We start from the raw sequence: 60,948 nt of genomic DNA, 5'->3' as shown, positions 1-60,948 counted from the left end.
CAATTAAAATGCATTAAATTTTTTTTCCGTTATTTTCCCCAACATTAATTAATCGAAATTAACGCGTTAAAGTCCCACCCCTAATATATATATATATATATACATATATATATATATATATATAGTCCTGCCTTGCGCCCAGTGATTCCGGGTAGGCTCCGGACCCACCATGACCCTGAACTGCATAAGCGGGTACAGACAATGAATATATATATATATTAACTATAAGAGTTGGAAGATACAATTGTTAAGAGGTAAATAAAATACTTGAGTGTTTTTAATGTTAAATTGTTCATTGTTGTAGAGAAACTGATTTCTTTAAAGTAATGCTGACAGAAACCAGGGGCTGTGATGTAAATGTTGTGTTCATAAAAGCTCAGTTTGACAAATGAAGTTATGTTTAGGGTTTATTTTGCCTTACAGTGTCCCGAATGTATTCTGGCTCTTTGTGGTTCTCTAAACCTGAAGCTCTAGTAATAAGGATATTATTGTAGCCTTGGGACTTAAAGGTGTAGTTCACAATTGCAATCAAAAACACAAGTTGTTTCCCCATCATTCGCTAGCCCTCTAGTCTGTTTTCATGCTCAAAACCAGTCTAATATGTTTAAGAAGTCCCGGTGTCTGTAAATGAGTGAACGAACTGTCTCGGTCTGGTATGCTAATCTCTCTCTGACGCTCTCATCATGGCAGAGGCATCTGGAGTATTGTTAGACAATGAGGAGAAATCCAAACGTTGAAAAGTACGAACTGAAATGAGGATATTGCTATATTCCTGTCCAATAGGTGGGTAATATTGACGTATTTTTGCTGTTAAGGTGGAAATGACTCCAAATTCAGGAGACGGCTAACTGCATTATTGAAAGTGCTACAAACAACTCGAGTAATAAATGCATTTCTGTGGTAATGGAGTTTAAAATTGCGTTTCCTCACAATCGTAGATGTTCCCTTTAAGAGGTTAATTTGACTCTTGTCCTGTCTGACGGTGGATTTAAGACCACTTGATGAATTAGAAGATAAATTGTTATTACCAAAGAACATCATATCATTAACCCTTATGATAATGAAGTGCATAAATCTAGTTGTTTGTAAGCAATGATTTAAAATGCCTAGACAAGCTGAGGTGTTGTAGGATATGGCTCTGGGCTAAATACTGTCACTGAAAAAGAGACCCATCATTGAGATTGAGAATTAACAAAGTGGTTAATCTCACACTGGCTGCTCTCTCCTCCTTCCCTGAATTCACCCGTCTACATTCATGGCCCCCCGAGCCTCCTGCATGACGGCCACGATGACAATGATCATTGTGTCAGCCGGAGACTTTCAGCGGTGGTGCTATTGTGAGATGTGCTTTCACTCCAAGGTCATTTACACTTTCATTGGCAGCTATTTAGTCGTCATAAAAAGCCCAAGGCCGCAATTTGTGAATCCTGCTCAGCCAAGTAGAAGTGTGGTGCAGGAAGAAAAGAAGTTGTTTTAAAAGTCAATTAACTGTCATTCTTTAAGGAGGGGCCCACTGACAGGGTCTTTAGTCTTCCACCCAGAGTCGCTCACATCTGTTTAGTTAGCTTCCCAACACCATGACTTCAGTCCCCAAAGCTCAGAAGAATGGATCGATTCAGCTGTTCTAAGCTTTCTCCATCTTAGACACATATGTATATCATTTTCTGCTGGGCCTTGTCCATTCAACAAAAGGATTCTGCTTCTAAAGGCATATAGACCACAGCAGAAAAAGAACCGAGTTTAGCATTGAGGGCAGAAATGTCTGATTAAGTCTCTTGTCAAAGTATGTGTATTTATGCAAATGAGTAATTTCAGAACATATATTACTGGGACAAAACACACTCACTGCAGTAAAGTGTTTCTAAGTGAAAATGTCCTTTAACACCAAGTAGTTAACATAGTCATCACTGTCCAATAAAAAAGTATGAATCCCCCAAAATAATAACTTTACAGGTGAAAGTCAGCTTCAAAATATTTGATTTTGTTTTATTTTATGTTGGTTCATTCATCATGACATTTTCACAGTGTGATAAATAACCACTGGGTTCAAATGATGAATCAAACTTAAAATCCACAGAAATGGAGATACAGGAGGTCCTCGGGTTACGATGTTTCGTCGTTACGACACATCTGCCATTTACTGTATAAAGCCTTGTTTCGACTTACGTGGTTTTGCGTCATAAACGTCTTAACGTGAACTTCGTGTTTGGTGTGCACGGCGCGGCGGAAGAATACACGGTTACGCGGCTCGGGACCGAGGAGGATAGGTGTTAAGATCGGATAAGTGCTTACAGTATGTTATTTACGTGTGTACGTATGTTCCAACTTACACCAAAAATCGGATCAACGGATCAACGTCGTAAGTCGAGGACCCCCTGTACATGTTTTTAATCGGACAGCGATGAAATGTCCATGGAGATAGACGTATTCCACCTGTTTTTCACAGAAATGTTTCACGTTTTCCCAAATGTTAGAATTGTAATAAAACAGTGTTTTATTAACTACGTAAAACCACCTGCAAATGTCTCCTAAGTTGGTGCTATTAAGGGTAAAATAGTGCTGCATTATTCTCTCCACCGTGAATATATTTAGAATTTTAGGTCAATCATCGTTACCAGAAAGATGTGAAAATATGCCTCTGGCATCAGGCAGTATATTTATAAACAATTCATGTAATAACATTCAGGAAACAAGCTTTTAAAGGCACGTCTGGCTCCTGCAAATCCCACCGAGAACAATTTTGGATCCGTGTTATTCACTGAAAAATTATAAAATGGGGACTGATATTCTGAGGAATGCAATTAAATAACAGGGAAAAGACACTCCTATGATGTTAGGATTCTAACTTAATGCAATTACAAATTAGTTCATCCTTGATATTTTTATTTAGAAACGAGTGACTTTCCATTTATGAAAAATGAATCATAATTAACTTGCTAAACTTCTAATGGCGTCACATGTAAAGAGTAGAACAAAGAGAAACACTGCTTTATTAAAATGGTAAAATCATGTGGGGCACCTTTCTGCTTTAATAAATAAATAAATGTTGAACAGTAACTTCATTTAAAACATTTATATCATTTCATACCCTGTATATAACCATTATAGATGCAGCCTAATTGGGTTTACTTAGACCATACATTTTTGGAGAACTACAAATCTGGTTAAAATCTAGTATATCAACAAGGAGCACAATAGTGTGTATATAAATACAGGGTGGGTCATTTATGTGGATACACCTTAATAAAATGGGAAAGGTTGGTGATATTAACTTCCTGTTTGTGGCACATTAGTATATGGGAGGGGGGGAAACGTTTCAAGATGGGTGGTGACCATGGCGGCCATTTTGGATACAACTTTGTGTTTTTTTCAAGGTCTCCCGATCTGACCTCCTTAGACTTTTATCTTTGGGGTCATCTGTAGGCAATTGTCTATGCTGTCAGCGTGTGAAGAGTGGGAGAAGAGGGTTGCATTGACAATCCAACACAATGGACAGCACTTTGAACACATTTTATAAGTGGTCAGAAACTTGTAAATAACTCATGAAAGAATAAAGTTACGTTAAAACCAAGCACACCATTGTTTTTCTTGTGAAATTCCCAATAAGTTTGACGTGTCACATGACCCTCTTCCTATTGAAAAAACAAAAGTTGGATCCAAAATGTCTGACTTCAAAATGGCCGCCATGGTCACCACACATCTTGAAATGTTTCCCCCCTCCCATATACTAATGTGCCACAAACAGGAAGTTAATATCACCAACCATTCCCATATTATTAAGGTGTATCCATATAAATGGCCTTCCCTATATATATATATATATATATATATATATATATATATATATATATATATATATATATATATATATATATATATATATATATATGCGCTGACCCTTTAAAAGGCAGTTACTAACAGAAACATGACACATTAATGAAAAGAACGTATACATGTTTTTTTTTTTCTATGGGTAAACAGTCCTTTCCTGTGGCAGAAAACCCGGTCAATGCTTCTATATATGACCATCTACAGCGTAATAACCAATTAGCAGCTACTGTTTAAACAAGTCCAGGTGTTAATTCAAACCTTTACTCTGCCTTTAAAAAGAGCAGCAGGTGGTGGCACAGAACAAAAGGTGAAGTTGTAATCTTCTGAGTGAGTAAAAGTAGAGAGAGAACACAAATGCAAATTGCTACCATCAAAAGCCTCTCCCCAAAACGACCCGAATCCTTAGAACTGTTAGAACAGAGATAAACAAATTTCTCTGAAATAAAGAATCTGACATCGTATCGAAAACATTATTTTCAGAACAGGATCCATTTAAATGTGATTTAAAAGCAAACGTACTACAAATTCTAAGGTTTAAGATGAGCTTGTCAAATCTAATATGATATTTATGGTACATAAAACCACACAAGTGATGTAAATGAACCTCAAAGGGACAAAACAAAAGACTGTAGCATAGGGGCCCCGTAATGTTAGCATCTCACAGATATGAAGTTAAGAGTTGATGGGAAATTCACAGGGGATGTTCTGTGCTGCTCTCGCTGAATGATACAGCTCTTCGAAGTTTTTGAATCTGGGTGCACAGCTGAGCCAAGCCTCACTGAAGTGTTCTGTTCCTGTGAATAGGAACTGACCAGCTCCTGCTTTAACATGACACTGCAGGGGGGTGTGGATGAGGCCGTGCCAGCGACCAGAAAAGACAGGCTCTCTCTCGAACACACCGATACGCTGCCTGTACACCCATGCCTCTTCCACCTCTATCACAGACCTTTGCCGCTCAGGATCATGGGATACATTCCGTATGGAGCCACGAACCACTGGAGAAACAGAAGTGTCAGAAATGTTTTTTATTAGTGTATGTGTGTGTATATATGAAGGTCTGTACCTGATTTTGGCTGGTCCCCAATACTCTCTACATAGTGTACTTCAAAGATTATAAAACTAATGCTACCACACTCAGACAATGCATTTAGACAGTTAGACAGAGTGATTTGAAGCTATTTTATGACCTACACTATGCACTACACAGTGTGGAGGGAGATATTTGAGATGCAGCCATTGGAAAAACAAAATGGCAGTCAGAATTGCAGCTGCAGCTTGGTATGACCTGCGTTGTCATAGCAACTTTGATAACTTTACAATTATATTTACAATTTAAATGTTGATAAACTTTCATCCCTGTGCTCCGGTTTCCTCCTACGCTCCAAAAACACACGTTGGTAGGTGGATTGATGACTCAAAAGTGATCGTAGGTGTGAGTGTGTGTCGTCCTGTGAAGGACTGGCGCCCCCTCCAGGGTGTGTCCTCGCCTTGCGCCCAGTGATTCTGGGTAGGGTCAGGACCCACCGTGACCCTGAATTGGATAAGGGTTACAGATCATGAATGAATGAATGAAGATTCTAAAATGAGGTATATATGAGTTAGGTACCGATACAAAACATAAACAAAAAAACAAATAAATAAAAGTAGCTAACCGGGACACCATTGGTAAAAAAAAAAAAAAAGAGTAACGCTTTTAAAATGTCCAGTCTGTGCTGCAGTAACTCAGCCCTCCGTTTTGTAGTGTTTTACTTGACATATATTAATTTTGCCTTGAAAATGATCTAAAGCTAACATTAGCTAATAATGGCATAACACATTTAATTTATAAATTAACTTCACTTTTGTCCTCTTGTTGAGGATAAGGGTATTTTACTATTCTCCCTCAAAAAATCCCCCCCACACACACACAATATGTCACAATAAGGCAAGCAAGAGCCCAATTATTCATCAGCAGCGTTTACACTTTCATTAGCCAGTTATTTTCCCTCATCAAAAAGTGTCTGATGGCAATTTGTGAGATTAGGGTACGAAGGTCAGCCCATAAACGGAGTGAGTTCAAAGGAGCTGCTGCTTCTGCACTGTTGCTGGTCTTAACACCATGTGCCTCCCATTGTGTGCACCAGAGCCCCCACATCTGCCAGACCCCTGAGCAGAGGCAGAGCAGCAGCTTGCTGGGAGCAGAACAGACCCTCACCCCTCACATAGCTATTCAGGGAATAAATTAACTTAGGCGCCCAGGAGAGAGAGACTGACTCTGATAAATAGGGCTGATTCAGAACACCCAGGAATGGCCACTTTCTATATTATTATTGGTATTATTTGACATGATTTATGAACCATCAATGATGAGTTTGCATAATGCATTCTTTTGTAACGCACAGATGCCTCAGAGTGATCTATACTGATTGAGTATGGGTCATCTTTGACATTCCCTCATATATCACAAGGTCACCCCAGACTGTTGTTTCCATGAGATTACACAGTTTCATATCAGAAAGAAGGGTGATGATTGTATAATGGTGCCTGATAATAGGAAAATATAACATCACAAATATTTTTCACAGTAACTTATTTATCATATAAGTTATAGGCCATTTTTTAAAAAGTACAGTATTTATTTTAAAGAGTGGCACAGTGGTGCAGCAGGTAGTGTCGCAGTCACACAGCTCCAGGGACCTGAAGGTTGTGGGTTCGATTCCCGCTCCGGGTGACTGTCTGTGAGGAGTGTGGTGTGTTCTCCCTGTGTCTGTGTGGGTTTCCTCCGGGTGACTGTCTGTGAGGAGTGTGGTGTGTTCTCCCTGTGTCTGCGTGGGTTTCCTCCGGGTGACTGTCTGTGAGGAGTGTGGTGTGTTCTCTCTGTGTCTGCGTGGGTTTCCTCCGGGTGACTGTCTGTGAGGAGTGTGGTGTGTTCTCCCTGTGTCTGCGTGGGTTTCCTCCGGGTGACTGTCTGTGAGGAGTGTGGTGTGTTCTCCCTGTGTCTGCGTGGGTTTCCTCCGGGTGACTGTCTGTGAGGAGTGTGGTGTGTTCTCCCTGTGTCTGTGTGGGTTTCCTCCGGGTGACTGTCTGTGAGGAGTGTGGTGTGTTCTCCCTGTGTCTGCGTGGGTTTCCTCCGGGTGACTGTCTGTGAGGAGTGTGGTGTGTTCTCCCTGTGTCTGCGTGGGTTTCCTCTGGGTGACTGTCTGTGAGGAGTGTGGTGTGTTCTCCCTGTGTCTGCGTGGGTTTCCTCCGGGTGACTGTCTGTGAGGAGTGTGGTGTGTTCTCCCTGTGTCTGCGTGGGTTTCCTCCGGGTGACTGTCTGTGAGGAGTGTGGTGTGTTCTCTCTGTGTCTGCATGGGTTTCCTCCGGGTGACTGTCTGTGAGGAGTGTGGTGTGTTTTCTCTGTGTCTGCGTGGGTTTCCTCCGGGTGACTGTCTGTGAGGAGTGTGGTGTGTTCTCCCTGTGTCTGCGTGGGTTTCCTCCGGGTGACTGTCTGTGAGGAGTGTGGTGTGTTCTCCCTGTGTCTGCGTGGGTTTCCTCCGGGTGACTGTCTGTGAGGAGTGTGGTGTGTTCTCTCTGTGTCTGCGTGGGTTTCCTCCGGGTGACTGTCTGTGAGGAGTGTGGTGTGTTCTCTCTGTGTCTGCGTGGGTTTCCTCCGGGTGACTGTCTGTGAGGAGTGTGGTGTGTTCTCCCTGTGTCTGCGTGGGTTTCCTCCGGGTGACTGTCTGTGAGGAGTGTGGTGTGTTCTCTCTGTGTCTGCGTGGGTTTCCTCCGGGTGACTGTCTGTGAGGCGTGTGGTGTGTTCTCCCTGTGTCTGCGTGGGTTTCCTCCGGGTGCTCCGGTTTCCACTCACACACCAAAAACACGTCGGTAGGTGGATTGGTGACTCAAAAGTGTCCATAGTTGTGTGTGAGTGAATGTGTATTGCGCTGTGAAGGACTGGCGCCCCCTCCAGGGTGTATTCCCTTGCACCCAAAGATTCCAGGTAGGCTCCGGACTCTTTATTCATAGAATTTTTCTTTCTTTTTCTTTTTTTGTAATTTGACATTCACAGTATCCATTTTAAAAAAAGAATACATTTAAACTATTTGAAACTGTAACACAACCTAATGACAACAGGCTGCATCCAAATCGGTCGATAGAAGTTGTTAATCATTTTACAAATTGTACACTTTTGTTCATCAAACACTATTAACAAAATACACACATGGTAGACTTTTTGTGAGGCTAAACCCTGGAGAAGGAAATTAAGTAAATGATCTGAAACTCTTTCAATGGCCTATTGAAAGAATACTTTAAGAACATTACATTCTTCTCCCAGATGTTGTGTGTAAAATAAATGCCATTTACTTTGACGATTTTGTTTCTGAACACAAAGAACTTTTCCATTACATACAGTTTTTAATTGCGGTACAAATATCCAGAGCCATTTTGAGGCCACTGAACAATAACTGCTCAGTGTGAGTCAATTAAAATGTCCAGCATTGTCAGTGCCACTTACCAAAGTCACTGGTGCAGATGGCTTGGAGCATCTCAGAGTCATCGCATGGTCGGCAGGCAGCTGTGAGAGGAAACAGAGAGACAAAGTGAAGAAGACAGCAGAGAACAGCATGGTGTAGTTACACAAAACACACTTTGTTAGCAGCTGCGTTTTCTGCTGAGAGAATTGAATAATTAACTTTTAACAGTATTTTAACTGAAAGAGTGGTCAGCATACGCAACAGTGGGATTCAAGGAGCCTTGAGGGGAATGTGAGGCATGAAGCGTATAATCTCAAATATCAACCTCTGTCCATTGGCAAAGAAAAATAGGCCGTTCTTGACTTTTGTCTGATCCTCTTATTGTATAGACCTAATTGAATGGTCTCTGAGCCAGCAGGCATGTGAGTGAAATTCTAATTCTTCTTGATCAGCACCAGGAAAGCAAGGTCAGGCAAACGTGGCCTTCTACCTCAGCTTTTGTCTTGAAAACATAGCCCCATATACACACACAATGACTTGGAATTCTTGGAATTTAAAGAGCATTTGACGTCTTTATTCAGTTGTTAGAGTACTGACCTAATTCTTTGACAGGGCAAATGGTATTTTGAAGCAGTGCTATGGTAAAACTACTTAAACAACGTGATCTTTTGCAAGACGCTATATTTCAGAGATAAGACAGATTGGCAGTTTTTTAAATGGTGAAACGATTCTTCGGATGGAGTGCGTTTTATAAACATTTGTGCTTGTCACTGTAACTGTACACAAATAGAAGTATATTCATCACTGTCCATTGAAAAACATGCATCTCTTTCATGATGAATGGACCAATAGAAATGCTCTAAAATAGCTTGCGATATAATATTTTAACATCGACTTCTGATGAAAGTTTTTTCCTGTAATGTTGCTATTTTGGAGAGACATGTTTTTTTTTCTTGGACACTGATGATGAAACACACGCTCCTACACAGCTACTTTTTGATTTCCCGCCAAGGCAGCAGCTGAACACGTTTGGAGGGGAACAATAGCCGTTCACATCTGTTACGCTTACGGAAGCCCATAATGCATAGCATCATACTGGGCTAAAGAAAATATGAAAATAATTTAAACACTAGAGAACACTGAGATTTAATACACACTCACTATTTACTATTTATAAATGCGGCCTGTGAAATACGGAATATTCCATGTTTTGTTAAATCTGTAGGTACGTTGAATGTCTACATTTTTTTTTGTTTTGTTTGTTTTCATACATCTAAGATGTGTGTGTGTTCGTTACCTTTGCTGGGGCTGGTCTTTCCCTGCAGCAGTTCGTACCGGAGGCCCACGACCCGTGGCCGTAGGTCGCTCTGGGGGTTCGCCTGTATGAAGATGGTCGCCCCGTGAGCTCCGTCGGTGCGGACGCATCGCACGCGCTCGAGCTGCTCTCCGTCCTCCGCGAGCAGCTGCAGCTGTCCCGCGCGTTCCACGAACACAGCAGCACCGCGGGAGGCTCGCGACACTTTAATACAGAGCGCGGCGGGGCGCGAGGAGGCCACGTTCGGTTTCAGCAGGAGCCGCAGCGCGAGGCGCGGGAAAAGCCAGCGGACTGACCCCGCAGAACAGCGCAGGCTGACCTGCTGAACCGGCCCCGAGAGAGGGTCACGCACCAAACCGCTGGTAAACACCAAGCACACACACTTATTTAGAGCATAACCAGTTGGGCTTATTATATATTTTAACATCATAATATATCACTTCTAAGAAGTTCAAATAAATAGAAGTAAACACAACTATATAGTAGTATTTTTTCAGAGTATATTTTGGAGGAAACAATCTGCTGTTGTTAACGCTCCGTCACATTATATTTGATTGATTAACTGTAAAAGATAAGGGAGAAATAAACACCAGGAACCGCATGCTAACAGTTAGCATGAGGGAAATCTTGTTTGGGGTTGTGGCACTTTACGTCAATAAACGGAAGCTGAGAAGAACCAAGCTTCAAAAACAACAGGAAAAGGGTCCGAAACATACCTAAGAATTCAACATTGACCTATTTTAATAAACACAATCAGAAGCTTGTGGAATGGCCTTCACGGTCCCTCAACGTGTTCATTCCAAATCTTTGGGCAGTGTCCAAACTATTGGCTAAAATTACTATTGTTTATTGTTTTAAGCAGAAGCTAACATACAACTATATAGTAAAGGATTAATGTGTAAGTAAATGTTTGTGGTGACCAAATAATTAAGACAAATACATAATATATGACAATGTATATATTGCAAAATACTTGATTCTGACTGATGTAGATAGCTAGGGCAAGGACATAGCCAGACAATGTAATAGTGTTGATTGAACACTGGTGAATTTGCTGCTTCCTGGACAATCTGGATACTTTTAGCATTTTCAATGCACATTAATATAATATTTACGTCAACGTGTTTGCTGGTGACAAATTAATACATTCCTATATATATTTCCATCCATTTATTTAGCATTGATAATTTAAACCATTAAAGGAGCATCATCCTATGGAAGTTCTGTAAACCCACTGTCAGTGAAATATCTGGATAAATCCTTGACTGAACTTTTAATGCAAGTTTGGGGAAAGTCAGAATCTTTGTACAAGTACGATTCAGAGTTGTACCAACAACTGGTACCGGTTCTTACCTTCCACTCCAGTTACACACGTCAGCTGCACAGCACGAGAAGAAACACAACGTGTGCAGAACCTGCAATAATCCACTTCCTCTCACTGACATCTCAGTCAAAAAGATTATACTCAGAGTGGAGACAAAGGTTCTACATTATTCTGTACGACAAGGAGCACTAAGAGGTGATGCCCCCGCATGAGCTTAGTGAAGAACTCTCTCCTCAGGATGAGGAGGGGGCTTTAACACTGGACTCCACACTATGTGGGTGGGGCAGTCGTGGGGGACACCACCCCCAGCACTCAGTCAGTATAATTTATGAGGTTGACACATGGGCACTCAGTCCTCATTCCAGCAGCCAGCATCCAGCACTTGCAATGATCAAAAACTGATGAAAGATCACACAACTTGTTAGGACTGTTTACAATCCTTACATCAAAGAAAGCTCAGTTCCAAAAAGGTGCATGCCCATGCTTAAAGTCTGAGGACAGGCATTTATCCGTCATATTAGTTCAGTTTTGAAATGCATCTAAAATATATAATAATAATAATAACTACAAGGGGAAAGTTCATGAAGTTGCCTTGGAAAATTTGCTAAAGTTTAAAAGGGGCAAATGACGCCAGAGTGAAACACTCACTTAAGGTTAATTAACTCTATAAATCATGGATTAAACTCTCTCTCATCAAACTCAGGCTTTAGAGACTGATAGTTATGTACGCTAATCCCATCAAAACTTAAGGTAACTGTTATACCTCTTGTAGTTGATCTAAAATAATGACACTTTACAGGAATGCTCGTAGTTTCTCCCTGAAGAACCCTTTAACAGTGAAAAAACTATTCATTTAAAACATATTTTAATTTGTTGTTGGATATATTTCCTAAAGAACTTATATGAGAACCCCAAGTTTGTTAAAACAGTGAGTTACCTGAGTTTATTAAAACCTCAGAATTTTATTTACAATGTATCTGTTTTGCTAAAACACAAGCAGTAACACAATACATTTTAAAGGTTTTGGTAAAGGCAGTGTTTCTGTTTTGAACTGTGTTTTATCTAATACATTTTAAATGGTGAAAGGATTGTTCAGACGGATGGAGGAAGTGTCAGAGTGGTAATGTAACTGAACGTCGCAACAGAAAACTCTTGGTTTTAGAACCTGTAACAACATATCCTCCATCAGTCTGAAGAACCATTAGTAATGCAGTGAACTATTTCAACAGGTAAACAATTCTATATCGTTCTGTTGCTTTACTAAAGAACCACTGAAAAAAGATCTTTGTGTGAGTGGTAAACCGAAAGAGCACATTCCTTCAGAACATGGAAGTAGTAAATGCTCATTTCTTCAGTTACTTTGGAATCGTTATGTTGTTCTCAGGAATCTTGGAGACGTACAGACAGAACTACAGTTTAAAAAAAACAATACGGATATCAGTGAGTTTGTGTAAACTACAGAAATCTGATTTAGGTCAAATCTGGACTGTTTGGGTTGTTTCTGTTTCTCTTTCCTCCCCCACAAGGTCCTGGAGTCGTTGAAGCAGCCGAAATAACCGTTGCTTTACACGCGCTGTTCGTTCAAATAGATTTTAACGGTTACTTTTCAGTTTTCAAGCCGAGAGTGAACTGGGCCTCTAGGAAAGAGAGGGAGAAGGGGCCTGTTAGAGGTTACTTTTTGGAGCGGTCTGCTGGGAGATTGTTCTGGAACACGGTCATGGCGACCTCTTGCGGATTTCAGTGGTTTTTCAACACCTGGGAGGTCTGGAGGGTCTGGCAGTAGTTCACGCAGTCGTATCGTCCGGCTGTATTCTCAACAGCGAAAAAGCGTTTCCAATGTAATGCAAAAGCATCGCCATGTTTCACACATTTTTTGTGTTAAAAGGAATTTTAAACATTTTGGTAAGGCACAGGGAAGTCTAATATATATGGATTCAATGAAGAGCTCCTCGTAACTCTTCAGTAAACTCTCGGCCAATATGCTTTTAAATTAAAAGCAAACCCGTCATTCTTTTTTTTAAACCCACTTCTCTGTTTCTTGAATCTTCCATTAAACCCCTGGAATCACATGTAAATCTGGTAAACTGTACGCCTCAATAATCTTGTTTCCCCCCATTTGAAAAAAAATATAACGAGTGATTCGCAATGGTGTAAATCCGGTTTCCGGTTAAAACAACAAAACTCGTGGATTTTCTGATTTTTCCAGAAGAAAAATACATTGAAATTTAAACCGCAGAATCTGAAGTCGTACACAATTATCAGAGGTTTTTATAACGAGTTTATAATTCAGTGATTTTGTTTCTACTTTTATGTTGTCTGCCCCATTCCACAGCGCAATTCCGTACAATCATCATCATCTTTTCCGCCAATCTATTTTAGCGTCGCGGGTCCCTACACTCCCTGAGAGCAAGGAGACGGCGGACCACGGTCGGTCCACTGAGGGCAAACTGGGAGGACCACCAGTGATTAAACAGAATTTTAGACAAAAAAAAAAGGACCTTTTCCAATCAGAGTCCAATTCACTCATTTTTCATTTATTAGGATCCTTTGTTATTCTTTATAAATTACATTAGTAATTTTTTTTAATTTACATTTTCAGCATTATCATTAGATACATAGATAATTAGACGCTAATTCTAATTAAATGAATTTACGATTTGTTTACAACTAAATCATTTTAAACTCGCAATCATAATAAATCAATTAAGGCATAAAAAGCGGGAAAACTTCTTGTCAGTAAATACGTATTTAAGACATTTTGTACCACACTCAAAATATCCTTCAGATTATATTCAGGCTTACGCATTGTTTTCCGTGCCTTTGTCCAGCGTAATGGAAAACGTCACAGAACAAAAATTACAGATTATTTTGCGCTAGAACGTAAACATACGTTTACGAAGATACAGAAATGTATCTGTCGACAACAGACTCCTCGCGACGGACCATAAATGTGGTGTTAAAATACAGCAAGAGCCTTAGCAAACTAAGCAAAATACGTAAATAAAACCAATGCGCAACTTTACCGAGTCTTACATGTTCATTACATGTCCCTTCACTACGTGTTAGTAACAACTCTAGGCACATTTTTTTTCCCCTCAAAGCCCTGCACCGTATTTAAAAAAATTACTTTTAAAAAATTGCGCGTGAGACGCCCCTGGAAGACTCTACATTTTTACCTTTAAAACATCGGGACCACACACCAGTTGATTTAATATTCATAATTTTACTTTGTGCTTTAATACAATGTTAGACCTTCAAATATACATTATACACAATCTCTGCTCACACAGTACAACAAGGAACATTATTATACAATATTAGCAGATAATAGTAGAGGAACTATCTGGCCTTCCTCTAGAAAAAGGTGCTGGAAGCTGAATATGTTATCAGCAGTGTGTGCCCGGTCACCATCTGGCCGAGGCGAGGACAGAAAAGAACATTTACTGCTGCACATTACACAAAAAAACTCGGGAAGTACAAAAATATATTTCATTTTCATAGAAAATACGGAGGAAAATTTTTATGCAGACTATTCCACTGGTTAAATATATACATGATTGAGAGACATACAGTTAAGGACTAAGAAATGCAGACTGTTAAGGGTTAGATACCGATTTCGGAGCCATTCTGCCTCAGGCCTCTTATCAATCATCTTTTTTCCCTGAAGAAGCCTTTGTCTGTGGAGCTCTCTTTAATCGTTACAGTCAGAGAGTTACTGGTGATGTCCGTCACTATCACCTTCTCCATGTTTTTCAGACATGGGCTCCACAGCTCGCCTCCTCCTCCTCCTTCTTCCTCCACGTTCAGTGGATCTGGAGAGAGTCTGTCATCATCGGTCGGCTCACTGGATCCATATAAGCTGGTTCTGGAGACGTGCTTCTGAACGTCTCTGCTCCGAAACTGCTGTGTCAGTTGTGCCCCCGTGTTGGAGCGGCTCAGGGAGAAGTGCTCGTCCACTCTCCGCTTATAGCTTACCGCGGACGGGTAGCTGCTCGGAGCGTCGCCCGGGAAACAAAGCTTTGGTTTTGGTCCTCTCTTTTTAGGAGCGTTATGAAAGTCAATGTGAACCTGCTCATGCCGAGACTTCCTCTCTGGCTCTGGGTAACTAAACCGAACGCTTTCACCCCGGTTCACGGTGCTTGGGGGATAGATAGTGGGCACCACAGTCCGAAGACCTTCCCGAGCTCGTGGGGTAACCACCGGCTCCGCCACAGGGAAAGACACCCGGATTTCTCGCGACATCTCTCTTCTAAAGTCATAATTTTTGGCGCTGGCTTTAGCTTTGGCCTGAAGTTATGATTCAAGGAAAGAAGAAAAGCGCAACAATAAATTTGACTGGTTTTTTTTTTAATGTTCTGATAACTATTCAAATAAATCTTATTATGTTTATGTTACACATTACATTTCTATTCAACAAAATCAAAAGGGTTTCTGAGAAAAACGAAACAAACCTGGATCCAAACTCTATTTAATGTATATTTATTTTATTTTTAAAATATACGGTGCACCTCTAATAACGTACTTAGGTTCACAAAATATTTACAGTGTTTTATATGATATTATTATTATTACAAAACAGCCGTTTTGCTTTTTATAAAACATCAACAAACCATATTTAGACAAGAGATATACCAGTCTGAAATAGACAATGCTCCTTATTTTCTCTTCTTTTCCAAACAAAACCCACTTATACAGCTTTGACTATTTTTCAGTGCTTTATAATTGTTTTCTAAACTTCATGACAGTTACCAGCACTGCTCACTGCTTAAATACACAAACAAGTTCAGTGTTGACATGAAAGCAAGTCCCTGAAGCTTGGCCTCATCTGGTGTGCGATGGTGTGACAGGTTGACGCTTGTTTGTGTGTCTGTGTGTGTCATGACCAAGTGGATTTTCAGATGAATCAAACCCTACAGTCTTCTTTTCTAAAAAGGATCCAGCAAATTCAACCCTGGTCCTTCAGGAGACCATTTAATGACAGCAAATATCTGTCAGGTGATATTATGATGCTCAGCTCTTTTTAAGGAGGAGGTTTTCTGTGTAAGGCGCGTGCAACACAACGAATTTTAAAGTGCAATGATAGAATATAAATAAATAAAAATCCGTGTGAAACACTTATACACTTACCAATCTCGCACAGCAGGATTTACTGTGGTTAAGCTGTAGTTTATTATTATTATGATTTAACACTCACTATAATAAGGGGAGCACAAGGCTCAGTAAAAGCCCACCTTTAATAAGAAAGTCTCGGGCTTCGGGCCCCTCTTTTTCGGCCCGTACAGTTCCCTCTCGCGCTCTCTGTAACGAAAAGCGACAACTCTATATTCGTCAAACAGCAGATCTAACAGTGACAACAGTGGATAAGCTGGAGGTTAAATCTAGCGGATGTGTATGTGTCGAAGGTGCACAAACCTCTCCTCGAAAGCAGCGAAGAGACGTTCGTCGAGGATATTTTCCTCCGGTTCCCAGGTGCTGTATCTGTAACGAAAACGCGAAAGGCGTGGGTAAAGTGGGCAACGTTGAAGTTTACCGCCGCCGTAAAAGTGCTGGCGTCTAAAGCTCGGGTTAACTGGAAAAATACCTCAGCAGATTAAACAATTAAGGAATCCGTTAAGAGTTTCCGCGAATTAGCGCGCATGCTAACCTTGTCGTTGGCCTTAAAATGCCAGCTAACGTTTTAGCACAGAGTTCCGAAGCCCGGTCCGTTACGCGGCGGCTCTCTGCACGGCGCTCAGGCACTGAGCTAGCGCTGGGACTCGGTAGCAGCCGACTACCGTTAGCAGGCTTCTACCACAAATATAAACGCAACACTGATGACGACAACAGAAACACGGGTTCGAAGGCCCACTCACTTTTGAGACCAGCCTTTCCACTTCACCAGATACTCCATCCGACCCTGCGAGAAAGAGAGAGAGAGAGTGAGAGAGATTGACAGCTAAAACACACGGGCAACCCATTAGCAACACTAGCCGCGCTAGCTAGTTAGCCTTTAACGTTGTCAACTTGTCAAAAACAACAGGACGCGAACAAATCTCCAGCGCTCGTGTTGGCCGAGCCAGCACGCGGTAATAAACCGCACGAGCTGCGCACGTACTCTTCTAATGCGGCGCTTGATGATGGACTCGGCGGCGAACACCCGCTCCCCGACGGCAGACAGCTCCATGTTTACCTCCGTCCCGCAGCGCTCTTTCTGCCACAGCCCATAATACTCGGTCGTGGAGACGTCAGCACGTTCTAAACTGTTGCCATGGGACCGGAGTCGGTGGGACCGTATCTGGTGGAGACCATTGGTCGAGCCGTTGCTATGCGAGAGCAGTTGCCATGGGCGGGAGGAGCCGAGTTGTGTTTCCGAGGAAGTGACGGAGCTGGCGCGGGCTGCAGAGAGACTGAGGAGAGACAGATGAGATACTGGTGCCGCAGAGCAACGCGCCCGCGGTGCGTGTATAACTCAGAAAGCAACAGGTCGCAGAAGCACAAACCGGCAAACACACCAGGGAGTTATTTGTCCTACAATGGTTGAATCCGCTGTTTAGCTTGGGCTCTAGCTTTTGCTTCTCCTTGTTTACTAACGTCTGCCATTTTACGGCGAACCCCTTCAATGTCTGTCTTCAAATATCTCTCTGGCCACAAAACTGTCACATTTGTCTAAATGTCCGTGCGTTTGCTTTGGGTGTGCGTTGTTGTCTTTGGCTTTTCTGCCATGTAGCTTTAAAGGCTTAGAGAAACAAATAATACGCCTACATACGTCTCAAATCCAGCTATAGATCTCAAGCACAGTTTTATTTAAACGTAATTAGTTCTCGTCGGTACTGGAAATTTTAGTCGCTTCCGATAACAGCCATTCATCTCGTCTAATCTTGGTGTAAATTTCAGCGCACGTATATTTTTTTTGGCTTGGATTTAATCTGGGTCTGGCCCTGTGTTTTAAAATGAGTTCTCCCAAAATAGCTCTACGGTTAGGCTCCCTGACGATTATCCGCGGCCTATAGCGTCACATTTATGTACTGAATGGTGTCAAACGTTCTGTCGCACTCATACTCAGCACAGCAAACGCTAGACGCGGTTGTTAAAGAAGCGCATAGCGTACTGAAAGGAGTTACTGCTGATAAAACAATTAAACTACGATTACTATTTTATTTTTTAACAAGTGTCACGATAATTTCCTTATCACATCGTAAATCCTAAACCGCTTAACTCAGAATATAAATGTGTCTTTAAACAAATGTCGGACAGACGTTTTTTTTTATCTCTATTTACATTTCTTTATTCCCTTCAGTTCATATTTCATATTTCAGAGTTGATATTTATTCTCTCTACCCTAATAGGATATTTTAATTAAACCTGTAGTATACGACAATATAGGGTCTATAGCGCACAAATGAGCGGTCCAAATGACCGAAACATTTCCGTTGTGTCTTTTATATTTTAAAAATGAACCAATAATATTTATTTGAATAAATGATTTTAATTAGTCCACCTGTAAATTTACAACCAATTAATATTAAAGTGAAAGAAGAAAACTAAAAAGTGCAATAAAATAACAATACACGTCACAATCCTTTATAGTTTATCGTGATTATAAATATTTGCCCTCATACAGTTTAATATTTTATGTTTAATTTTTTTTTATTTCAGTAACAATGCGTTAAAAATCATTCTAAGAATCAGGCCATTTATAATCTTAAGAAATAATTTTTCCGCGTGATTAGGGTATATTATTAAATTTCATTAATGTTATTTATATAGTCAAATATCACATACATTTACTTGGCATCCATTTTTAATGAATTGAAAAAAATAGTTAAAAATGTGCCATTTTATACTTTCATTTAATTTAAACGAATTAGGAATTAAATGTAGCGAAATGAATTGGTTAGTTATGTATTGGTTTAATCACAGAAATATATACCAACAAGAACAATGCTGGGCGAGTTCGGATTAATTATAAAAGAAGAAAATTAATCGCTTATGTGTATATTAAAGTATATATGATTTACAGTAAAACCTTGGTATTTATGTACATCGTTTTTTTTTTGTTTTTTGGCTGAAATTAAATAATTCAGTTGTTTGATTCGTCTCAGTTAAACATAAAATACTACCGCATAAGGACAATTCAACCTTTAGCTGAGCATTAAACTGTATATATCATTCTTTGACTTCAGAAAAAATTGGGTGCCATTTTTCGATTGGTTTATTTGTATTTTCTTTAGTGCCACTCTTCGACTGACTGTGATCATTAAAAAAAAAATAAACAAGCTGGTACATTTAATATTTTATGTCAGAATTCGATTCATAATTGTGGAATAACGTACATATTTGTATGACCAAATGACGCAGGTGCAAAAATACCACCGTTAAAGTTAATGACTGTGAAGACTATATTATGACACCGAACCTTGTATTCATTTTTAACCGCGATAAATTCATTACTACCTTATACTCTTCACACGCAAAAAAAAAAAACACTCATAACATTTAAATGGTTATAATTTCGGCTGGATTCAAATGACCGGTTAAACGTTAAACGTTAAACGTTGTTATGCGTAAAAATCCCTAAGTTCACAAACGGACAGAAAACCTTATTAAAATGAAAGCAACACAAAGCAAATATTAGAAACGGTTCGATTTCACGGTTTCTGGGCTCGATGTTGACACACTTAGCGTGATATACATCAGCGGTGCGGTGTGGTGTTGGTTTAATTCTCCAGTTCTGCTAATGGGATAACAAACAAAGAGCCGCACTGGACAAAGAAGGTGAATAAAAGAGCCTCGGTGGTGTTAAGGCGACTGACAGGGAGACGGAACCCAGTGAATTCTAACAGCAGAACGCTGGATGCGTCTAAATTAAAAACAAATTTTCGTGTTTTATCCGGCGGTCGTATGTGGGGTTGTCCTTATTTGGTGCCGACGTTGATTGGCTTGCGCGTGTCTGCAGTGCTGCAATGGCGCCAGACACGCGCGCGGCTCTCAGTTAAGGATCCACCTAAGGAATTAAGAGGCAGTAGGTGCATTTTTTAACCTGCTAGTATCTCTACCTAGCAGATATAGTCAAGAACAACGGAAAATAAAGCAGGGACAAAATAAATAAATAAAAATAACCCGACACTAATACATACACAGGAGTCTAATATTTGCTTTTCCATTCCAATCGCAGAGCTGTGGACCGCAACTCATTTATCAGAAACGATTGGGTGGTTGGTTTTTGTTATTTGTTTCCCACATTTTTTTCTATTTCCCCCATTTTACTGAGCTTACATAAATTAGCCCACAACAATTGGGCGGAAATCTTGGTCTAATGTCAAAAACATCACTTTAACACCTCAAAATTAGCTCACGTTCATCTGACGTGTGAGGTGAAATAAAATAGCAAACGTTACGATAATTTTGTCGTGAACTCAACGCAACCGGTAGATGACAACACAACAGGCACGGCCACACAGAGTTAAACAAATGTGAATTATTCAATATTATTGGCTGTGTTACTCAAATTCCTCCGTACATACGACATAATTTTAAGTATCCGACGCATATCGATCAATTAAAACATGGACGTGTGGTAGATTGACGCTCGTAGGCTATTGCAATATTTAAACACGTCGTCCGCTTCGACGCTGAGAAAGTCATGCCCTCTGGGGTCTTCAGCTGCCTGATGTGCATTCCAGGTTAATTTAGTGCTAGACTCTGGCGTCAGTCCGCCGTGTTATTTATACAGCGCCTCTACGTGCCGTGATCTGAATAAGTGGAGGAGGAGAGAGGACAGCCATTTTCTTTTCTCCAGCTGCGGGGAAACGTTTTTCAGCCGGTTTAAATGGTCGCCCAGATGAACGTTTCGAGAACACGCGGCGGTGTTGAGGGTTTAACAGCTGTGAAAAGCACCCCGTCATGTCCCACACGTAAAAGCCACAAGGGAACATACCGTTAAAAAAAAGAAAAAAAAGAACGGGACTCGCTGAAATGGAGGTACGCTATGAGTAACCCACCAGCAGGTCCCTTCCCAAACTGTTTCGGTCTGAGGAATTCAAGTCCGTTTTTTAACAAAACGCTAAAACAAACATCGTGCTCTCACACAAGCGATTAATCGTCGAGCTTTATTATTAGCTCCAAATAAGTGGACTCCACATTTACAGCCACATCATTTCAGTCTCAGAAATGTCAGTGAGAAGCCAACTATTGAATTGCTGTCACATCAACTGCCTACGAAGCGTACACCTTCAAAAATAGGTTCTTCGAGATTCCAACTTTTATTAATAGAAGTGATACTCAAAACAATACTTCTGTCTATTATCGGTTGGTCCTACAGTAAAGACCGTGTAACACATGGTCCTTTAAACGAGCTTTTAAAATGTGTTCAGTGTCATATTTTTCTTATCAAGGAACATATTTTTAGGGGGAGCCTAAATGTGAGCTAATGTGACATGTAGTGACCCCCCCCCCTCCCTCCATTATTTATTTATTTATTTATTTATTTATTGTTTTCTACATAAGATACGCTCACGAAGTAGCGTCACTTGTTGATTTGAATCCTTCAGTTTAAAGGAAAATAAAGGGGAATAAAAACCGAGTGTCATTTCGATTTTAGTTTCGTTTATCAGTGATTTTTGCTTAACTTTGGTTATTTACTCGTTTTGATTTCTAGCACAAAGCCTACGAGCAAGGCCTTTAGTTCACTCTAGTTAGTCTCATCAACTAAAGGAGAGCTGAACGGGTTAATATATGAAAACCATTTCGAGGTTTGTCTTTGTTTAAAGTCAGTAGCAGTCCCTCCACTGAGGTTTGCACTCAATAACAATTCAGAAACAGAAAAAGAAAAACTCTTGTTGTCGTGTCACGATTATTTTTCTGAGGTATGTTTCACTACGTGGAGTAAGATTTACACCAGTAAGGAAGGTTAAAGCCTGTAGATTATAAGGAGCACATTGACATGCTCCGTGGCCTGGTAGGAACTCGGCTCTACAGCAAAAAAGAAGAGACAGGAAAAACGGCAGGGTGGTATAACGTGTTGGAACATATGTTCACCATTACCCTGCAATTAAACATTAAGTGCTGATGTTTTGAATGTACAGTGCATTGCCACATGTGGATGACATGTGAAGTGTTTGTGCAGAGGGTATTACATTACAGACTCTGAAGTGAGCTGCTCTCGAAAACCTGCAATGAACACAGTGATCTTAACACTCTGCTTAGCATTCGCCAATCAAGTTCTGTGTAGACATAAGAGCTGCCGTTCCTTTAGGTCCTGGAGGAGCTAAATAAATAGCTAGCGTTCATTCAGGGCACCAGGCTGCTGCCATTACTTCAGAGGGTCTCATCTTTGGGTTATCACGCTTGTGAAGTCGTGTTTGAGTGTGTTTGACGTGAATGATAAGCGGTCGAGGTGTAGTTATTTAGGTAAACAGAGTGAGCAATTCTAGCGTGACTCATACAGTCAAAATGTAAAGGTGAGGTCACATCACACCCTGAACAACACATTTCATGAGATGGGTTTCTCTTATGGATTATTCAGATCAGACTGCAACAGATATTGGCCTTAAGCTTCAAAGACAGCTGTTTAAATAACGACCAAATACAAATTCAGAAAATTAATCCTTTATTTCAATGCCCTTATAAGGAGGACTGTTTTTTTGTTGTTGTTGTTTTGGATAGTTCCAGTAGTAACAGGTGCATTTGGGGACATTTCTGAAATGAACAATCATGACATACATGCAGAAAATATCTTGATCTCAGGCACGTACATATTAAGACGTAAAAAACTAGACTGCTGTCTGAATTTGCTGATTTAACGGTTCTGCCCTGTGAAGTGACATATAAACGTTTGTCGTTTGTGATTATTATCGTGGGCTTATACAAACACATGTTCACGGTTTTTTGGTTTTATCATAAACGCGTTTTGACAGAAGTAGGGTGTTATTAAGCTGTGCTTTGAGAAATACAATTATGGGGAACGGAAGTTACAAATCTGTCACGAATGGTCAAATTACGAACAAGGCCCGGTGTAGCACCGTCACAGGCACCACAAAAAACTCTCACACATACTGTCTGGCTATGGTATTAAGATTGTACGACTACAAGAAGCTTGATAAAATATCGGTAACATATAACACCACCCTGTACTCTGTACGTTGTGGCCGTTAACGGCAAATTTTGGGACTACATAATGGAATCAAATAAGTAAAACACTTAAGCAGCAGTTTACAGTAGCCTGTGCTGCATTGTCTAAAACACACTGATTGGTCGCACCTTTCCGTTAGCATGTCATGCTAGGTTAACTGGTTTTAAATCTAGCATAACAATACGCAGTCTAAAGACTGGGATATGAAGAGACAATGACTCGAAAACAGGCTCAGTCTTAATTGGTATGTCATGATGATACAGAAGTGTACTCCTGAGACATGTGATGGTATAAAAACAAGTTAATCAGCATTAAACATCACCACAGAATGAAAATGGAATCCACCCTGTTGATCCTATTTAAACCAGCCTTCTTCATTTCAGAGGACAAAGTGCAGCTTACAACTTGGATTAGTAAAGATACTACACTCCAGCTCAAAAACGCCTTGGAGGCTGTTACATCCTGCAGTTTTGTGCTATATATTTGCTAATGGAATGGAAATGTGTAGCCCAGACTGATCTGCCTGTTCACATGGAAGGCCATGCATTTGCACTGATGAAAGCAGAACAACTTCACAGAGACTCTTAATTTGGAAGTCTGCCCTTTGAGTTACTGATATCTTCGGTCATTTTCATTGCTTGTGCAACTTCTAGGCGGAAAGTAAGTGCTTTTTCATTGAAGCTTTATCAAAATCTTAAGCTAATTTCTTCTCTGCTACTGATTTGCCCGCGAGTAGGTGCTGTACGTGTCGTTAAATTTCCAAACATTTTTTTACGCTGTGCATGTATAGACCTTCAAATATACCAAAAGAAATTAAAAACTACACTGTAAAGAAAAAATATCTTTCATTTCTGTACATTTCTTTAACATATATACAGACATCGTAATTTACATATCTACACGTCCTTGTTGGAGTCAATGGGAGGGGATTATATTGAGACATACTCCTTAAAGGTCACAGTTAAACAGTTTGTGGTGACGTCCGTGATGATGATGTTCCCCGTAAATGGCTTAAAATGGGTGACCGGTTCTTCCGATTTTTTGGAAGCCTCCGGAGCGTCCTTCAGCGTAACGTGGGGTTCTGCAGGTGGTTCTGTTTGCGTTTTAGTCCTTCCACAGCTCAGGTCAATAGGTTCTTCAGGAACGGCGTGAGTAAAGTCATAACTATAGCTCCTGCTGGTGTTTCGGCCCGAAAAATGGAGGTCTATGGGTTCCCTCTGAGGGGATGAGAAACCAGGATTAGGAGCGCTGATACTCCTGGAGCTGAGGAACCTTTTACATTCACCGCCACCCTCATGACACTCTGACAGATTGCGTTTACGATGACTGAGCTGGTGACTGGTGGATTCTTTCTGAGATGGAGCATCTGTCTCAGTTGATATGGGTGGAGTGTTAGGTTTGGTGGTCAGCTGCAAAGGCTCATCACTGGATAAATCAATAGTACCCACGTTCTTTTCTGATTTCCCTTCCACTTCTATAACAGCTTTCGCTTTTGAGAGCTCAAACTTTTTGTGAGGCACTTTGTGAACATGTGAACCGGTAGCAGAGTTTCTGCTGACACAGCTGTCTTTAAGAGCATCTTTCTCCAGACCTGATGGAACTGTTATAACATTGCCTGCCATTCCATTAACAGGCTCCTCGGTCTTTTGCAGTTTCTCTATTCCAGACGAATCCGTGCTTTTCCCTTTGGACGGCTGAACGCCGTTGTCCATGTACTTGCTCATGACAATAACAATTCTGCCATTTTTGTTTTTATTCCTGATGATCTTCATCTTACTGCTGATGCCGTTGGGAACCGAGGGCTCCTTTGAGCTGGTCTTAACTGCCAACTCTTCCTTGTTAGCCGTAGCAGGTAGCTGTTTATGCTCCACGGCCAAATCGTTCACTTTATTTAAGCAGTCGGTCTCCTTCTCACATGTCCATTTCTGTTGCAAGGCTGGAGGGAGGTTCCATTCTTTAATGGAGGGGTCATGACCTTTGATCTCCCTAGGCTTTGTGAGTTGCTGGTCATACATCTTCGGGTCTGGCTGATAGTGATGGTGCTTTTTGCTGTTAAGCTGGTAGAAGTGTTTCTTTTTGCCATTTATGTGTGGTTCTGCTGGTATCTCCTTGCTGCTGGGCTGGTACTGGTGGTGTTTTTTGCTGTTGAGCTGGTAATGCTGAGGCTGAGACCGGTACATTTGAAGCGAGTCGGTTTTGAGCTGGTTTTCGTCATCCAGTGATGTTTCCTGGAGACCAGCAAGGATGGTGGACCTCCGCGCAAACGCAGGTAGCTGGAATACAGACGGTAAACGTTAACACAGAGACTAGCTGGTGCAGTTTTGCTTTCAAATTTACCATTCACCTGGCTTTACACCAGAGAAAACCAAAGGTTATACAGTCTTGTTTATCTATATATTCTAGCAACCCTGACAAAGATGCATTGTAAGTGTTAGCTGTGCAACAGTAGTTATATATTAGGTATCCATCACACTATCATTTATCTTCTGGCAGCTCAGGACATTTGGACAGATCCAGACAGAGTGGAGCCTTCTGTAAACAGAACGACCCATTCCTTATAGAGCACAACAATCTGCTTTACTGATGGAGATCTAAGTAAGTACTGATGGAACCGTATCTAAGTAAAAAATAAAGAATGGATTCTGCAAACGTGTAACTGACTCATCAGTTTTACAGTAAATGTGTAACAATAAAAGTAACATCCGTTAATGTGGTTGTGCTCACCTGGATAAGGAGGTGTTTGGGTTTAGGACCTCTCTTGCGATACCCCATCTGCTGCTCTTGTCTCTCTCTAAAATCAAACACAAAATATCATCGTGAACAATAGCACTATATACCCTCCATCTCCTTTACAACACCAATGTAATCAAAGTGAAGCTGCCATGTATTTTAAAGGGGAAACTATCGTCCAAACTTCAGGACCCATGCCTTGCCGACATCATTGAAAACTACATTAAAATGGTTGTTCATTGTTAATTCACCTGACATCGTGAACACCAATGTGAGCTGAACTCGGACCGAAGATTCCTAACGTTCTTGTGTTGTGTACAAACTACTTCTGCCTTATCATCATCATAACTACATTCCTGAAAAACAAGCAAAGCCACCTCATTCCCCTATCTCCTTACTATCTTTCAACACAAATTATTGTTATAACTCTGTCTACTAATGATGCACAACTGAACTCAACCAGTGCAATTTGAATAATCCAATGCGGAACCAAAGCACAAACAAAATATTTCGTCCAATTCCTGATCGTTATCGGATCTAATGCAAAACATAGCAGGCTATGGCCATAAGGAACTGTCATATGAGTGACGGATGTTGCATGAAAACAGGTGTCAAGCCATGTTTACATTTACATTTACATTTATGCATTTGGCAGACGCTTTTATCCAAAGCGACTTACAAAAGAGGAGCTAACATTCGAACTACAGCACAAATTATGCAAAATACCTTACATTAAGTGCAGTATGCCAGGAAGTAATAAGTGCATTATTAAGAAAGACATTCAGTGCAAAAGATACTCTCGGAAGAGGGATGTAACATGTGCCTTTGATACAAGGCTCTTTGAAAGTTATTGACTCTTGACGGTGGCTTGTTCCCACTTTAGAAATAAACTATTTCAAGAGTTTTAATTTGTACCTGAGCTCAGCTGTATCCCACAGCATGTGTTGGCAGTTGCACCAATAAACAGAGTCTTAGGACAGTGCTTATAAATCAGCATCCTTTCCTAATGGACAGACATCAAGGGCATCCTTGATATTAAAGAAACCTGTTGGGAGCTGATGTAGTCTTCGTGTTATCTAGTATAATTCATTCATCTCCAATTTTCAAGCCAACGTCCTCAGTAATGGTACACATTACGTTTCACATACGTTACAACACCCTCTCCCGTAGGCGGCAAGGAAACGTCACACTGCATCGTTATTCCATTTCGTAGTGGAATACTATTAGCAGTGGACTGTTTTGTATATAAACAATGTGAGCGTGCTAGGGACGGCGAGCATCAAAAGAGGCTTTGTGGTCGTCAGGCCTTTGCCAACGGGGCTGCAATCAATCTTTAGCTCCACAGCGAGAGCAGAGGCCCCTCCTCCCAGCACCATATAAGGACATTAGCTCAAGTTCAGCTATTCGCTTTCAGGCTCACCTGTTTTGGAAAGCGACGAGAAGACGAGGGTCAAGGATGTTCTCCTCCGGTTCCCATGTGTTATATCTGTAAAATGGAGACGAAGTGGGTCAACGTTTAAAGGAGAGAAGCAAATATAAAACTCCTCAACGTGTCCGTGCACATACAGTTACACATGAGCCCGGGTGGTGTCAACAATGCGTCGGAAAAGCCTGCTAAACGCAGATGAAAAAATGCTCGCGCGGTTCCGAAAAACAACGAACCAAAAAATACACTAGAAAACTTGGTCACGAGGGGAATGTCTTTTCTCGCACGCTTTTGCAAAACAGTGCACTATTTGGTGTAGTCGACGGCGGTGGCCATTTTAACAGCACTGTACTTTCAAGTGGATCCGCCAAGCTATGCAGAAATAATTAAAATCGGATAACATGGCAGAACGCCCCCCCCCACCACCTCTTTTCGCTCGCATAAATTAGTGATGGAATCCGTACGAGGCTCCATCTGAAGCACACAAACAGCCACAGCTAACCCTTTCCACACACACGTACGTGCACAGCTAACACATTCAACACACTGCTACACTTTCCAATAAAACTGACTTTGAACCGCTGCCTGCGTTCCGTGCGGATACGAAAAAAGGGGACTTACTTTGGAGACCACCCTCTCCACTTCACCAGATACTCGACTCTGCCCTGGAAGAAAACGTGCAACATTGTAACATTCGCCGTGAGTTGTAGGGGCATTACAAAACATCACACGCACAACTGCAAAACTGCACACGCACACATCCCTCCGGTTCTAGTTGTTGACTACCTTGCGCACGCGCTTCTTCTCGATGCCCTCCACCGCGAAGACGTGCTCTCCGACGGCAGGTAGATCCATTCTCGCTCGCTACGAGGCAATCTCACGCGTTTATTAAGAGGGCGACCGAATTCCGGCGACTTCCACAGCTGCCGTGGCTTAGACTCGTTCGTTTCCCCACCCTTCTCTCTTTCCCTCTCTTTTCTCTCTCTCTCTCCCTCTGACCCTTGCTTGTATTCCGTTGCTCGTTAGCAGTAGGCAGTGAAGCTCTCTCTCTCTCTCTCTCTCTCTCTCTCTCTCTCTCTCTCTCTCTCTCTGTGCTGCTGCTGCTGCCTCCTGCCTCGGAAAAGAGTTCCTACCATAGCCAGGCAGGCTGGTGACGTCAGCACGAGGAGGGGGGGATATACTAATCCCATGAGTGCAGAGAGGAGACGAGCTGCCGTGGGTAGCTCCATGGCAAAATATTCTTGTGTTGCTGTTGAAATATATTCTGCATCTCCCCCAAATGTCCAAACATCATTCAGACGTTTCATAAAATTGACGAAATCAGCTGCATCACTCGGGCACAAATAACAACCTGGTTTTTGTTTTCCACCAAACCTCTGAAACGACCTGAGTGCAGAGGAAATAACCTGCTGCGAAGAGCTCAATGCCTATTATTTTTTTTCTATCGCTGCAACAATACAACCTCTGTTCCCCAAACTGTGTCTACAGATAAACAGTTGACTTTGGTGATCGAATCAGCTGCACAAATCAACCCTGCGTCTTCTGCAACTTTCTAACACTTCACTCCATTTCTCTGAGATCAGGAATGGCTGAGGGAATTAGAAAAATAAAATACAAACGCTTTAGCGCATCGTAAAACCCGTGGAGTGACGTCTATGGCTGGGTTTGTCGTTTAATAATATTACAGATGTGTTCATTTGGGTCTTACACTGAGAGATTGGCAATTTTTGCCAAGTCATGCTTCGTGCACTTACGCATTTATCAGTCTGTTGACGGCTAATGGTCCATTACGGTATAAAAAGAGGTTTTTAAATGAACCATTCCCTTTAAATATAACTGGCAGGGACGTGCTGTGCAAAATTAGGTCCAAAATATACAGGGGGCTCAAGTTTTCATCTCAGAATGGTAACTGCTGCATGACAGAGGCTCTATGATCAGTGGCTTGTTTGGTTCAGTACCAAATGATCATTAGTAATAATCGAGCTCACACACCGTATGAACATTACTATTCTGCAAACGATCTTTAATCTCAGAAGTTCGTTTTTTTTAATTTGGCGCGGCAAAAAGCCCCGTTATTGGTACCAGTGAAATGTAGGTCAGAGAATTCCTTTGCTGTACTGACTCCGTTCCCCCCGGAGCCTCCCAAATCCAGTTTTAACATCGGCAGACCACACCAGGGCCGCTGACTTAACACTCGACGATCAATTACGCTACAGAGCTGCGTAGAAATGCATTGATTTTTCATACAGTGAATTAGCATAGATACAAAATCTCAGAGAATTGGCTGCTTTAAAACGCACCAACCGAGCTGTGCGACGCTTTACAGCGTTGACAGTGACGTTAAAACGCAACTACGGTATGTTCTGCCCCTTTATTTTGTGTAAAAACCATTTACGGAAACGATTAATTTGAAGTAATGACAGCGGGCAATGAAAAAAATTTAGCAGCTGAAGGGTTAAAGTGGAGCTCGAGGCGACAACGGCCAACCTATGGCAGCGCGAGCACGCGATAGCGCTACCCTTCCTTATATGGTCATGAAAAAGAACTGGCGAAATATCCCCATTACTGGCGGTTAAAAAGCGCAGGTTTCTCATCCAAACCGCGAAATATGTCGAATTAACCTCACATTCGTGATAGTAGAGGGCTTACACACGTGACGGGATAGATCCCCGTCTCATTTTCGTGTGCCTTCACATTTGGTGGAGAAGTGAATACGCCCTGCTGCCATGGAGGCGAACAAAAAAAGCGGCACGAAAAATGTACGACGGGTTCCGTCGAAGCCACTGATGTTACACATTTACAGCTAAAATGAAACGCGACGTTTGTGGAGACGTTCTGCTCGGCGTGGCGTGTGAATGGTGAACAAACGCTTTCAGCAGACGCGTATCCTCAACTATGCATTATCTACTCAGCGACGGGAGCTGCAATATATTTCAGGGCTTGAGACACACACCCACAGAGCAGCTTAATGGAAAATAACCGAAAGCCAAACAAAACCTTGTCTTTGTTTTGACCTTGATGTCTTGGCTCAAGGTTAAATAGGCAGCGTTGAGGGGAATATGTGCTACGACTGAGGAATTCGTGTTGTCAGACCCTTACGTTTTCATAATTTCTTGCATGACCATTCTTTCCAATTTTATACTCAAACGACAGAGCTTCCAAAAATGATTAGGTGTTCCATGTTAGCCTTAATTTCTGTGGGGTTTCCTTGCTTTATAAGTTACAATATAGGAATGTAATTCATAATTCATCGTACGTCAGTCGTGCTCGAGTTCACATTTATCTGTAGGGAATTAAGAGGTAAAATGAGTCATACTTTTTACCGTAGCCCTCACTGATAGGGCAAGATGTTAGGAAATCAAATCCTACCCATAAAATAATTTATCAGACTTGAGCAACGTTTTTTTTTTTTTTGGCAGTGCACTAGATTACCAAGGACCTCACTGTAAACAGCAATCAGGATTTTAATAACCATGCAGGCATAAAGCCACGGATCTTACTGGTACAATGAAACTGTCCATGACTACATTTCTAACTACGCTCCCCCATAGAACTGTCCAGATTTCCTTTTTCTTGGAGACTCTCCAACAGCACCCTGCCAGTCGTTCATAAGAACCTGTGTTGACCATGATTATCCGTGCCTGGTACAAACAGGCTTTTGTGCTTGTATCAGTCCGCCTTCCCTTTTAGATGTACTCCAACCCTATCCTTAACTCTTATGAAACAATCTGCAAAATTGCTCTCCAATCAGCAGCAGACTTTGTCTGACCTCGAGTAAGGGACCACTCAAGGAGATCTTAAACTGTAACCTTTGCACAGCGTCTCCAAGTATGGACTCTCACAGGCTCTTTCACACAAAACAGGACTCTGCTCATTGAGTGCCTGGCACCAGAGTGCCAAAGAAAGAAAGGGAGAGAGAGAGAGAAGCTTCCATTGCCCAGCCAAGCGTCACATTTATCCTACCATAAAGGGATAAAGAAGAGGATTGGTTGAGAGCTGGAGGGGTATTAGGAGAAAATGTTAAGAGGGGCCTGCAGCGATTCTAACTCAGCTTGGTGGGAGGTCATTATGTCCCAGCCACCTAACAGACAGATATCAAAACTGCACATGATGTGAAAGAGGCTTTATTTTAAAGAAGTGTTACTCAGTTATAGCCTTTTATTCGGCCTTGGTGAACTTGGAGAAACGTGGTTTTACTTCGGCTTGGTGGAGACAATCCATGACCCTGAATTTATGAATACACTGTTTTTTTTTCTCAACAAATGTACGTTTTTATGCATTTTGGCTTTAATCTTCAATTTAAAAATATATATATATTTTTAACAGATTCTTTTTACAGCTGAAATTCATGTTAAATATAATCCTCAATTTTCTACGAACCAATGTAATATCGGTCCTTCACGTGTCTGGAGTTAATGAGGTTCCACCCTCGCTCGTATAATCTGCGTAGCTTCAGTCGATGCAATATTTTGGGTGCAATTAAAGCAGATTCTCCCACTGTCAATGTCATTATCAAGCTGGTGACAGTGGCTGCTCAGAAAACAGGACCTTCCAGTACCACCACATGCTGCTCTGCTAGCCCCCACTCCTCCACCAACCCTTCCCTAGAGCAGGGGAGGGGGTTGGGGATAGTTGAACAAGGGGGAGGGGGTCTGCCACAGACAGCGCAGCTCCCCGGGGTGCGGAGGGATCCTTCAGGATTGCAGCAGAGAACCCATCGATACAAAATTGAGCACTGGCTCAGGCATTTTCCTGTGCATTTCATTGTCTCAGTACCACAGTGCTCCAGCGCATGACAAAAACAGCGAGAACAATGGTGCCGTGCTTGCGTTGGGCCGCCGAGGCCTTTGAACGTTCCAACAAAAACATCGTCCACGTTTCAATGGCACAGTGTTCGGATTCCGAGGTTGGTACAGGACTCGCATTAAAGGCATCTCTCCTGCATCCTCTGTTTTTCCTCCAGCTCTTCATCCACTGACTCCAATGTCATGCAAATACAGAGTGGCACAAACCCCTCCAACTGAGCGGCACAATCTCTTGTCTTTTCCTTCCTCAATGGCATCTCTGGGGAGAGCTTATTTGCCTGTTTTAATTGCATTTTAATTCACACTTGCCCATCAGCGGAGAGCGAGGCCACCCTCCCTCCTTTGCCCAGACATGACAACAGACTACCAGCTCCTTCCTGCCAAAGATTCACAATTCATACCACAACCTTGAGCTACAATCGCTTCGTATGAAACGAGCACAGTTTAGGCCCCGTTTAACCAAGGTTGCTCCCAGTTCACAAACAATAAAGCAGGCGGTGGATACTAGGGCCGGAGAGGTCGAGGGAGTGTGCAGGATGATACAGATGGAGGGAGCAGCTCTCAATCAGGAACTAACAAGAGGGAACGGGGAATGCGGCAAATTCAAGAAGACAACTTTAATGTGTCGGCCTATCTATATGGAAATTTTGAAGCGCGGGAATCCTCCCCGCTGCTTCTGGGGAATATGAGTGCTAACACTGGAGGGGAAGCAGTATGTGCTTGAAACCAAGATTTCAAAGATAATGCAGGGTGTCTTATTTTAGATGAAAGAACTGTGTCGACTGGGGATTGGTATTAAATCTGGAAATGATAGAGTGCGAGAAGAATGCTTGCTGTTGTTTTTTTTCTGTCTACAAATGGAAAACAATCACTTAAAAACAGCGAACTGCTGTATTTAGAGATCAAAAGGCAATCCTGTTCTTTCATGCTTTGTGTCTCTACTTGATACCCACACCGTTATACACATAATGGGGGCACAGGAACAACAATAGCTCGTACATGCAACACGAAATATAGGGACTGCTTTTGTAGCAGGCATTTGCAGCCTGTTGGCTGGTGCTAAATCCTGTCCCTCATCTCTTGAAGTATCTACCATGCATGCAGCGACGCATTTAGGCCGCATTAGCTGACGGCATTCCTTTGGTACTGATTTGTCAGCAAGTATCAAAACAGGCTACAGAGAATTAACTACGGCTCAGCCCTGATCATGTGCTCCTATCTTTCCATGTTGAAAGTTTACATTGGTCAACTGTTCTCTGTACATCAATGAACCTGCAGGGTCATGGTAGGAATAAGAGTCTTTATTTTCCTACTTTTGTTTCAGCTTTGTGTGATTCTAATTAAGCTTCTGAAACCTACAATGAACTTGAGAGTTCTCTTCAGGTACATGGTTCTCAGCTCTTGGAAAAAAAAGTCTTTTGGTAGAGGACTTTAATATTATTATCATTCATTATCTGTAACCCTTATCCAGTTCAGGGTCGCAGTGGGTCCAGAGCCTACCTGGAATCATTGGGCGCAAGGCAGGAATACACCCTGGAGGGGGCGCCAGTCCTTCACAGGGCAACACACACATTCACTCACACTTATGGACACTTTTGAGTCGACAATCCACCTACCCACGTGTGTTTTTGGACCGTGGGAGGAAACCGGAGCACCCGGAGGAAACCCACACAGACACAGGGAGAACACACCACACTCCTCACAGACAGTCACCCGGAGGAAACCCACGCAGACACAGGGAGAAAACACACCACACTCCTCACAGACAGTCACCCGGAGGAAACCCACCCAGACACAGGGAGAAAACACACCACACTCCTCACAGACAGTCACCCGGAGGAAACCCACGCAGACACAGAGAGAACACACCACACTCCTCACAGACAGTCACCCGGAGGAAACCCACGCAGACACAGGGAGAACACACCGCACTCCTCACAGACAGTCACCCGGAGGAAACCCACGCAGACACAGGGAGAAAACACACCACACTCCTCACAGACAGTCACCCGGAAGAAACCCACGCAGACACAGGGAGAACACACCACACTCCTCACAGACAGTCACCCGGAGGAAACCCACGCAGACACAGAGAGAACACACCACACTCCTCACAGACAGTCACCCGGAGGAAACCCACGCAGACACAGGGAGAAAACACACCACACTCCTCACAGACAGTCACCCGGAAGAAACCCACGCAGACACAGAGAGAACACACCACACTCCTCACAGACAGTCACCCGGAGGAAACCCACGCAGACACAGGGAGAACACACCACACTCCTCACAGACAGTCACCCGGAGGAAACCCACGCAGACACAGAGAGAACACACCACACTCCTCACAGACAGTCACCCGGACTGAGACTCGAACCCAGAACCTCCAGGTCCCTGAAGCTGTGCTTATATTATTATGTAAATATTAATTTAAAGATTTCATTCATATTCTTTATGGCACTTGATGGTGTGCTTCTATGGATTGTGGCCCAAAGTTTCAGATGGTGCTCCTGAGTTCATCGATCCGTACACACACAGACTCTCAGAAACCTAATCCTTTATTTTCGACACTGACACTGATTCAAAAAAGAAAAACATGATTGATGTATTCACCGTAGCGTTATGCACCAGCCCCTGAACAAAGCTCACTGCATCAAAGAAGACACACACTATGTTTGCAGTCATATGGTTTTTGATGAAGTGGAACAGAGCTGAGTAGATTGTTAGTTTTGTGAAATGTGAAAGCGGTGGATAAAATCACATTAGGTAACCTGTCATGTGTTACAGTGAGCATCTAATCTTCTATGGCATAATTCCTTCTGAATGTATTGCGCATGCCAGCGGCTGATGGTTATTTAAGAGGAAGGTTATGGATTTTTTCCTCCCATTGAACTTAATGGTAAATCAATAAAGCAGTCTATAGAAAGCTGGCTCTGACACAGAGCCCAAAACTGGAACTGGAACAAACCTCCATGTCAGTCTGGTATTCAGTAGCAGTCTGTCGTCTTCATACAGTAGAGAATTCCCTGAACTAAGGCTACGTGGGGGGATCGGGCGTCCACACACTCACATAAATCAGCGTGTGACTGATGGAGGGAACAGACTTGCAACTCTGTCCCAGGACGAATGTCTCCAGTATCTCGGAGAGGCTTGGGTGGAGGTGTTTTGGTTGGCTCAGTGTGTGTGTGTGTATGTGCAAGAGCATTTCTTTCCCATGACGAATGCCTTCTGTCAGCAGTCCTTTGACATCAGGTTCCGGTAGCTAGATTTCCACTGCTCTGAGCCGACAGAGACAACTGATAATCAAACCTAATTTATGGATTCGCAAGGATTTTCCAATTCTCAGGAAGTGGAGGTAACAGAGTGGGAAGTGGTGCTGACATTTTCTCTCTCACACACACACACTAATTACATTGTAATTAATTATTAATTATTGTAATTAGTTATGTATTAAAGTAAATGGTTTCATATGTATTTTAAATATATGTTAAAGCTCAGAGGTTATATTTAATATTTGTGTCATGGGGATTATATATTTGTAGTTCCTTGTATATAATACTTTCTCCTATGTATAAAAAGCTCTATAATTACCGACATGTGATGATGGATCTAAGCTTAGTTTAAATGTTAGCAACAAAAAAGCAGCATTTTCTGATTTCTTACGTAGTCACTACATCCTGAAAATTTACACACACCCAAATGAGTAAATATCCACACACACACACATGCACACACACACACACGCTCACACATGCACGCACACACTCACACACACACACACGCGCACACACACATTCACACATGCACACACACACACTCACATAGTCACACACACACACATGCACACTCACACGCGCACACACACACACTCACACATGCACACACACACGCGCACACTCACACAGACACACACACTCACACACATACACACACACACACACACACAATCACACACACACTCACACATACGCACACACACACACACACACACAGAGCCCTCAGATGACAACAGTGGAGATACTCCACTAGCCGTTCTTTCCACTTGTGTCATCTTCCATTTGAAATGTCACACTGTGCAGATTAAGGTTAAAATGCCCTCTCACTGCTGAAACCACAAATAAAGAAACACGATAGGCCTCGCCCTTCTCACAGTGCTTTAACTTCAGTGTGTTTTTTTCACCCTTATTTTTTTTTCCATCCCTCCCTGAGGATCAGAAGACGCAGCAGCGGTGCATCGAACTGATCGACTGCATGACTCAGGTGTGACGCAAAATACTGCAACATACCCATTGTTCTCAGCTCTCCATCCAGAGCTCACCTCCTCCTCCTCCTCCTCCTCTGTGCTTCACTAAACAGCCCTCTCTTGCCTTTCAACACGGACAGAAAAGCAATGAGGTTGCGGTTAAAAGCTGCACTCATCACAGGCTTTATAAATATATAAATATATATAATAAAAGTGACATCCCATAATGACATCTGTTCATATAATGAGCCAGCTACTCATCTCTGTTAATACTGATGATCTCGACTACTGAAATCCTGCCTGGAGTAATCCAGCTGAGAAATCATGAAGATCAGTGGAGTATGAAGGATTTAAACCATAAAAAACATGTAAATATTAATGTCTTAACATCTATCCTCAGCTTATTAAGGACGCAAGAGAAGATCACAACGAAAAGAGGTAGTTTCCCTGTGCTCAAGTCATCCTTAATACACACTGAGTTATTAACGACTATCAAAAACATTTTATTAATGTGTGGTTCGCGATCGTGTGGCATCCGTTCACACACACACCCTTAAAGCAATTCAAGATCTTGACTTTTACAAACCTACTGCAGTTGAAGCCACTGAATCAACCACCAACCAAAGGCTGTCAGGACACAGACGGGTAGAAAACATGAGATGAAACTCTTCTGCTGCCTGTTGAGACGTCACAAGCTAAAAAAGCAGTAGCTGCGTGAGAAGCAAAGGGTCAGTGTGTCTGTGAAAGGGTTTGACATGACACACTGACCCAGGTCACCACGCCGTTGCCCCTCCGTCAGCCGAGCTGCACTTACTCAGGCACTGCAGCCGCTTCCCAGGACCTGAGCGGACGGTCGTCTTCCTTCATTTCACCTCTGACTACTGTCTGAGACCTCTGCGTAAATGAAGACACTCACACTTCTAATTCTGATTCTTCAAAATGAACGTTCCCAACTGGTTCTTCAAAGGCTTCAAAGGGAAAGTAGTAACGGTATAAAATTAAACAGATCTTTGCATTATGTTGAGGGTCTGTAAACTTCAAAGCTTCTCTCAGAAATGCATCCCTCGGCTGCAAAGGACCATTCAATAAAAGAGTGTTTAGAACGAAATGGAGGTCTATGATTGTTCTTCAATGCAAAGCCTTTCTTTAAAATTCAAGTATTTTTTCTCCTTCTCCTGTAAATTAAAGGGTTTTATTTATTTATTTGTAATTTGGACAGCTCCAATAATAAATTAATTAAATGTAATAAATCTGAAAATCAATAATTATATTTAAAAAAAAACCTATGTGAAATTCAATGTTAAAAAATCACATCAGGTTTTGTGTTTTAAAGAAGTTTAGATGAATGTAAGTTTAAAACGGATCTAAAAAGTGCACCATCAGAACGAAGGGCTGCGGAGGCCTCCTCTGATTTGGTTTCTCCTTGTGTTCGGAAGGCCCCACCATCCACCGGCTGCCACTATTACTTTGAGCAATGTTCCAGGCATTCGTGTCATGTGCAGTAATGATGGTTTCAGCTTTCACGTGTGTGTTCCTCCGTCTGCACGTGCCTGAGGTGGAGGAGCAGGAGATCTGAGCTCAGGTTTATCATTCCTTTTCACACAGTGCTCCTCATTTTCTCTGTGAAACATTCGTTATATCAGCAGCATCAGTGTCTTCATAAAACACTGCAGTGTGTTTATTTGATGCGGTAGAAAGATTAGCCAACATCATTTGTATTTTATCAAACATGTATTGGATGTATATTATCAGACAGGCATTATAAGAAGATGCTGCTGATGTTCTTGCTGAAAATAAATAATAAAAACTCTTTAAATTTGGTTTCTGACGGTGGTCAATGGACGGTAATGGTGTTGTATGATTTCCTGGTGGGTCAATAGCTGATATGTCCTCGTAAAAAGATTCACGTGGTCCAAGGCTGATTCTACACACTCTCTATAGGTGTTTTACCAAAGACTACTGGTCTCTAATGGTGGCCATTAAGCAAATCCCCATTAAAAAGCAAAAACAGAATTGATCCCTGGTGATTTTAATGATGTAAAATGTAAAGACGGCAGTAAATTGGGAGAAAAAAAGCCTCTCTGATGGAAAACGTGAAGGCTATTGGAAATCTTCCAGACAAGGAGAAGGCTGTGAATATCCCTGGCACTTTAAGAGGTTTTGCACAATAATAACACCCCTGAAATCTTGTGACCTGCAGCAAATGCAAATGCAAAGCTATGAGGAAGGTATGAGGTGAAATGTGAGCTGTGGTTTACTCGCTAACCTCAAATAGCTTTTTGAGTCATTGTGAAACACAACTGAAATGACAGTTACAAAGGTGAGTCATATGTACCGTGCATTAGTAAGACTTATATGCACATGAAAGAGTTTCAGTCTCTGTGCTCTGGATTAACTCTCTCCAGATGACAATAGCGTTCAGGTGAAATGTGGTAAAGGCTTTATCAGGATAATCCAGTATCATTCTTAATCATTTAAAGAAGTGAACGCGATTACGGTGGTGGGAGAGTACAACTGCACATCGTGATTTGGCCATTGGGAACCACAGGAGTAATGCGCTAAATAAAAGAGAAATGAGTTCATTCTGAAATGGAAATGAAGTGTTATAAAAGTGAGTGTGAGTCAGAAAAGATTAGTCCATACTCCGTTAACTACAACTTCAAACGCCAGCCTTTTGAAACTGGTTGCATTTTCCGTCTCTGGCAGCGTACATAATCAATATGCATTCAATGATGCTGAGGTCTGGGCTCTAGGGTTTGTCAGTTCATCGATTCCTTAATCATGGTGATGACTTTACTGAATGAATGAATGAAAACACCAGTAGATTGTGTCTGATTATATACTTAATTAATTAGATATTACTGTACATTAACATTCAATATTGAGAAGAGATTTATCTTTAAAGTTACAACTATTTTTCAGTCAGGAAGCCAGTACACAGTACACAATAACACAGAAAACCTAAAGACACAATTACAGAAACGGAGAGGAGGATTACTCTTAGATAAAAAGTGACTACAGTTCTGTCAACAGGCAACAATCTTCCACAGATGAGTGCATAAATATTCTTATGTAAAACAAACTGTTATTTGTTGAGTTTTGATTTTGCTGGACATCCACAAAGCTGCAGAACACTCGAGATGTGCTGAAGTGTCAAATCTGTGATAAACATCTGTACACAGCCAATTCTCCAGTGTTAAATCAGCACTATTAGTGTTATCACTGAGAGTGTTCAGTTATTACACTAACAGTGTTCATTTAACACTGGTGAATTTGCTGTGTGTATTTAAGCTGCAACTAAACTGTGGACTCTAGGTGGACAGACTTGTCAATGAAGTGCTGCCTAAATTATAGGTTACCTTAAAAAGGTAATTAATAATAGTAGATTTTAATTTCTCAAAAATGTGTTATAACTTTATAGTAAAGAAAATAACTGACTCTTTACATTGGTTTTTATAATTCAGAGGTCAGGGTTCATATTGGTGCAAATGTCTTGGGGGTCCCTTGGTGGCGTGTCTGTCTCTGAAGTGGCCAATAGCAGATGTGTAATCAACGAAGTGTTTGTTACACAATACTACACCAGCTGTGGCAAACGGTGCTAAATAAACACTTCCACAAATTTAGACGTTTTTGTATCTTTGTGCTTTGCCTCAGTAGTGTTTTATTTGCTATAATCAACACCAATGGCGCTGTGCCTCTGACCACAATATTTCACATCTTGATCACTGAATATATAGACGGTAACTTGTGTTTTAGATTTTTCCACTTTAAAAACGCTAGCAGATCAGTTGAATTCTCAAACACTCACACGTTTCCATTTTTATTAACAAAACCTTTTTATTCTGAGGACTTTCCCCGGTAATAAAAAGTTACACACAGTTTTACAAGAAAAACATAAACAGTTTGGTGAAATTCCATTTCAAATATCTTAAATAAATCAGCATCTTTTGGTAATAAACTTTGCCACCTCTCTTTTGAAAACCGTGACTGTAAACACATGCATCCATGAGCGATGTCTGGTCAGAATATTCACAGTAGAACAACATCTACAAACTTACTAAACAAACGTTTTAAACCAGTTTCCTCTCTGCCCCTCACACACACAAAGACTTTTTTTCTTTTGGTCTGTTTCTTCGAAGATGTGTACAACTTTAAAGCACTGTTCTGTTGCACCAGCAGTAAAGGAACAAACAATGCATGGCATTAAGCTCAATCACAGCTGCATTTTCTATGCAACAGAAACTTAATTGGTATGCAATCAGATAATGTGTCCGTGGGCAGTGATTAGTGTAAAAGTGGACACTCAGGTCATGCTGCCAGCGTGTATCAACAGAAACACAAACACGCAAAATATGCCTGCTATCTCTGTCAGCAGTCAGATGTGTCAGCATTTGGGAATGCAGTAGAAGAAACTTCCAGACAATGCTAATAAAAAAAAAGTTATTGTACTGTTAATAAAAGAAATGGGATTATTGTTTCATTTGTGTCATCAAAGTGTTACCTCACCTATAAATTACTCTCCAAATCAGTCGTTCTAGAGTTGACCGTGCAGAATGATAAATGGCAAAAAATTAAATAAACAGGCTATCTGCATATTAGATGCTAATGCTAATGTTAAATTCTGTGCCTAAGCAGAACATTAACAGGTAAAATAACAATATTTAGTGAGCAGAAACAATGATAAACGCAGGTTTAAAATGTGATTAAAAAGCTTCTATATTAAATATTACTATGTAGTGATGTGTAATATTGCATTAGCTTATGATTTATGACTGTGTGGTTAAGTTTGAACTTAAAAATAAATCATTGTAATTATTAGGTGAACATAATAATACTCATGTTCTACTAAGATTTATGGCTGTTCACCAAACTACATAACAACTGAATAGCTTTATTAAATCAGGAGAAGTGAGAATTTTACTTGCACTTCCTCGGTAGGAAGTGAGTTGTTGACAATTTTGTCTTGTATTTCACAGAAAGATGCATGTTATGTTGCTGGTTAGGGCTGAGGCATGTTTCCTGTAAATCCAGGGAGAGGAATTTAATGCTGAGGATGATGAAAAATCAAGATGGTCGCTTCTGTTTTTTCATAATAAACTAACATATAAAGAAAATATGTTAGCAGAGGACCTCCCCAATGACTGTTTTTTTTTCTCTCATTTTATTCTTATACAGATTCTTTCTTTTAGAATTAAAAATCTATAAACTAAATGTTTTAGAAGTAGAATGTATGTTAGCATATACAGCACTTACAAAGTGGCACAGTATGAAAAGCTGTGTTTTTCTCCTTATAGTAAGAGTTTATGAAGAATATGAAAAATGATCCTGGGGTTAATTTTATCGCTCTGTTGTGCACTTTATTTCAGTGTGTCTTGTGAGCTTGCTTAAGGATTATTTCCTAATATTCTGTTTTCACTTGTTGTGTTTAGTTTTTTTTTCTTGCTAGATTAGTGTTGTAAATTAGCGTCCACCAGCACACACTTTAGTTTCAAGTAGCTGAGGAGCTAACTTTTAAAATTTTGCTTATTCATTATAACCATCTTTTTGAATACATTCCCTGTCCAAAGGAAAACTAGCATCTCCAAAACAGTAAATTTACAGGAGAAAGAAAAAACATTCTCAACTTTCAATGGATATCCATTTAAAAAAGATTTAATTTAATTAAAAAAGTAGTTTTGAAGCATTTCTATTGGTTCATTCATCGTGAAATTTTCATGCAGATGCTGTGTTCAAAAGTTGTAGTAAATTAAAAACTGACAAAAATAGAGGTACATGTTTTTCTGTGGACAGAAATGATATATTACTTAAGTAATTTTTGCTGGACATGGGAATAACCACTGATATAACTGCTGTCTGAATAGAGTATTTTAAGCTGTTTAGGTTTGACAGGCCAAATTTGTCAATACAGCAAGCAAGGAGGCTGGCTATCACTTTCTATTATCCTCTTATGCAGGATAATCATGATGCTAGCTACTAACACTACAATACAAATTTAGAATACAGTTTTTTCTAATTTTATAATAAAACACATTTGTATTTTCCTCAACATGGCGAGATTGTGGCAAACATGAAATTGTTTAATGGTTGTGGTGGTCGAAAATGATTTTGAACACAAGGCTAAATACATTTCTGTTCACTGAGGGAGACTGTCAGCTGTAGCATTGTTAGCGTTACTAGCAACACCAGAAACGTTAGCTACACTCTGACAAGAAAACATGAAACACTAGGAATCTAACTATGAAGCCAATTGATAATTGACTATTTCATGCTAAATTTATTGCACATTCATGACGTATCAACGATGAAATGACGTAAAATGACATTTTAATGCTGGCGTTAGTCCCTCTGAAGATAAATGGGAAGTAATGTTAGCATGGTATCTTTATCTTTAGTAGCACACGTTTCAAAGAACACTTCGAACTCAGGAGGTTTAAAAATCTCATTTAATGATGTATCCCGGGGTCTATTGAATATGGCACCTTGTGGGAACTACGATCAAAGGGTATGTGGATGGTTAGGCATTAGAGCGATGGGTTAGACGCTCTCTGTTGTGATTTTCAATTCAGATTTGATGGACTCTCTCTCGCACGTTTCCGCGCGCGTTTCCTCTCAGAGGCGCTATGGGGGCTGTAATGCTGAATGTAAAGGTCGGCTGGGCGTGGACGGCGGTTAAACGCGTGAACGCGCACGCAGCCGCACGGCAGCCTCGCGGAAAGAGGGACCTTATTGACGCAAGCGGCTCGAGCCAACCACTCTCCGGTCTGATTAAAATGCACTAGAGCAAATGAGGTTTCGCGAGGCCGCTGAAAATGATGCGTATAATCTGTTTTCCTCCATTTCATTTGGGCAGGATTTTTCTGAGGCAGCCGCGCGGCCCTCCGCCTCCCCCGCCAACTCATTAATATTCATTGATGATCCTTCCCTTCCCTCGCCGCGAGCGCCAGGTATTGTGATGATGAAGAGTGAGCCGCGAGCCCACACACACACACACACACACACACACACACACACACACAGAGAGAGAGAGAGAGAGAAGCGAAAAAAACCCAGAAATATATAGAAAAGGACTAAGACTGTGTGTGTGTGTGTGTGTGTGTGTGTGTGTGTGTGTGAGAGAGAGAGAGAGAGAGAGAGAGAGGGCAGATAAACACAAATTGGGGAGAGAGTAAAGGAGAATGGGGAGAAAGAAGTGACAAATTAAATAAATTAAAGTGTGTGAGAAACAAAGAGGAGAGAGAGAGAATGAGAAACAGAGAGAGAAAGAGAGATAGAGAGAGAAGTGAAAAAAACAGAAATATATAAAAAGGGACTAAGACTGTGTTTGAGAGAGAGGGACAGAACGAGAGAGAGAGAGAGAGAGACAGATTGGGGAGAGAGTAAAGGAAACTGGGGAGAAAGAAGTGAGAAATGAAATCAATTAATATGTATGAGAAGCAAAGAGGAGAAAGAGAAACAGAGAGAGAGAGAGAGAGCAGATAAACACAAATTGGGGAGAGAGTAAAGGAGAATGGGGAGAAAGAAGTGACAGATTAAATCAATTAAAGTGTGTGAGAAACAAAGAGGAGAGAGAGAGAATGAGAAACAGAGAGAGAAAGAGAGATAGAGAGAGAAGTGAAAAAAACAGAAATATATAAAAAGGGACTAAGACTGTGTTTGAGAGAGAGGGACAGAACGAGAGAGAGAGAGAGAGAGACAGATTGGGGAGAGAGTAAAGGAAACTGGGGAGAAAGAAGTGAGAAATGAAATCAATTAATATGTATGAGAAGCAAAGAGGAGAAAGAGAAACAGAGAGAGAGAGAGAGAGCAGATAAACACAAATTGGGGAGAGAGTAAAGGAGAATGGGGAGAAAGAAGTGACAGATTAAATCAATTAAAGTGTGTGAGAAACAAAGAGAGAAGTGAAAAAACAGAAATATATAGAAAGGGACTAAGACTGTGTTTGAGAGAGAGAGGGACAGAACGAGAGAGAGAGAGAGAGAGAGAGAGAGAGTAAAGGAAAATGGGGAGAAAGAAGTGAGAAATGAAATCAATTAAAATATATGAGAAGCAAAGAGGAGGGAGAGAGAGAGAGAGAAATGAATGAAAGGTGTTCTGACGCTGGTGTTTAGGCACAGTTTTAAGAGGTGAGTCATAAAACACACACACGCATCACCTGTGTGTGTGTGTGTGTGTGTGTGTGTGTGAGAGGGAGAGAGAGAGTGCGTCACAATAACAACCTGATCCCGCACAACCAAAAACATACTGCATAAGCTATAATCAGTCGTCATTACACAAGACAAAAATAATTTTTCCCCTGAGGTAATTACAGCTTTGTTCAATTGTACTCTTACATTTAGAGTGAAGTTCCTCTGTTCATTAAACTGCCTTTAAATAAAGTAGGTCTGTGACTCACTGCTGTGTATCACTCACTCAAATAAGATGAGCCCTAATAGTGAGCTTTATACAGTAAAAATATTCACAAGACAAAATTAAACACAGCTGTCAGTGTCAGTCGTCCACATTTAAAGCCTGTATTTTAGAACAATGACAGTTCAAAAGTTTCAAGAAGTTACTTTTGTGATGTCACAAAACCCAAAGTATTTACATATATCTGCCTCGTCGGCCAACAGCGGTTTAGCGCTGCCCTTTCATGTAGATGTTACAAAGAATGCTTTTGTTTGTTTGGTGAAGGAAGAAAAACAAAAGAGGACAGAGAACATTTCCATAATTAATTCCAAAGGTTAAAGGAATAATCTGGAATTTTTACTAACACAAGCACACAGTTCCTAGCAGCAGATGAGGCACCTATAGGCTGTGGAAACAGAAGGGGTTTGAGATGTATTTTGAGTGAGAAGGTAAACAGGAAATTAATTTCAGACCCTGTTTACACCTTGCATCCAGGTTTCACTCGATCAGAGGAAAAGCCTGGTGTACACACACACACACACACACACCCAAGAGGCACTGCGATCATATCTTTCAAACCACAGAGGAAGTCAGAGTCTTTATCTCTACATTATTACATGCGCAGGGCTGTGTCTGCTGCCTGACGTGCAGGTGATCAGTGGCTGCACTTTCCCACAGATACAGATGAATGCCTGACATCATTAGGAAAAGACTGACCATCCACAGTCCTCCGCTTCCGTTCCTGACTTCTCTCTCGTTTCCACAAGCTTTTCTGGACAAGAGCAGCACTGACCACTGCAGAAATTACAGCTGCTGCCAAACAGATTATTCACCTGCGCCGAAGCGGAGGCTCTGCTGCATTCTGTAGAAGGTTTCTGCCCAATACTGGACTTTATTACACACTGGTAATAGCCAATCAGAGCCATGTTTAGTGTAGGGTTTCAGGAAGTAAAACGGAAATGATGTCTGTGCTGGTGTTGGGTTTTTATGCAGGAAATGATCGGATTTCACTTGGTCACAGGGGTTTAAACAGAATCCAAGGTCTATCCAGATTTAATTCAGATTTAATTCAGATTTAATTCAGATTTAATTCAGATCTGAGTTATTTGATGCAAGGAGAAAACAGGCTATTAGACATTCATATGATCACAAATCATTTTATTACGGGAAAATCAGCTCAACCCTCCGTCTATTTTATAGACCCACAAACAGGGAAATGTGCAACTCACACACACACACACACACACACACACACACACACAAAGCTGGGAACATGTGAAAAAGAAAACCAGCTGCCAGCAACTGCATATGCAGAGCCAGCTGTCCACCACAGAGAAGAGCTTTTTATTTCTCACACAGAGAGAGAGAGAGAGAGAGAGAGAGAGAGAGAGAGAAATGTATACAGAGACACAGAGAAGAGGGAAAGAAGGAAAAGAGAAACAGAGAAGGAGAAGCGACAGAATGGAAGTGAGTGAGAAAGAAAAATTAGAAAATGGAAGGCACAGGGAAAAGGCATAAGAGAAAAATATGGGGGAATGGAACGGGAGAATAAAGGATTGGAAGAGAAATGGAAAAGAGAAAGAGAGAGAGAGAGGGGAGAGAAAAAAGAGAGAGTGGGAGAGAATGAGCGAGAGAGAGAGATGCAGAGAGAGCGAGAGACAGAGAGGGAGAGAGAAAGAGAGAGATATGGCGAGGGAAAGAGAGAGAGAGAAAGAAAGAGAGATGGGGAGAGAGAGAGAGAGACTACAGGTGCCAGACCAAATAGTCACTGTTTACCGTCCAAATGGAAAATCAAGTGCAATGACACACCTATGACACACCCAAGTCAAATCAATAATATGCTCCAGTACTTTACCAACACTCAAATGGGAATTTATGTATTTATTTATAGAGTTGAAGTGTGGGGATAAGGGTATGCTGTCAATTCTTGCCCTGTAGAACACCCTCCCCCTATAACCCCAACACACACACACATACACACACACACACGTGCTCTCGCTTTCACATGCAAATCATACTTTAATCTCAGCTCCCTAATAGACCACCATGGCAACAGAGACATAGCCCTAATGAGGCAGAGGCACAGGTTAATGCCAGACTGCACATCTCTCTCTCTCTCACACACACACACACACACAGAGAGAGAGAGATGCACTCCTTGCTATGTAAATATACACACATTCATATCCGTCACACATCTAAGATGTGTTCTAGATTAATTATAGCTTACCTACTTCCACTCCTCCACATAAGTACCTCTGTTTAGCAATAAATGCAAGACGCACACACACACACACACACACACACACACATACGTGCGCATACCCCCATTAAATGCAGATGGTGACACATGCATTGGTTGTTAGCGACACACTAAGTGTTAATAGGCCTGTCTGTTTCACCACATTACACGCACTGCCTCTGTGTGCCGGCCCGATCTGACACGGCAAAGCAGCCTGCCTCCAATTTAGCAGCATATTAAAAGCATTAAGCCGACACATGCTATAGTTTGAGCTGTTCCTGTCAGGCATTTACAGCGTCTGACTCAGAGTAACACAAATCATCTCATCACAAACTTCACCTTTATGTTCTTTTTGTGCCTTGTTTGGAAGCCCCAGGTGCTCTTTACATTTTATGAACGATTGATGAAGAATGGACCAACCAACTGGCCTCTGAAGTGATGCGTCATTCTGTAGTAGTGCGTCACTCTGAGGCCAGCAACATGCCCATGTTAGGAATTCAAGGCTCAAGCTGATTTTCACTGTGAGAAAAATGAATGCAAAAGTACAACACAGTGGTTTAAAAGTTCTTGACATGTTTGATCATCCTCACAGTCTTCATCTGATGTTAACTGTTATTCAGCAATTAAACAGCAAACATATGAATACTGAACTGACAGATGCCAGATGTGGTTGTTGCTAACCGAGGGTTAAAATATACACCGTACGAATCATATTCGATTTACAGTGTTAGACTGTGGCACGGTGGCGCAGGTAGTGTCGCAGTCACACAGCTCCAGGGGCCTGGAGGTTGTGTCTGCGTGGGTTTCCTCCGGGTGACTGTCTGTGAGGAGTGTGGTGTGTTCTCCCTGTGTCTGCGTGGGTTTCCTCCGGGTGATTGTCTGTGAGGAGTGTGGTGTGTTCTCACTGTGTCTGCGTGGGTTTCCTCCGGGTGATTGTCTGTGAGGAGTGTGGTGTGTTCTCCCTGTGTCTGCGTGGGTTTCCTCCGGGTGATTGTCTGTGAGGAGTGTGGTGTGTTCTCCCTGTGTCTGCGTGGGTTTCCTCCGGGTGACTGTCTGTGAGGAGTGTGGTGTGTTCTCACTGTGTCTGCGTGGGTTTCCTCCGGGTGATTGTCTGTGAGGAGTGTGGTGTGTTCTCCCTGTGTCTGCGTGGGTTTCCTCTGGGTGATTGTCTGTGAGGAGTGTGGTGTGTTCTCCCTGTGTCTGCGTGGGTTTCCTCCGGGTGACTGTCTGTGAGGAGTGTGGTGTGTTCTTCCTGTGTCTGCGTGGGTTTCCTCCGGGTGACTGTCTGTGAGGAGTGTGGTGTGTTCTCCCTGTGTCTGCGTGGGTTTCCTCCGGGTGACTGTCTGTGAAGAGTGTGGTGTGTTCTCCCTGTGTCTGCGTGGGTTTCCTCTGGGTGACTGTCTGTGAGGAGTGTGGTGTGTTCTCCCTGTGTCTGCGTGGGTTTCCTCCGGGTGACTGTCTGTGAGGAGTGTGGTGTGTTCTCTCTGTGTCTGCGTGGGTTTCCTCCGGGTGACTGTCTGTGAAGAGTGTGGTGTGTTCTCCCTGTGTCTGCGTGGGTTTCCTCCGGGTGACTATCTGTGAGGAGTGTGGTGTGTTCTTCCTGTGTCTGCGCGGGTTTCCTCCGGGTGACTGTCTGTGAGGAGTGTGGTGTGTTCTCCCTGTGTCTGCGTGGGTTTCCTCCGGGTGACTGTCTGTGAGGAGTGTGGTGTGTTCTCCCTGTGTGTGCGTGGGTTTCCTCCGGGTGACTGTCTGTGAGGAGTGTGGTGTGTTCTCTCTGTGTCTGCGTGGGTTTCCTCCGGGTGACTGTCTGTGAAGAGTGTGGTGTGTTCTCCCTGTGTCTGCGTGGGTTTCCTCCGGGTGACTATCTGTGAGGAGTGTTCTTCCTGTGTCTGCGCGGGTTTCCTCCAGGTGACTGTCTGTGAGGAGTGTGGTGTGTTCTCCCTGTGTCTGCGTGGGTTTCCTCCGGGTGACTGTCTGTGAGGAGTGTGGTGTGTTCTCCCTGTGTCTGCGTGGGTTTCCTCCGGGTGATTGTCTGTGAGGAGTGTGGTGTGTTCTCCCTGTGTCTGCGTGGGTTTCCTCCGGGTGACTGTCTGTGAGGAGTGTGGTGTGTTCTCCCTGTGTCTGCGTGGGTTTCCTCCGGGTGACTGTCTGTGAGGAGTGTGGTGTGTTCTCCCTGTGTCTGTGTGGGTTTCCTCCGGGTGACTGTCTGTGAGGAGTGTGGTGTGTTCAAAAGTGTCCGTAGGTGTGAGTGTGTGAGTGAATGTGTGTGTCTGTGTTGCCCTGTGAAGGACTGGCGCCCCCTCCAGGGTGTATTCCTGCCTTGCGCCCAATGATTCCAGGTAGGCTCTGGACCCACCGCGACCCTGAACTGGATAATCGCTCACAGATAATGAATGAATGAAAGTGTTAGACTGTATTTTCAGCTTTCAATATTCAAATAGAGGAAAATATCTTAGAGCAGGAATTGTTCAGAAATCTTTCAACAGAGTTTCATTCACAAAGCTTTCTTTTCCCTTGGATGAAAATAAATAGTCATTCTTGTCTCACAAAGCTGCAAAAAGATAACAAAGTTAACTTATTTGTGGAAATAAGTCCAGTTCATAAGTCAAATAATTCTCTTTTATTCACGTAAAATATGAGTTACAAATTTGTAGGTTTTAACAGTGACCTCATGCAAATTGTAGCCTAGAGTACAGTAGGCTGTCCACAGCCCACCTGTGTTTACACACACACACACTCACTCACGCACACTCACTCACGCACACTCACACACACACACACACACACACACACACACACACACACACACACACACACACACACAGCTGCTCAGCTTGTCTACTTCTCCTCAGGTTGTCTCACAATCCGTTACAGCCCTTATCAGCGTGTCCTTGAGAAGAGTCTGTAAAAGCATGATGTTTTTCACTCCCCTAATTCCACTCCATCCAACACCTGCTCTTTAACCCAAGAGAACGAGGGCATCTTATTTACTCAGAGCCGGGAGAAACTAAACTCACCATAACGGGGTTCTGTTATGAACTGGCACTTGTTTATCCTTTAAAAAACGAATAATTCTGTTGTAAATTTAATTTTATATAAAGAGGCATGCTTTTAAAGTTACGCTAAAACCAAGCACACCATTGTTTTTCCTGCGTGGGTTTCCTCCGTGTGACTGTCTGTGAGGAGTGTGGTGTGTTCTCCCTGTGTCTGCGTGGGTTTCCTCCGGGTGACTGTCTGTGAGGAGTGTGGTGTGCTCTCCCTGTGTCTGCGTGGGTTTCCTCCGGGTGACTGTCTGTGAGGAGTGTGGTGTGTTCTCCCCGTGTCTGCGTGGGTTTCCTCCGGGTGACTGTCTGTGAGGAGTGTGGTGTGTTCTCCCCGTGTCTGCGTGGGTTTCTTCCGGGTGACTGTCTGTGAGGAATGTGGTGTGTTCTCCCTGTGTCTGCGTGGGTTTCCTCCGGGTGACTGTCTGTGAGGAGTGTGGTGTGTTCTCTCCGTGTCTGCGTGGGTTTCCTCCGGGTGACTGTCTGTGAGGAGTGTGGTGTGTTCTCCCCGTGTCTGTGTGGGTTTCCTCCGGGTGACTGTCTGTGAGGAGTGTGGCGTGTTCTCTCCGTGTCTGCGTGGGTTTCCTCCGGGTGACTGTCTGTGAGGAGTGTGGTGTGTTCTCCCCGTGTCTGCGTGGGTTTCCTCCGGGTGACTGTCTGTGAGGAGTGTGTTTTGTTCTCCCTGTGTCTGCATGGGTTTCCTCCGGGTGACTGTCTGTGAGGAGTGTGGTGTGTTCTCCCCGTGTCTGCGTGGGTTTCCTCCGGGTGACTGTCTGTGAGGAATGTGGTGTGTTCTCCCTGTGTCTGCGTGGGTTTCCTCCGGGTGACTGTCTGTGAGGAATGCGGTGTGTTCTCCCTGTGTCTGCGTGGGTTTCCTCCGGGTGAATGTGTTCTCCCTGTGTCTGCGTGAGTTTCCTCTGGGTGACTGGGTGAGTGTGTGTCGCCCTCTGAAGGACCCGCCAGGGTGTATTCCCGCCTTGTGCCCAAATGATTCCAGGTAGGCTTTTTTTTAAAACACACCCTTCACACAAACTAAAAGTGCAGCATGTTCACAGCCAAACGAGGTAATATTTGTAAACAGAATTGACCCCAGACAGATGGTACAGTGGAGGCTGACAGGGCGTTCGCAGCAGTGATGGCTGTGTTCGTGCTGAGTCCCGTCACAAAGCTCTTCCTTTATCTCCATGGATATGATGTGTAATTGAAATGCTGCATCCAGATGGCAAAAGATGTTTGGACTCACCTTTGGGTTACGTTACTCCCAGCATGAGCAAAACAAGTAAGTTCTGTTTCACCCATTAACTAATGATCAGGGCGTCTACGAGTCACATCAGGAGCATCGGTAAAGACAAGACCAGGTCTGATAAAAAATATATATATATTTAAAAAAGTAAGGTGTAGATAAAGAGAGAGGTAAAGCTGATAATGTGAGGGGGAAGGGGGACACACGGATAATCAATAGATAGGTGATGAATGGAAGGGTGCTTGGATACGATGGATCCCTGAAGGTGTTGCATATGCAGGACTTCCTTGAATAGATATTTAAATTGATCCCTCATTCTTTGGATTTGAAAAACAAAGGATCTCAGTTCTGATACCAACACTTTCAGATGTCATTTTATTTATCAGAATTACTGATTTTATTGGTTGAAGTCTCAAATTCTGAAGCCATTAGTGGCCCTTCAGCGATAAGGCCATGCATTTTTGTAAAGCTATCAACTGTCAGCTATAAAAAGCATTATATACATAGAATTAAATGGATTGGTTTTACAAAAGAAACATCACAATGACACACTGAAATCACATATTTTACCCTTTCTGAGAACACTATACACTGAGTACGCCAGTAGTTACAGTCTAAAACTGCTTGGAGTTTCTCCAGTAATGCTTTCAATCCAAAGATATGAGGTTTTATTTGCAACAACAGCAAGATACATAGTGTAACGTATACAACGTAGCACACACCAGGCCACGGATCAATTTGCTCAGCGCCGATCAATAGATAAAGAGATCAATAAAGACAAAAGCACCAAGGACCTGAGCAAATCCATCCTCATTCCATTCGGTGCCTTACAGAATTCTTCAGTCTTCCTAGGGCAAGGGGTGGTATGTTGGCTATGTGCTGAGGTGGTAGGCTGCGGGAACAAATAGTGGTGTAAAGCTGACAAGAATGTAGATATGTGAAGCAGGGAACATTGCTGCAGCTCCAGCAAAATATTACTATCATTATTTCCTCACGGCTTTCAAAAGCTGTGTCCCACAAACATGTTGTTGATGATTATGTAACACATGAGCCTTCCAACTATTCGTATTTAAGATGAATTTGATAATGGTATTTCCATTGTATTGTATGCATCGCCTCATTTTAATACAGTTTGGTCATATCTTTTTTGTTTGGTTGGTTGGGTTTTTTTAAAATGGATTTTGTGTTATTTTTCCAGTGAATTTTAGGTGGGAAGTGAACCCACAACCTGAACACTATTCATATATATATATACAGTGGAACCTCTACCTACGAACTTGATCCGTTCCGTGACCCGGTTCGTAAGTGGAAAAGTTCTCGAGTCAATTTTCTCCATTTAAAATAATGGAAAAGCAATTAATGCGTTCCAGCCCCCACCCCGAAAGTCACCCTTTTTGCACTGATATATGTTTACAACACTCTCAAATTAGTAAAAAATACATGTAGCGTTACTAAAAATAAAAGAGAAATACAGTGGAAACAGTAATAAAAAAGAAATAATAAAGTTGTAAGTGGTTACACATCGCTACCTTGAAGACGTGACGACTGGCTGGAGGAGTAACACAGGCACTGGCTGTATGACGGGAGGTGGGGGGTGGGGGTGGAATAACGGAGAGTAGGCGGTGAATGTGGGGAGACGAAGCGTAGATACGGATTAACTTAGCACGAACTTCGATATCTGCTGTTTACACTAATGCTAAATTGCTAAAGCTACAATGTGCTAATCTTAAAAGCTCACTCAAGTCTGGGCGCTGGGAGACTCGCCTATTGGGGTCAGTGGACATTTCCAGCCGCCGGCTCGGGGGAGGGTCGGGTTCGTTTCTAGAGTCATGGTTCGTTGGTGGAGGCAAAAATATTCAAATGCCCGGTTCATATCTTGGAAAGTTCGTTAGTAGAGGTTCCACTGTACAATATATATTTTTTAACTATTTGTAGTTAGGTTCCCTTTATAGATGTAAATTAGCCATTGAAATCATTGACCCCCCATTGCAGATTAGGTTTATTAGCAACATTTCCAAATTTTATGCCTTTGAAATAAACCAAGAACAAATCAAACAAGAACAAATTAAACATCTCAGCAAAACTAATATAACTGGTGTCTCCAAATTCAACACCATATGCCTTTTAATGACTTCTGCAGTCTCAGACTTACAGCACGCCCTCCACAGAGTCCCTCATTGTCATGTATTTGCGAAACACTATGTGGCTTATGTCTGTGAAAAGTGCTGTATCAATACATTTTACTTACTTACGTACTTCACTCATAAGTGCACACATTTTCAAATCAGGTGACGTCTGAAGCACACGTCATGCAAATAATCATGGGCTTCATTAGCTACATCAGGTGTGTGCTTCAGATAAAACACATCAAATACCTGAACCGACCAGGGGTTTGTGATGTTTGATTGCATGTTAGAAATATGGCTAAGTCAAAAGTAAAAAGATTGTTGCTTTGTACAAACAGATGTTTGTCCCTAAAGTTACAGTTGGAAGCATAGGTTGTAAGTCCAAAGTTAAAGGAACACTGCTACACCGTCAGCTATCTCCGGCTGCCACCAGATTCCTGAGGAGGCAGGTGGTCAAAAACCCTTGAGTGACTTCATAAACCCTGAAGCAAATTCGGTGGCAACAGTCACTGAGGGTTCAGTTCGCAGAGTAAGGCACATACTAAGCACATCTCTACTGACCTAAAAGCACAAGAACATTTGGCTCCAGTACGCTCAAAACCACAGAAACAAGCCACAGAAGTTTGGGATTCTGTTCTGAGGAATGATGAAACAACACTGGCACTTTTCATGCTGTTGAATCAGCGGTATGTGAGGAGGTGAAAGAATGAAGCATGTCTACAGTGAAGCATGGCAGTGACTCTGTGATGCTCTGAGGCTGCTTTGCTAGCTCTGGCATCGGAAATCAACAGCTTTTGTGGAGGGTAAGATATACTAAATCAGCTATCAATTAGAAAACACCATGCTCTTGAGGAGGCTGAAGCTTGGGTGCTGTTAGACCTTTCATTAGTGCCTTCAAGTCCACCACGACTTTATTACAGAAGAAGCCTAGGGTGGCCGTCATAGTGGTCTGACCTGAACTCCATAGCAAACCTACGCTGGGTTTTGAAGAAGGTGGTTGCAACATGCTGGCCCAAGAATATTACTGAAATGGAGGACACTGCCCATGAGGAATGGGCCAAGATTCCTTAGGAACGCTGCCAGAAGCTTGTGACTAGCTATGCATCCCGTTGGCAGCAGGTCACAATAGCAAAAGTGTACTCTTCTAAGTGCTAAAAATGATTGTCAGGAAGGGACTGCAAAATTCTGAGACTGCAGTAGTCATTAAAAGTGACATTTTGTGTTGTATTTGGAGCTATTTAAACTGTTCTTGTTTGATTGGATTATTGCAAACAGCTGAAATGTTGAATACATTTGGCTAATAATCCTAGTTTGCATTGGGGTCGAATAATTTGTGTCATATATAAAGACTAGGGAGTGAAGAGTGTGTTCGTAAAGTTTAACAGTATTTGTGCATGTGTGTGTTCTTACTTTCTCAGAAGTAATGGGGTCACTGTCATTTGTCAAAGGTGTTTATGAAAAATAATGGTGTCATTGTCTTTAGTTGTCTTTATCCCCTTCAAGTCACTCGTTGTAATAAGTATGAAAAAAAAACACCAGAGTGTCAAAAGAGACGTGGGATGTCTGAGCGCTACAAGTGCAGGGTCTCAGGAGACGCAAGGAAGTGGAAAACAATGGAACAAGAAATGGGGAGGGGAGCCAGGTGCACTCAGCTGTTTCAAGCTGGAATCATTTTATTGCTTTTGCCTCGGTTAACAGGCTTAAAACTTATCACTATGCGTTTGATGGGCTCCTCACACTGTGCGCTTTATATTTGCCTATTTTCTTCCCGACACAGGATTGCTGTCATTTGTCAGATCTATCCGGCGGAGGATTTTAACAAGCAGTGTGGTTCTTTTCATCACCCTGTCAAGACGATCTCTAACGCACAATTCACAATTCACCCACAGCTGTGTCTTTTTTTCATTGCTTCGTGCAAATCTGAGATCAGCGTCCAGGACAGGAGATGCGCTGATGCGGCTTCGCAACACTAGCCTAAGTGTGATAAAGCCGCTAATCCTACAGTCTTGCTGATGGAATAGGAGGGATTTTGGAGGAGAAGAAATCGACGCTGCTGTCAGCAGTAAAGCTTTTTGTCCTGTATGCATTATTCCACAGTGCCATGCTTTGGAACAACAAGCCGGAGGTGGTGTTTATCTGCCAGTTTTAGCAACAACACCAGAGCTCAACTGCTGCCTCAGGCTGCCTGTAGGACAAGAGCTTTAACAATGGCCGTGTTAGCTCTCATCATCTATTTAAATGGCCTCCAGCTAGCGGGGCGTTTTGCTACACCTATGTTGGAGGCCGCTGGCTGTCACAGGGAAAGCAGGAGCGCCTGCCGAGAACGCATCAGCTAACAGCCTTCACACAGATCACACCCTCTAGAAGAAGTTCCACAGAGGAAGACGCAGGCGGCATACAACGCTGTAAACTAGATAAAGCCAGACTTGTGCGAACGCTACAAATACAGACCACGTTCTTACTCACAAACACAAGACATTCTCACACAAAAATAAATATTTTTGGCGTATTACGATGAATACAAAGATCTGTAATTAAAGTGACTGTCTGTGAGGAGTGTGGTGTGTTCTCCCTGTGTCTGCGTGGGTTTCCTTCGGGTGACTGTCTGTGAGGAGTGTGGTGTGTTCTCCCTGTGACTGCGTGGGTTTCCTCCGGGTGACTGTCTGTGAGGAGTGTGGTGTGTTCTCCCTGTGTCTGCGTGGGTTTCCTCTGGGTGACTGTCTGTGAGGAGTGTGGTGTGTTCTCCCTGTGACTGCGTGGGTTTCCTCCGGGTGACTGTCTGTGAGGAGTGTGGTGTGTTCTCCCTGTGTCTGCGTGGGTTTCCTCTGGGTGACTGTCTGTGAGGAGTGTGGTGTGTTCTCCCTGTGTCTGCGTGGGTTTCCTCTGGGTGACTGTCTGTGAGGAGTGTGGTGTGTTCTCCCTGTGTCTGCGTGGGTTTCCTCCGGGTGACTGTCTGTGAGGAGTGTGGTGTGTTCTCCCTGTGTCTGCGTGGGTTTCCTCTGGGTGACTGTCTGTGAGGAGTGTGGTGTGTTCTCCCTGTGTCTGCGTGGGTTTCCTCCGGGTGCCCACGGTTTCCTCCCACAGTCCAAAAAAAAAGGTGGATAGGTGACTCAAAAGTGTCCGTAGGTGTGAGTGTGAGTGAATGTGTGTGTCACCCTGTGAAGGACTGGCGCCCCCTCCAGGGTGTATTCCCGCCTTGCTCCCAATGATTCCAGGTAGGCTCTGGACCCACCGCGACCCTGAACTGGATAAGGGTTACAGATAATGAATGAACTAAATAATGTTCTCACTGCACTAGAATGCTCCACTTCAGCCTCTGTGTTCTAGAAGGTTCTACCTCACTCACACATTTCTAAAATGTTCTCCTTCAGTCGCTGTTTGTGAATATTAAATCCCACTTTTAGACTGTTGAAAAATGTTCTAGAAAGAGGTCTTAAGAGAATGTTCTTCCAGAATTTCCAGAGAAGTAACTGAACATTGTCTTTGTCTGATTGATGCACACAGCTCATAATTCTGTTGAAAGATTTTACAATCTCTGACCAGCCATAGCGGGTATCATTTGGCTTCTCCACACATTTCCAAATATGTGCATAAAGTTCTCAGCAGGATTTCCCTTAAACACATTAACATCAGTTTTTACTCTTCCGTGTATAGCATCTGAGCAATTCTTTAAGAATGCCCGTGCATATCAGCCACACAGCTACTCTTATTAGCAGACTATATGACTCCAGTTCACTTACACTACAATTATCAATAATGGTTTTGATGGTTTGGTTTGGCTTCTCCTGAGTGATTCTGTGATGTTACACATAATACGATGATAAGTGGCTGATAAGCAAACAGCAGCTTTAAAATGGGGAGGCTAGAGTGGGGTGAGTGGACTTCTGTGAAGGCCGGAGCCTGCATTTGAAAGACAAAGTACGTGGTTACTCACTTTAACCCCAGATATACAGGTATGGTAATGGTTGCAGATGTGGTTATGGTTTATTGATCAATGAAAATGGGAAAGCGTGTAGCACATTCCAAACCAACGTACTGAGAGCTGCTCTTTAGGCCTAGCAACCCTTCAAACGTGGCTCTGCTAATGTTAGTGTAGTACTCCATCCTGCAGGAATTTCCCATTTACAAATGCATAACAGGTCCTGTCTGCCACAGAACCGCTCAAGAAGCAGTGAAGTGGCACGGAATCCCCCTCTTGAGGATCATGTTTTGGAACATGCTGCCTTCAACCCCTCGGCATCACCATCACCTGTGTCTTGTTTTGTAATTAGCATGTGTGGTTGTGTGTGGTTAGCCTTCCTCTGGGGGTGTGGTTCGTAAAAGAGAATCTCTGTACAGGCTTGACTTTTGGCTTGGTTTATCTGGTTAATCAAGGAACCCTTATTTGTGAAGTATGGTTTATTTTTAGGAATTGGATCAAATAGCACAAAAAGTGTTAGCTTTTTCTGGCTAATAAGCTTTTTACTGAAAGATAAGTTCTTTCCCAGTAAAGAGAGTATCCAACTGATTAAGTGCCTCCTCCTCCTCTTTTATAATATCTCCAGCAGGTCCTACGACACTACACAGGGAAAACATGTTGGATCTAAAACATTCTAGCTAATAAAGCATCAAACCTCTAAACCCGAGAGACATAGAAACTGCTCACATTGTTGCATTCTTGTGGTTAACTTGAAAACGGACAACTTTACACAGACCATCCAAATGCAGCATTAGCCTACAACCCTTTTTACCGTTAGTTTACCTGTTACTTTGTTTAATTCGTCTGTCATAGTTTTGTTATTGCTGAGTAAACCAGTGCACGTTTCTAAATTCACATCTGCTTGACTCACTGAGGAACAGTGGATATATTAATTAAAATCACATTTACCTTCCCCCACAATCCCAGAGAAATGTAGCGGAGTGGTCACGCTTGTCGTGTTAGCACCTTATCTGGGAATAGACTCTTACACCAGTCCACCTTACTTCACCCAGCTGTTGGCCGGCCTCCAGAAACCAATGGAGAGAACGTAAAGGACGGGGGGCTGAGAGAGAGAGAGAGAGAGAGACATGAAGAAGAAAGGGAGAGACAGCAGCTGAGAGAACAAGGGAAGGCTGTGACCATGCAGTGCAGCGAGGTCTTAGCCATGAGTGTTGAAGGTCAGAGGCAGTGGGCACACCCGGCCCTTTGTTGCTGTGGCTGAGAGAACACAAAGAGGCTTTTAGCGGTCGCACCACTGACAGAGAGAGAGAGAGATGGACAACAGCAGTAGGCAGGCAGAGAGAACATGGAAGGCATGTGCCCGGCTGGACGGCGTCACCTGCAGGCGGGGATTAAACCAGGCCAGAACCAGTGTAGAGTCCAGCATGGTATCAAACAGCTTTGTAGAGATTTCCCTTCTCTACTACTTAAATAACAAAGATTTGCGACTTACATTTCAAGGAGAATTATGTGAGAGGATAAACTAAAACACTCGAATAATACTAAACCATTGTTAAGCCATTGTTAGTAAGACTAGCATAAACAGTTGTTAAATGTACCCTTTTGCTAGTGCATGCTAGGCTCTGCTTAGCTGTTAGCTAGCTAACTAAGTCAGTTAATAGTCTAGCTAGCTACATTAGCTAACAGGGGTGAGAGAAAATTAAATAAATGATACTGAAATACTTGTGAAAAGTTGTAAAATGTAACTTGTAAAAATAATACCACTACGCCAAAGCCCATCTATCAACGTTATATCTGCACCTTACAGAACATATGTCATCACTTTGATCCTAAATGTTATATAATACTAAATGTTTAAATTAACTGTTTTCTCAGTTTTTCAGACCATAAAAAAATTAAAGATGAACCACTGGTAAAGGGCACAGGTTTTTCTTCTAGGAATTGGGGTAAATAACAAAAAACTGTTATCTTTGGCTGATTCATTTGTGTATATCACAACAAGGCAATACTTTTCCCACTTGTAGCCAGTCTGTTTACTGGCTGTTTCACTGAAGAACAGTGGTTTCCCATTAACCTGATATACCATATAACCATGGAGAACAAAAAGATCTTCCCATTTATTTTAGTAAACTACATTAAATTAGAATTAGATTGAAAATGACTCAGTTTCATTTGTAGAGACATAATTAGTCTTGGAAATCCCAATATTTTTCAGCATGTTGATCCTATAATTCATTCATTGTCTGTAACCGCTTATCCAGTTCAAGGTCACGGGGGGTCCGGAGCCTACCCGGAATCACGGCAGGAACACACCCAGGAGGGGGTGCCAGTCCTTAATAGGGCCACACACACACACACACACATTCATGCACACCCATGGACACTTTTGAGTCACCAATCCACCTACAAACCTGTTTTTGGACTGTGCTAGAAAACCGGAGCCCCCAGAGGAAACTCACGCAGACAAAAGAGAACACACCACACTCCTCACAGACAGTCACCCGGAGGAAACCCACGCAGACACAGGGAGAACACACCACACTCCTCACATACAGTCACCCGGAGGAAACCCACGCAGACACAGAGAGAACACAACACACTCCTCACATACAGTCACCCGGAGGAAACCCACGCAGACACAGGGAGAACACACCACACTCCTCACATACAGTCACCCGGAGGAAACCCACGCAGACACAGAGAGAACACACCACACTCCTCACATACAGTCACCCAGAGGAAACCCACGCAGACACAGAGAGAACACAACACACTCCTCACATACAGTCACCAGGAGGAAACCCACGCAGACACAGAGAGAACACACCACACTCCTCACAGACAGTCACCCGGAGGAAACCCACGCAGACACAGAGAGAACACACCACACTCCTCACAGACAGTCACGCAGACACAGAGAGAACACACCACACTCTTCACAGACAGTCACCCGCAGGAAACCCACGCAGACACAGGGAGAACACACCACACTCCTCACAGACAGTCACCCGGAGGAAACCCACGCAGACACAGGGAGAACACACCACACTCCTCACAGACAGTCACCCGGAGGAAACCCACGCAGTCACAGAGAGAACACACCACAGTCCTCACAGACAGTCACCTGGAGGAAACCCATGCAGACACAGAGAGAACACACCACACTCCTCACAGACAGTCACGCAGACACAGAGAGAACACACCACACTCTTCACAGACAGTCACCCGGAGGAAACCCACGCAGACACAGGGAGAACACACCACACTCCTCACAGACAGTCACCCCGATAATAGTAATAATTCCCCATACACAGCTGAAAACACTGCAAATGGTAAACAAATTTACTGTGATCTTTTACAGACTTGTGACTGTCAAATTGATGCAATATTTGGGTATTGACTGGACTCTGTATGCATTTACAAAAAGGGAATGTGTGTGACTTTTATAATATATATCTCTGCAGCACAAAGACGGCTTGAGCGAATGCGTGCAATCTGTTACAATCATGCAGAGGTATTATTAATAGCAGAGGCCTTAGCAATCTCCTCCAAACATGTTGAAATTTACTGACATTGGTTTAGCAGCTGTTCTTAAAGATGTGATGACAGGCTGTCTGAGAGGAAGCTGCGCTAGCCGTCACCCTTCTAGCTTCGAAGCATCATGTCAAAGGGGGAGACCTAGAGAGTGAAATTGGCCATGACAAAAAAATAAAAATAAAAAATGCAATTGCCGAAGTATCATGATGAAACCTTACTGTAGGGTCTTCAGTGAT

The 60,948-nt window shown here is 42.4% G+C and overlaps 3 protein-coding genes across 3 annotated transcripts; all 3 read right to left on the bottom strand.

Annotated features, from left to right (window-relative positions):
* Nucleotides 1–3,895: 3,895 nt before the first annotated feature.
* LOC136665297 (meteorin-like protein) lies at nt 3,896–11,194 on the bottom strand. Its single transcript, XM_066642858.1, has 4 exons — nt 10,936–11,194; nt 9,565–9,941; nt 8,309–8,368; nt 3,896–4,826 (listed from the first exon to the last, which is right to left on the bottom strand). Exons 1-4 carry the CDS (start codon nt 11,025–11,027, stop codon nt 4,504–4,506), a joined length of 852 nt encoding a protein of 283 aa, XP_066498955.1. The 5' UTR covers nt 11,028–11,194; the 3' UTR covers nt 3,896–4,503.
* A 2,947-nt stretch (nt 11,195–14,141) lies between these two features.
* On the bottom strand, nt 14,142–17,172 carry cbx8a (chromobox homolog 8a (Pc class homolog, Drosophila)). Its single transcript, XM_066641989.1, has 5 exons — nt 17,001–17,172; nt 16,759–16,802; nt 16,319–16,384; nt 16,138–16,204; nt 14,142–15,193 (listed from the first exon to the last, which is right to left on the bottom strand). The coding sequence occupies exons 1-5, from the start codon at nt 17,067–17,069 to the stop codon at nt 14,555–14,557; spliced, it is 885 nt and encodes a 294-aa protein (XP_066498086.1). The 5' UTR covers nt 17,070–17,172; the 3' UTR covers nt 14,142–14,554.
* Nucleotides 17,173–22,495: 5,323 nt separating this feature from the next.
* Nucleotides 22,496–28,190, bottom strand: cbx4 (chromobox homolog 4 (Pc class homolog, Drosophila)). The gene is made up of 5 exons (XM_066641988.1): nt 27,958–28,190; nt 27,793–27,836; nt 27,166–27,231; nt 25,740–25,806; nt 22,496–25,288 (listed from the first exon to the last, which is right to left on the bottom strand). The coding sequence occupies exons 1-5, from the start codon at nt 28,024–28,026 to the stop codon at nt 23,945–23,947; spliced, it is 1,590 nt and encodes a 529-aa protein (XP_066498085.1). The 5' UTR covers nt 28,027–28,190; the 3' UTR covers nt 22,496–23,944.
* Between the last annotated feature and the right edge of the window lie 32,758 nt (nt 28,191–60,948).

This window comes from Hoplias malabaricus, chromosome 13 (genome assembly GCF_029633855.1).
Source record: "Hoplias malabaricus isolate fHopMal1 chromosome 13, fHopMal1.hap1, whole genome shotgun sequence".
NCBI classification, from domain to species: domain Eukaryota; kingdom Metazoa; phylum Chordata; class Actinopteri; order Characiformes; family Erythrinidae; genus Hoplias; species Hoplias malabaricus.
This window is presented reverse-complemented; position numbering and strand designations above follow the sequence as displayed.

Excerpts from the sequence above, each read along its gene's own strand:
- LOC136665297 (XM_066642858.1), bottom strand. The coding sequence starts at position 11,027 with ATGTCAGTGAGAGGAAGTGGATTATTGCAGGTTCTGCACACGTTGTGT. Across the intron at positions 8,369-9,564 it reads AAAGACCAGCCCCAGCAAAG|CTGCCTGCCGACCATGCGAT; the intron begins GTAACGAACACA and ends TTCCTCTCACAG. Across the intron at positions 4,827-8,308 it reads CATCTGCACCAGTGACTTTG|TGGTTCGTGGCTCCATACGG; the intron begins GTAAGTGGCACT and ends CTGTTTCTCCAG.
- cbx4 (XM_066641988.1), bottom strand. The coding sequence starts at position 28,026 with ATGGATCTACCTGCCGTCGGAGAGCACGTCTTCGCGGTGGAGGGCATC. Across the intron at positions 27,837-27,957 it reads AGAAGAAGCGCGTGCGCAAG|GGCAGAGTCGAGTATCTGGT; the intron begins GTAGTCAACAAC and ends GTTTTCTTCCAG. Across the intron at positions 27,232-27,792 it reads TGGAGAGGGTGGTCTCCAAA|ATATAACACATGGGAACCGG; the intron begins GTAAGTCCCCTT and ends TCCATTTTACAG.
- cbx8a (XM_066641989.1), bottom strand. The coding sequence starts at position 17,069 with ATGGAGCTGTCTGCCGTCGGGGAGCGGGTGTTCGCCGCCGAGTCCATC. Across the intron at positions 16,205-16,318 it reads TTCGCTGCTTTCGAGGAGAG|AGAGCGCGAGAGGGAACTGT; the intron begins GTTTGTGCACCT and ends TTTTCGTTACAG. Across the intron at positions 15,194-16,137 it reads CCGAGACTTTCTTATTAAAG|GCCAAAGCTAAAGCCAGCGC; the intron begins GTGGGCTTTTAC and ends TCATAACTTCAG.